Genomic DNA, 72,089 nt, shown 5'->3' with positions numbered 1-72,089 from the left:
CATTGCAGCAGAGCAAATGAGCAAGGTAAGGGAGTCACTGGTCAAGGTCTTGTGGAACACACACACACACACACACACACACACACACACACACACACACACACACACACACACACACATACACACACACACACACACACACTTTAACAGTTCCTCAAAGCAATCCTTTTAACTTTCACAAAGACAGTTTCTGTCATGGCAGTAAGGGCCAACTGCATTTCTCACATAGTAAACTTAAGGTCACTTATACTATGATCTACATGCTGCAGTCCACATTTCCCAAACAATTGTCATTATACAAAAAGCACGTACCTATGTCCACAAATCTGGTGATGTATTTCACCTAAATAAGCAATCCAACTGACCTGGAATTTGCTTGTGTATTTAGACATCTCAGGAATACATTATGCTCATTGCACTCCATCTTTATATTTATGATTGAACTTTATCTATATTGGAAAATATATAATCAACACCACAAATGTAGCTCTACTAACTTTAGACAATGTCACACAACACATAAACACTTCCTTGTGCTCCTATTGCAATAAGTCATATGGTCAGCAGATGGCACTCTAATTAAACAGACCCCTCTCAATAGTTATAAATTATATACCGTTTCAAACCATCCCTGTGCTCACATCATAATGACAAAGAAAATATCTGATTTATTAAAATAATTGTTTGTCTAAATTACCGCACATGGGAAATAACAAACCTAATGTATTTATATTAAAAGTTTACTTGCAATCAACAATTAGGGCCCAAATAACAAACCTAACATATTTAAAATGCAAATATGCTTGGAGTCAATAAATGGGACACAAATGACAGGTCACATCATGTCACTGAACACATCAAAATATGCTTTAATTGTCTATTTTTGAAATTTAGTATGACCTGTGAGTCCCACCTGTTAACTATAAGTATATTTGCAGTATATTAGGTTTATTATGTCAATTTGTGGAAGCTGGAAGTTAGCAAGGCAATGATTTCAATAAATTATACATATTTTTGGAGTATTGAGATTTTAATTATATTTTAATATGATAAGATGGCTAAAAGTGGTTTTAGTTGATGTATTCAATGACATGATGTGACCTATCATTTATGTCCCATTAGCTGACTCCAAGCATATTCACACTTTAAATACCTTAGGTTTGTTATTTTGGCCCTAATCATGGATTGTAAATATATTTGTAATATAAATACATTCAATTTATTTCTCATGTGCAGTAATTTAGACAAACAATAATTTTAATAAATCTGATATTTTCTTTGTTATTATGATGCAAGCACAAGGATGGTTTGAAAGGGTATATAATTTATAACTATTGAGAGCAGTCCTTTTAATTAGTGTGCCATCTGCTGACCATATGACTTATTGCAATAGGAACACGTGGGTGTTTACATGTTGAGTGACATAGTCTAAAGTTAGTAGAGCTATGTCTGTGCACACACACATACACACACACACACATATACATATATATATATATATATATATATATATATATATATATATTTTTTTTTTTTTTTTTTTGGAAAGCACCTTTGACAAGTGTTCTTAAGTAATTATAGGGAGCTTGAGATCCTTTAAAATGTATGGGTTTGTATAGATATGTCAGGGATGGAATTTGCACTGAATTTGTTAGATAATATATTTATGATATATCTACTGGATCCAAGCAAGTGGTCCAATTTTAAATATTTTCCGAACAATGTTGGATGTTATTTCTTAATTTCCTGACATAAGTAAAGAAGGACTTGTCATTAGCTTTTCATGGTAGTCTAAGTTAATTTATTTATTTTACTGTTTGATAACCAGGTAGGTGGACTGGCCAGAGACCCTTTTTCAGCCGTAACCTGGGTACCGAGGTAATGATAAGCAGCTCAAATAAAATTAGGTTATATACTTCAAATATTATAGAGTATTACATTTACATAGTAACACTCTATAATATTTGAAAGTCCATATACAGTTATATATACACTATTTTGAAAGGGGAATGGTATACAGATCTGTCACATGTCTAATAAAGTTGAAAGTTTACATTAGGTTTTATCAGTTTGCATGGGTCGCAGTGCACTTTGGCTACACACAAATGTTTCTTAAGGTTTAAAATTTAATTTGCTTGGGAAAGAAACTCATATAGAAGAGAGTGGAAAAACAGAGATATGCCTAGAGACTAAGAAAAGAACCCAGGAGTAAGAAGATTTAAAGGGAAAAGCAAAATAGTTGAGATACTGTAAGTATTCTTAGAATTGTAAGCCTTTTAAGAGTCTGTCTATTATCTGTAAAGCATTTAAAAGTATCCTTCTTGAAGAGGTGCTCAGAAAGGGACATCTTGCACTTGATAATAGTATCTTGATGCCTTGTTTCAGCTGGTAGGTTGTTCCAGTGAGCTAGGCCTGTTCGTGCAAAGGTTCTTTCACCAATGCCTATTTTGAATGGGGACAGTTGAATTTCTTAGGGAGTAGGACTGTTCTGTGATTTAGATTTTTTTTTCAGAGGGAAGCAGCAACTATTCAGAGAGTATAGCAGTGGTTGGGTTAAACCATTTTTGAAGCCATGCTGTCTATTAGGTAGAAGTTCATAGTTATTAAAGTGTTTAAGCAGCTGTTTATAAAGAACTTTTTCAAACATACTGTTAATGGGAGGCCTTTGTTCTTCTGACGGTATTTTCGGTATCTTCAATAATTTTTCTGATGTTGACCTTGATCTGTGGTATTTAGTTTTGCTATATATTCTAAGAAGGTATTTTCCCTTTTATTGTATTGTTACTAGCAGTGTCAAGATTTTGGAGGTTACAGTTATACTTGACTTTTGAGATTTCATGATAGACTTGCAGGATTTCAGTACATTTGAATTCTTTGAATACTGTGATATTTACAGCTGATGGTCTTGGATTGGATTCTGAAGAAGAAGGTACCTGTTCATTGTTAGACTTAACTTTGGAGGAGTATACCAGTCAGATAGTTGCTTTATCAGTAAAGAACATGTCAAGTATAATTTTTATCTATTTGGAACAGGGTGTTCTTGTTTATTAAACCAAGGAAATTTTGAGCATAACCTGTTTTTGACATATAGATATATCCAATGTATTGAAGAGTAGTTAAAATCTTCCTGGACGATGGAGTTCCTGTGTATTTAAAGTTAATTCAATATGAATTAAAAAATCAAACATAGTTCTCTCAAGGCATTGAGGAGGTTCTGTAACATGCTACAATCTAATAATTAATTTTATTTAGTAAAATTTGTATCTCGGTATGTTTGGTTTGTGGGTCTCTAGTTATCTATCTAATGATAATATGACTTTTAACAAATATGCATACTCCATCTCGGTTCCCATCAGGTCTAAAGGTGTGGTATGTGCAAACTCTAGTATAGAGGGAGAACCTTCTACATGTTTAAACAAAGTTCATTAATAATACACACGCGGCAGAATGGAAGTTCATTAATAATACACACGCGGCAGAATGGAAGTTCATTAATAATACACACGCGGCAGAATGGAAGTTCATTAATAATACACACGCGGCAGAATGGAAGTTCATTAATAATACACGCTGCAGAATGGAAGTTCATTAATAATACACACGCGGCAGAATGGAAGTTCATTAATAATACACACGCGGCAGAATGGAAGTTCATTAATAATACACACGCGGCAGAATGGAAGTTCATTAATAATACACACGTGGCAGAATGGATAAGGTGTTTACCTCACAGACACAAAGTACAAGGTTTGATTCTCATCTTTGAAAGGGAAATTAGCTAGGCTTAACATGGCCCACTAGAGCAGCTAGCCTAATATTTGCCTCTGAATCCACGAATGTGCTCCAAATGCAGGAGAGCCTCAAGGTCAGACAATTTGTTATATAGACTCCTGGGATTGAGAGTCATTGTTTTCATATTGTCTGATTCTAGATTTGTTTTGTTTTTTTAAGTTGGAGGATCCATTAACTGGACGCAGCCTACAAATGTCACTATGGGGGCAGCAAGGACTTCAGCCATTAAGCAGAAGTCTTGTAATGAGAGATGCAAGCCTTCCTTTGCAGCAACTTATCCCAAGATGACACAACACAGATCCCCCTTGAATGACAACATTTAGTCAGCCATCTTTTCTTTGTGCCTTGGCATAATTTTTGGATAAAGAAGGGTTCTGCTCACTACAAGGTTCAATCCTGCTTTTGTAATATGCATGGAGAGCTCAGACATGTCTTCCTGCATATCCCTGAGGATTTTGTGTGCCAGGTAATTCACAACTGCATGGGCCAGCATTGAGTCATAATCATTCCTATTTCATTTGAGGGTCCTTGCAACATCAGAGATCTTGGCATTTACAAGACATCTCATGTCACTCTACTTTTGTCTATGGGGCCATTTTATTTGGTTGGTTGGTTGTTTAGTCATCCTTTCACAATATCATTTATTTACTGGTCAAAAGTTTACATTTTCAATCAAAGTTCAGGGATGAAATCTCCAGCATTAGCATTAGCATTAGAACAAGCAGAAGCAGATTTGTTACATAGCTAATAAATAGCTATGCAGATTGTAAAATACACCATAAGCACAGGCAGCTGTTTCTACATAAGAAAACACAGTTATATACTTGAACAGTATGCAGTTTTAATGATTACTGGTTATAGTTATAAGCTGCAGCAAAGACAGTATAAAATATTTGCATAAGTAGAAACATCGTTTTACAACTTTAACACGTAGCTCTGGATCCTATAAAGTTTGGAAAATCTGGTGTATTTTGTCAAGTTCCATGCAAAACTTGTGGATAAACATGCAATATGCTAATATGCCTTGATGTACATAGAATAACTCAGCATGAAACAAATATATACAGCAAGGTCATTGCACTCACAAGCAAGCATGCACATTTAATCTGTATATGTCAAAACAAGTACTTCACAAACTGAGCCGTACATTATCAATGTCCATCAATTTAAATAGTACGTCAGTGCAAATAACACACAATCAATAAAGGATGACAAATCTTCAGGCATTCATGCACCAGCTGAAAAATATTTACAAATATCTATGGATGTCATGCCACAACAGTCAAGTGAATAATAATGCAAACAACTGCGGATTTCAACGTATTACATATATGGATATATATATATATATATATATATATATATATATATATATATATATATATATATACAGAATATGATGGAATCTGCAAATTTCACATAAAAAGTATGAAGGCAAAGAGCAATCATGTCACCATGGTCATGTTGCCATGGCTAACAGTCGCTAACATGAATGTGGAATCTGGAACCTGTATGGGGAACACAAGTAACAGATACACACCCAGGCATACAGAAAAGCAGATGTGAGGTAAGGGTGCAAAAGGACATCCAAGATGTTTGCCAAAATAGGAACATCTGAGGGATAGTCAGACAGGCATGGGTATTATTTTTCTGTTTTTTTTTTTTTTTTTTTTTAGAGGGAATACGTTCCCCTCTTTTATGTCGAAAGGAAGGAATAGAAAAGGTAAAGAAAGAGGAGGGGGGACTGGTGAACAGCAGGGATAAACATTTAACAAATATCACAAGACATGACAGACAAAGCCTAGAAAAAAACATTATTCTTCTTCTTTCGGCTGCTCTCGTTAGGGGTCTCCACAGCAGATTGACTGTTTCCATTTCCTCCTGTCCTCTGCATCTTGCTCTGTCAGACCAACCACCTGCATGTCCTATCTCACCACATCCATAAACCTTATCTTAGGCCTTCCTCTTTTCCTGTTACCTGGCAGCTTCATTCTTAGCAACTTTTTCCCAATATACTCTGCATCCCTCCTCAGCACGTCCAAACCAACGTAATCTTGCCTCTCTGGCTTTGTCTCCAAACCTTCCAGCCTGGGCTGACCCTCTAATATACTTATTCCTAATCCTGTCCATCCTCATCACACCCTGTGCAAATCTTAACATCTTCAACTCTTGCCATGTCAAGCTCTGACTCCTGCCTTTTTGTCAATGCCACTGTCTCCAACCCATATAACATAGCTGGTCTCACTACCCTCTTGTAGACCTTCCCTTTCACTCTTATTGGTACTCATCTGTCACAAATCACTCCTGACACTCTTCTCCTCCCACTCCATCCTGCTTGTACTTTCTTCTTCACCTCTCTTCCACACTCACCATTACTATGAACTGTTGATCCCAAGTACATAAACTCATTCACCTTCGCCACCTCTACTCCCTGCATCCTCACCATTCCTCTATCCTCCCTCTCATTCACACACATATATTCTGTCTTAGTCCTGCTGACCTTCATTCCTCTTCTCTCTAGAGCATATCTCCACCTCTCCAGGGTCTCCTCCACCTGTTCCCTACTCTCACTACAGATCACAATGTCATCTGCAAACATCATAGTCCACAGGGACTCCTGTCTGATCTCGTCTGTCAACCTGTCCATCACCATTGCAAATAAGAAATGGCTCAGAGCTGATTCTTGATGTAATCCCACCTCCACCTTAAACACATCTGTCACTCCCACCGCAGACCTCATCGCTGTCACACTACCCTTGTACATATCCTGTACCACTCTTGCATACTTCTCTGACACTCCCGACTTCCTCATACAATACCACAACTCCTCTCTAGGCACCCTGTCATATGCTTTCTCTAAATCCACAAAGACACAATGCAACTCCTTCTGACCTTCTCTGTACTTCTCCATCAACACTCTCAGAGCAAACATCGTATCTGTAGTGCTCTTTCCTGGCATGAAACCATACTGCTGATCACTAATCATCACCTCCCTTCTTAACCTGGCTTCCACTGCTCTTTCCCATAACTTCATGCTGTGACTGATCAGTTTAATCCCTCTGTAGTTAGTACAGCTCTGCACAAAACATTAAGGGAGGGTAAATTACACAGACAGTACACTGTGTAAGATGGGTGAAAGTAAATTGGCAAACAGGGCAGGGATGCCTACCATGTATGGTACAATGCAGGAATACAGATGTACCTATGCATTATGAGGTGCTGAGATGTTGCGAACTATGTGACAGTCACACCTGAAGCAACATGACTGCCAATAGTTGTGGGTTGTAATGAAATAATTGGTGATTGCAGTACATAGTGGCTATACAATCCAATAAATTCTGTCAATAGTACAAGTGTAAGCCAAGCTAGAGAATGGATGAGTAAATCCGGCAAGGGAAATTCAGGAATGACTGGAGGAATGACTAGAATCTCCAGCCATGCATGTGATAGGCAAACAAAGAAGCAGAATGCCAAAAAGAATTACTGAAGCAAAACAATTATGTGACTGTGTACACAACCTTAATAAATGGGAAATTGACTAAAGATGTGAAACACATGCAAAGACATATGCCTTGTCAGAGGCAACATAGATGTGTTTCCATATATGTTTGACCTGCAATGGATGAATAGAATCTAATCGGAAAGCAAAGTCACTACGTGTATACACAGCAATGATATGGAATACTAATCCATACATAATGCTAGATAAGGAATGCAAGCTTGTGTCTAAGAATGAATTAAAAAAGTCCTGCTCAGCACTCAAAATGCAAGTACAACAGGAAAAACAACCTCATCTGCATAGGCCTTGCAAGTGTACAATGGCAACATTGTTGCACAATGTGTTATTTTTAACAGTGAAACTATATGACAGCTATGTTAGTGTAGACACCACTTATTTGACAAAGGTAAAATGGTAAAAGGAGGTGGACATCAGAGGTCCACATCAATATGGAAATGCAAGTAAATTAAATAGGTACAAAATAGAGCTGGACAATTGTATATTAAGAGACAAATTGCACATGCATACGTTCACCAAACAAAGTGGTGTGGAAGTCCACCCAAGCTATATTGAAGCAAATAGCTAATGTACACAACATGCATAGACAGCAAAGCTGATGGTTGTAAATATGTCAGTGTACATATTACACAAACGCAGTAATGTGCAACAAGTAAACAGCAAGATGAATAAGTACACAACATATCCCTCATCCCATGAACACATATACTGTCATGACAATGCAATGGAACAGGCTCAGCAAACATCCTTACTGATATAATATATATATATATATATATATATATATATATATATATATATATATATATATATATATATATCAATGTCCATGTGTATGACTGAGCAAAAGTCAGTCATGCACATGATAATGGAAGAGCTGAATATTAATAATTACAATGTACGAAGGCATTTGTATGTCAATTATACTATATGTATAGACATACGCTTGCATTTAAATCATTGTATATATACATTAAATGTGTAAATATGACCATCTATGCTGATATAATCTCGCATGCCCTAATATAACTTAGAATGAGAATCAATGCATGCAGGAATTATGCTAAATATGTCAACTGTATATAAAGCAACAGAAAAATGACTGTCTGTGCATTATGTGGAGGATAAATGCCCATGAAGACCATTCATACGAATGTGATACAACGTCACAATATAATGCCATGGTGGTACGGCGGTAGCATTGTTACCTCACAGCAAGAGGTTCTCCCATTCGATTCTTGGCGTGGCTTGGGAGTGCCTTCTGTGTGGAGTCTGCATGTCTTCCCCGTGGTTGGGTAGCATTCGAAAGACATGCGTGCATAAATGGGTGTGCCTTTGTTGAAGGTTGGGTGTCAAGCTGGCACCTTGGCGTTTCGTAAAAATCTACTGCCAATCATTAGTGGACCGGAATTCCGCTGTGGCGACCCCTTACCGGGAAAAATCCGAAAGACAAACAACAACAACAGCATGTCACAATATGTGCCAGTCCGTGCAACACATAATGCTAATATGCCAGTAAGGCACATGACAACACAATGTTACATAACTGTTATAATGCTGTTTGTCAGTTGTTTTATATATAAGTTATAGTATTACCTAATTTTAAGAATCAGTTGATGTCAAACTTGTTTTTCCAGTAGTAGTGCTCACTGACATTTATGTACTGCATTGAGTGCCTATTCTAATACTGAGTAGGTGTCTGCTGTTGCAGTATTTGTTAGGAGGTGATTACAGGCATGTAGTTCATTTCAAAATGTCATGCACATCTGTGGTAAACAATTGTTAATGATAGTTAACACAACATTGGCTGCCTTTTTCTACAATTGTGCCCCAAACTGCTCCTAGTTTTATTCCCAATCTCCTTGTTAAGCATCTAGTGATCAGTGTCATAGTGTTTCAGTTGATCAGGTACATAGATATGACATAGATACTGCAGGTAGTGACAGGCAAACATTTCTTGATGGACACTGTGTGGAATAAACTACACTGGTAGAAATCATATGCTGTTACTGTGTTCATGATTGTCATATTTTTCTGAGGTGTTGTACTCCATTATAATTCCATGATATTGTTAGATTATTTTCTCAAATGTATACTGCTTATAAATCATAAGTGAAATTTTGCAGTACGTCTATAATATTGTTCACATTAAATCAGTGATTAATGCAGTTACTTGGATGCATTATGGGTAGTCTTCTATTAATACTAGTATGTTTGATTCTGCAAGCAAAAGTGGAGTTTTAAAAAATGTTATGATTGCTTTTAGGGAAATAAAATAATGTATGACTATGCAGGAAAGACTAACAGATGGGCATCAGTAATGTTGAAGTAAAAGGCCAACTATAAATATGCTGTGCATTTGAATCTGAACACCATGCAAGCCTGCTGAATGTTATGGTCACAGCACTAAACAAAACCTGTAATATTGCAGAGTTCACATTCTCAGGCAGTGCAACAGAACCTGTGTATATATTTGACACACACACGCACGCACGCAAACACACACTACATAACTATTTCACTTATGTAGGTGATCAAGCAATGTTAAAATACAATTGCATATATTGTGCCAATACAGATGTACACGTAAGATACTGTATATAGGCATTGGCAACGAAATATAGACATAATCTCAATGATTCAAATCTACATTTCTCCCTCAGACGTTCAAATTTGAACATTGCATAATAGGTTATGCTAGGTGACAGATAAATCACCCCATCATTCAGGATTACTGAGGAATATTTGGAGGATGTAGCTCATAGGGAAATACAAAATCTGTGAAGGCATAAGAGCTATAGCTGTCAATGCCCCATGTAATTACTAGGCATGTAAAAAGCATTACTTCATATCTGAACAAACAATTACCTCACATTTCTGCTCCAATAAGCAGGTATCAAAATGAAATATAAATACTCCATAACAGGAATCAAACCCAGATGTATCCCTAAAGCATTCATATTGACTTGGAGCTCAACAGTCTGAACTAACAGACAGCACAATATTTTATAATATACAGCATTATTTCTATGACATTAAGATGTAAACAATCATATTGAAATACTATGTCTCAGTGCAGTGTTTTAACTATTTTATAATGTAGAGACTAATAATATATGTCTGTATTACTCAGCATTTATGTATACAGACATATGTGTGATGCTTGTCGAAGCATTGTGGGTAATAGAGAACTGCTTAGTTATCCGAGGCCTTCGCTCTATAGGCATCAGTGAAACACAGATGTTCTATATATTTTGAAAAGATGTACTCTATACTTGCCAAGAACACAGAGTTTAAATTGGTTGGGTTTAATAACAACTACATAAACAGCAATATTTACAAAATGACCTACAATCATATAGGAGATCATCAATCACTGTGATGCAGTGCTTATCCAGTTTAGCTAATTTATGCAACTGCTTATAATAATAATATTTATGGCATATCACTCAAAGCTTTATGTGTATAATGTTAAGTACTTTAGTTCTAGTCTTATCATTGCAGGCGGCCATGAAATTAAATTAAAACATACCCATACACACATACATCTAGGAAATAGTGTTATTATAAAGTAGGTATTAAGGTGTGATTGATGAAGCTTACTGGAGGCATCCACAGACTAGTATCAGAGCTCTGCAACCCTCTAGGAAAAATCCTCAGCATCCCTCTGATGCAAGTCATTGTAGCAGTGATGGACTTGCATGCCAGTCCAGAAAATCCCACCTGTCAGCAGTACTCCTTCACAATCTGGCTCCATATCTTGATCATGGCGAAGTTCCTTGGGTGTGCTTGCATCATCTGCTGGTGTTCAGCATAGACTATGAGCAATGCAATTGACATCTTCACATTTGATGCAAGAACTTTCTTCAAAAACGCTTTCTGGAAATTGTTAAATAATGTCTCACTTAGTTCGCAGGTAGCAATAGTATGACCAGTAAATGCATCAAAATCACATTTTAAGACTGGTACAGCTAAGACAGTATCAGACTACTGGAGGGCATTGGACACATTTCACAGATAGCCCCATTTACATATACCTATTGGCAGCTGCATGGAGTACCTTCCCGTTACGCCAAGCTATTGGTTAGTGCACCAAATTTCTAGAAGTTAGGTGGTTTTGCGCAAAAAGGATTCCGAAACCTTACATGTTAATGAAGCTCATTAATAATTTATGAAGCAAATGGTACTTAAAAGTGCACTTAGGTGCACTTGCTGTCAAGTATAGTTGACTTCCAGTTAGGTTCAAAGGTAAGCTGTCACCTGATAGCATTGCTGTGGGGGAATACAATACTGTCATTAGATATCTATATTATATTTAATGTTTATAATGTAAATTGTACATGTTGACAGTCCATTTTTGTTCAAACAAGTCTGACATACAAAGTGGCTGTGAAATAATCAGTGTTTGTTGGGTTGAACAATAAGCTTGCATATGGATATTTGGCTAAAAGCAAACAGAACCTGTGAAAAACGCATAAAAATGACAAACAGTTGTATCCGCTGTAAGGTCTGGCTCACCTTGACAGTTTCTCATATGCTTAAGGAGAACCACAACTTCTGAGAGTTTCTTTGATTGTATGTTTACTGAATAGCTTACAGATGCTCTCTGATCATTAGTAATGCATGTATGGAGATATATTTGGAAAGAACAGTATCCATCGTTTACTGTGATTACCCTGTAATGTCTATCTAATGCTTATGGAGAATGATAATTTCTGAGGTTTTCCATAATTTGCAAGTTTAATGCATGGTTTATGAGTTCTCTCTGACCCTTAGTGCAATAGAGATAATGCATTCAATCTGAGACAGATAGCGTAAGCATGACTTTGACAGTTCACCATGTACTCTGATGATATGTATAGTAATGACTGTGTGATAAAAGGGTTGTGTGGTTGGCCTTTAATTGTTGCGATGTTTTCTGCAATGGGTTTAGATTCCACATATGGCCTTTATAGATAATGGAGGGGACTGTTACATGTAATGATGTTGTGACATGTTGTACATATTTAGCTGTTGTTTTATATCCATTATGTCATTAAACACATAACAGTCATATACATGATAAAGAATTTTTTTGTATAACTCAAATCAGTAAAGGGAACAAAACAAGTAACTTGACAAATGCATATAATATCATCACGTCAATTGGCAGCCTCTGTAAAACGTGTAACATGTGCATATAACATTACCTTCCAGATGTAAAATTGGACTAGATGTGACAACTTTATATCATGTAAGAATAACATTATCATCAAGGCTCTGGGACAGCATTGCCAAAGCCTCCTTGGACAGATGAGGTGTCAAGTAGGAATAGAAATCAAACTAGAAGTAGATAAAAGCCAGGCAGCAACTGAATGAGCCAAAAGCAAAAGAAAGAGTATAAGGTGAAGGACCAGATGAGAAGGCAAAAAATGTGGAAAATACATAAATATAGTTGCAAGTATAGTAAACTTCTGGAAGAACCTTATATTGATCAGATCGAATGCAGGAATGGTTAAGGAGAGGTGAATTCAAGGTTAATATTGACGGCCCTAGATAGTGGGCTACGTACACGCTGGTATACAAAGTCCATTGAACATGTGGGAGAAACAGACAAATATAGTTTTTGTAAAATCGAATTGGAAACAGTTGCATACCTTGTTGCTGGTTGTGATATACTAATGGCAGAAGGGCTGTATACTGAAAGGCATAATAATGTGACAAGACTGTTGCACTGGGGATTGTGCAAACATTATGGTATTGAAGTGGCTGAAAAACACTGCAAACATGAGCCACAAAGCATCATAGAAAATGATGAAGTTTATATCACATGGGATCACCCAATACCATCAGTTCAAAAGATAGATGCTAAAAATCCAGATATAGTGGTCCATGAAAAAGAAGACAAAAGTAGCATTGATCATTGAAATTGCCACACCCAGTGACTACAGTGTATTGTGTACAGAGAGACACAAAGTCATAAAATAACAGGATCTGCAGGCAGAAATGAGAGCAATGTGGAAGAAAGATACCCAGACAGTTCCAATAGTAGTAGAAGCAACGGGTCATAGGAGAAAGATACTACAATCACATTTAGATATGTTACCAATACATTTAACCCAGTACAAATTGCAGAAGGTGTCATTATTGGGCACATTGCAGGTGCTGCAAAGAGCACCATTGACTGACATCAAAGATTGAAACAATACTAATTTCATGAATTTTAATCGTACTTTGACTTAGGAATGGAGTCCATTCCTTTCATGGTATTAAAAACCAAAAAGATTTAGAGAAATTAAAAAAAGACAGATGGAGAATACTGTGTGGAGGGATGAAGTTTAGACTAAACTAACATGTTCAATGTTGTCAGTGGTCACAATCTATCCTATGAGGCTTGTCGGTGATGTTGCTCAGACATGATTATCTGTGCTGCTAATGGAGTACACTGATGTGAGAGGTCCACCATTAACACCCCCAGACAATACCCTGATTTTCCTAGCATCACTCCATACCACCAGTCATGATCAACATGTACCTGGTGGAGGTATTGAAGATGGTGTTCCAGGATGGACATGTAAGTCACATACTTATAACCATTACTGCATATATGCTACCTCAGACTGTAAATGAATGTGTAAAATATGTATGTATTGCCATATTAATTTGTTCATTTGATACATTTTTAACATAAGCACCTGTAGAAGTGAGTGTGACAGTCAAATGACACAAAATGATTTACAAAACTCCAGCTAACTATGCTGGCATATGTCAGAAATGCACTGCCCTATTCTCCCTGGCACAGATGGCAACACCCCACATCATCACACAATAGACAACCTGATGACTCAACGCACCAGATTTACTTTTTTTTTTCTGGAAGGGTTTCTATCTCCATTTTTAATTAAATAAATCCATTTTAAGATGTGCCATCAGACCTGTGAGATTTGACCCAGGATTTAAATATTCATGTTTCATCTCTGGGGCAAGAGTCAGAAAGATAAATCAACTCAGTGATATGTCTTGGTATTACTTATTTCCCGTGTTTTGCTTTCTGGACTAGTTCACTAACAGTGTGATCAGATTAAATGATAATGGTCTTGGATTCAAGTCGCAATCTCCTACTGTGACATTATGATAAAGTGAAACCATTGTACTTAAATATTTCTACCATCTTTCCATATTAATTATGGCAATAGAATCTTACATCATGGAAGTTATTAACTGGGTCTTGCAGGTGACAACACTGTAAAATTAACATATGTGATGCTGCAGTTCTGAAAGTACAGTGTTGGTAGCTAACAGCTCTTTTAAAGAATTAACTTGGCTTGAATACCCAAAGTGCTTTTCTGCTGTAAGAAAATAATTTAATGAAGCCTTTCATCCATTATTTTATAGATGAGGCCAAAAGAAAAAAATGAACAGGAGGGAGAAGTAAACCATTGAAAAGAAATTATGCTACTCCATTTTTCAAAATAAATTGAACATTATCAGTAAAACATACCAGGGAATGAAATTCAATGTAAAATAAAGATATATGTGAAGATGACTAATGCATTTTAAGGAAGGCAAAAATGTCACTCCTCTCTGGAGATGATGATGGCTTTCATTTCTCTGAGCGTACAAAGAAATGATGTTTCCTTAAATCAAAGACGGGCATATGACCTTTCAATGATGCTGCCTATGCTTTTATAATACCCTTGATAATAAAAAATAGGCAACCAACAAATACTTCAGCTCTCGTTTTCAGGACTTTAATGATTACATATGAGCAACATGCCACTATACTGTACATGAAACAGAAATGCTAATTTGTTTTAACTTACAGAAAGTTCAGTGGCATTAGCTTTTTCTTGGTGTGTGTGTGTGTGTGTGTGTGTGTGTGTGTGTGTGTGTGTGTGTGTGTGTGTGCACGTGTGCGCGTGTGCGTGTGTGTGTGATGTATGTGAGTGTGTGTGTGTGTGTGTGTGTGTGTGTGTGTGTGTGTGTGTGTGTGTCCATGTGTGTATGTGTGTGTGTTCATATGCATGTGCACACATGAATTAAATGACTGTTTTGAGGCACAAATACATATGTATGAACATATGTCAACATATGTGCTGGTTGCATGGAGTAAACTGTCATACATTAAAGCCCAGGGATTCATGGGCACAGTCCACCATTGTACACGGTGACAATTTCATATGCTCATTTGTACATTTGCTATAATATGCCATTCTAAATGTCACTTTGATGTACAATGATGCATAAAGCAACATTTCTGAATTGCATACAGAACAAACTTGATGATAAAACTTACATGAGATGTATGGTGTACCACTGCATTCAGCAGTGATATGTGATAGCAAACAGGCATGCTGTATGTGTCATAGCAGAAATATGCAAGCAAAGCTTTGAAAAAATGGGACTGCATCATGTACAGGTGTGTGTTGCATCCACTAGCTGTGTAACCCAGCCAACAGTATCATCCCTGCCGCAGGTTGCTGTCCCTTTGCAACATATATGTACCCACCTAGTATATGCTAAACATAAAATACCAATGCACTATATTACCTTATATAGACAACCAGACACCACATGCCAAAAAATAAATGAATTTAATGCAAATTTAGAAAAATGTCACATTATGTCTATACATCAAGCAAACAAAAGTGTGCAGGCAATGATTTACAATAAATATGATAAAAGATATCTGGCCTACTCAGTGTCCTTCGGGTGATAGCTCCTCTTATGTCCATTGATGCCACAATGTAGGTTCAGCACAAGGCTCTGTGGCCTGGAAAGCATCTGCCAAGCCTATTCTCTGGTGCTACTAGAGGTGCTCTTTTTAGCCATATGTCTGTAGACATGCAATTATATATGGGCATCGTATGATCTGGAAAAGTAATGGGTGCTATCATGTTAGCACCCCAGCTTGCAACAGCACCCATGGTATGATGATGATGTCATTCACTGACACCTGAGAGGGCTATGGTGATGTTAGCTAGGATATAGTGCTGCTACCTCAGTGTGTGGATCCCCTACCACTTTCTTATGACTTTATACCCACAGGGAATTAGGGCAATGCAGAATACCCCAATGCATCACCACCCTTTACCTGCTTAATGGCAACCTACATGTGTGCCCTAAAGTAGGTCCTCTAAATGACTTACTAACTACTGAACAGGCCTGACAGTCTGGCACACTTGCTCATTAAAAGCCTGCTGCAGGTTCACCATCTGATTCTGTGCTGGGGTCAGTGTAATGGGCTGGAAAACATAACACAGGTGGACATAATGTACAATGGCAATCTATCCCAGGCAGCATCCCAATTATCAGTATACCAGTACCTCTCCTACAGTATAGATATGCTGCCACACTGTTGTCTACCAGTTCCACTAACTGTATAGTAAGTATTATAATTAATGGCAGTAGATGTCCTTTCTCAGGTTTGAATTGTTAGATGGTGCAGGTTACTTGGAGGATTGCAAAACACTACTACATATGAACACAAGGGGCAGTCATGAGTGGAGTAAAATAAAAGGACATTCAAGCAACACTAATGTGTTAAACAGTTGTGCAACTGACATTACCATGATTCTTACTCCTGTTCATTCATGTTACTACAAGCTTGCAAAGTCAACAGTAGCTATGATGCAATAGATGGTTAACACATACATGCATTTGCTAAGACAGCTCAGTTACCCTCTTGCTACCATTGTCATGGCCTGCCCCATTTGGGCAACTTGTAATAGCAGATGGTCATACACACATAGCCTTTCTATATCAGTTATCTATACTGTAGCGTGAAAATACATCTTTTTCGTTAGGCTTATTAACACTTGTCACATACAGAAAGTTCAAGCACACAGGACAGCGTGCACGACCCCCAAAAAATGTATTGAAACACAAAATGGGCCAGCACATGAAGGATTTTGCAATAATGTATTAGATAATCAAATTATAATGGTTGTAAGCCATTATAAAAACCAAGGCAAACCGGTTTCGGCTACAAAAAGCCTTTCTCAATGCTGCAATAATTAATTAATGGAAGTTTCCACCATATCCACTTGGGTGTTTATATACTAGAGTCCTTAAAGGGACATACACATCTGTAACAAACAAATAGATAATTCTGTAGTATTCATGTTTTTCTATCACATCAACACTTGTGACATACCTTATCAATAATATTGCTATCCAACAATAATAGGCAAGGTGCATCTGCCTTTCCCAGTAGGGATCTGGCACCATGTCAGACAACTTAGCAACACAAAAGGATAGTGGTCAGTATGCTTCTACAAGCCTGCTGCATACATATGACCCTATGTATACAAACAGTGACCTGATGGGAGCATGGGATGAATGCTTTCCTCCCAGATTAGGCCTTTAGATTTTTGGGCTCCTATTTGCTCAGGTCAGACCATTTTTGGTGGCATTGTATCTCAGGCTGAGGGTTGTCTATGTTGCTGGTAAGTTTGTGGCCAATAGTTGCCCATTTCTCCACATTAAATAAATTAAATAAAACAACATGAGAAACACCTAAAGCCCTTCCGTAGAAAATGCTATCCAAATAGTAAAAAGCAATGGCAATATGGCAACCACTTCAGAAAGCATAGACTTTATTACTAAATACAGAATTGGTGCTTTCAGAAATAATCCTTCATCAGATCCATTCAGAATGCCAGTAGCTAAAGCTTAAATATACTCAACAACCAATCCAAAAATTACAAGCATGGTAATGAGCCAATTAATAATCAGAAAAGCAAGAGCAGTAACTGGTCAAGTAAAAAGCAGCAAATAGCCAATTAAAAATAAAAGCCATTCATTAAAAACACACCATACGATCAATCAAAAATATTAAAACATATCTAGTTGTAACATAAAACATAACAATACATATACTTAAAATCACAGTCTGCGATCTCATGAAACAGATATTTTTCTAGGTTTGAATGGCTTTATTCCACTAAAACCTGCTTTTAAGAGCAACATACTGGATAGCGGACCTGCAAGCAAATATGTTTCCATGTTTGAACTGCTTTATTCCACTGAAACCTGTTTTAAGAGCTCACAGACTGTCATTTAAATGTTTTATGTTACAACTAGACATGTTTTAATATTTATTTTTTGATTGATCGTATGGTGTGTTTTTAATGAATGGCTATTATTTTTGATTGGCTATTTGCTACTTTTTGCTTGACCAGTTACTGCTCTTGCTTTTCACATTATTTATTGGCTCATTACCATGCTTCTAATTTTTGAATTGGTTGCTGAGTATTTTTAAGCCTTAGCTACTGGCATTCTGAATGAATCTGATGAAAGATTATTTCTGAAAGTACTAATCCTGTATTTAGTAATAATGTTTATGCTTTCTGCCATGGTTGCCCTATTGCCGTTATTTTTTACCATTTCTCCACATTAGACTATCCTTCTGAATGGGGACAGGGTAGAACAATATATGATAAAAAGGGACAGCAAGCTCTACAAGACACTGACCTCCATCTCACATCATAGTGGTGACCAACCTCTGCCATCGACTATGTTGTCCTGAATTTGATACAGAAGGGTTCTGTGTGCATACGTATGGAACATATACCTGAATCTGTTCATACTTCCTGTCAATCAAGTCAGTTATCCACATGCTAGGTACTGATCTCATGCCCCTATCATATAATGGCTTGGTCAGGGTAACTATAAAAGTACAGTGTAGTGTTAAACATGCCAAGCGAAGTGTAATTGGGCATACCATTATAAGAAAGCATATGTGCTATTTCACAGTTTGCTGTTACTGCGGTTAGTTACTATTATGACTTATAGTGCAAGGATAGTTTAGCAGTCATGTGCTGGCATATCTTATGTGTGCTTACCTGGTCAGGATATCTTAAGATTCATATTTGCGAGCACAGTCGCAAACTGCGCATGCACATTTGCCATAATGTTTATAAATCCCTTTATCATGAGTGTATATGCATCTGTGTTAAATTAGGTATTATTAAAGATAAAACTATGGACTTTGAAGACTGCACTGCTTTGATGAGTTTAGTCCTTATTAATAGTAGGTACCAATGTACATTATTGTACATCTGTTTGTTTATACACAGCTGTTGTATTACATGTATAGTATTTTGCAGCAATATGCACCTTCAGTGAATTGTATTTATATGTTGCTTATCTTTGTGTTATGGCAGTGGCTGCAAAAAAACAGTAAACTCAATTTCAACAGCCAACAGTCAATTCTACTACTGCATGCCATCCAAATGTATGGGTCATTCCTGATTGGTCAGGGTGGAAACCCTGTGTAAAGGCAGAGTTGATATGATGATTAGCAACTGATGTAAGGGCCTTTGATGGGAATGGCCACCATTTCTGAATGCCTCAGAAAGATCACAGACAAACAGAACACAGCAGAGAAGAAAGCATGTGTATGCCAATCTACACCAGACTGAGGTGCAACTCCTAGACATGATATGTTGCTTACTGCAGATGGAAAAACAATTTTTCCTTCAGGGCCAGAGATGTAACTGTGAGGAATCATACCTAGAAGTCAAGTAGAAACCCCTGGGGGTTAGAGGTGAGTGCCATTAACATCTGCAAGTGGCACTGAAAATTACCATTATCTGATTCATGTCCTTTGGTATTCCTTCTGCATAACAACTGCTATGTGTTTCCTTTGAAGAGGAAAATGACATAGGAATTTGCTCTGTTTTTCATAGGTTAATTGTCATTGTGGACCATCTTAAGACTAGCTAGTTACCCCATGTGAGAATCAAATCCTGCATTTTGTGTCTGTAAGGTAAACACCTTAAACACTATGCCAATCTCCCACCCATTATGCAGACCTCTTAATTTGGCTGACTAGTTTCTTAGGAGCTTCATACATCTGCACAGCTGGATATGTATATTTATGTGGGTTAATAATGGTTTGGGGTGGGACTCAATGCATACTAAAACATATTCGATTTTATAGGGTTTGGCTCACCTCCCCTGTGTTTCCTCACTGCTCACAGAATGTAGTTTGGGATGTCACCAGAAGGCATACAGGGAGGTCCATTTTATCCACGCTTGCTGCTGAAGCTACACTTGTGGCTGGAGAAAGGAGGCCAACAATTGGTCATGATAATACCACCAATGGTGGGCATATAGACTTGATAATGGAACTGGCTATAGAGGACTCTTCGGCCATGTTCCCTTTACTTACTCCACAGTATGAAAATGAAACATACCTCTCAACCTCTTAGCAAAAGAAATCTAGACAAGGGCTACAATAATGGGGGGAACAAAAGCCCACAAATAAGGATATATTTTAAATATTGCTCTTATAAACTTTGAAAGTTGATGGAATAACAGGAGTTGTGTTAGCATACATTTTCTGAAGTATATGAAGTCTGAAACTGAAATGTATGACACTCCTCAGTGATTTGCCAGAATACCACAAATTTTATGAAGAAGTGACCAAAAATATGAGGCAAAAATCTAAACATTCTGTGAAAATCTGGACAGTTGAGATGTATGGAATGGAACCCAATGGGGAATCTCTCACATTTAGAACAGAGTAGGTGGACCTTGTAAGAAATGGCTCCCATGCAGAATAGTAGTGTGTGTGTGTGTGTGTGTGTGTGTGTGTGTGTGTGTGTGTGTGTGTGTGTGTGTGTGTGTGTGTGTGTGTGTGTGTGCGTGTGTGTGCGTGTGTGTGTGTGTGTGTGTGTGTGTGTGTGTGTGTGTGTGTGTGTGCATGTGTCAAATTAATATGGTGGACAGATGAGGGATGTGATTGCAGTTCAGACCTTTAGGGGAAGGCCTTACATGGCTGGTTGAATGTCAGGACAGAGCTCTTAGATGTTGCAGCCACAACATTGAGGACCAGCATTTACATTTTTTTTTGCACTTTAAGTCCTCCGATCACAGCCAATCAGCAGCTCCTTCATGGCCAAAGATCATTTCATGCCTTCATTACTGAAAGTGAGTGTTGGACAAGAAGGGCCATAATTGAGCAGTCATACTAGGTAGTTTGAGAGTTTTCCCTTCTATTCCATCCAATAACATGAAAATACCTGAAAAAAGGTGGGGTATTCAAAGGGCATCAGCGCTATGCCATGTTTCACTTCTACAAGGGACTGATATCAACAGGATTGCAATGCCTATTCATGGGAATATCTTTGCAGTTGTTTCCATGGTGTGCAGTAGGGAAATCAACCTGTGTGAATGTGAATGTGACATGAGGCATGCATTACCACCCTACAAGAATGGGCGTGTCAATCCTACCTGCCTGCACTTTCAAGCACCCAAGGCATTGACCTCATTCATCTTGGCAGCAGTAAGGGCTGTATCCCACTACACGACATGTGAAGGCTAGACCAAAATTCAGCTACACACCTCAGTGGTCTCCAAGACTACTTGCTTAGTAAACACATATAAACCTGTGAACAATATCTTGCATTACTTCTGTGTTGCTCACTGTTCCATTGCATACTTAACTATTAGTGTTAAGATATTATTTACTTTTTGATGTTTCCACTTACTGTCATCTAAAAGCTTGTGTGTTAATGGCATCTCAAATATGGCATGCATGGCATTTGTTACCTTGCAGTGCACTCTCTTGCAGAGGTGATGTCTTGTTTCAACTCTCATACTTGGGATATGTCTCCAGGTTTCCAGCATTTGTTACTTAGTATACAACAGAATTTAATCATGCTTCAGGCTTTTCAGGTGTACATTAGAGAGTGTCCTACAGTTGTCCAGACAAAGAAACTGCATCTTGAGTTATTCAAATATATATTCATTCATGCCCTATCCATGGAAGTGGAAATGACTGTAGGCAGCTTTTTCAGGTGCCTGCATGGACCATATGGGTATCAGCAGTTATGGTTCTAATGGCTATCTGGCATTACCCAACAATTGTCCATGGGGTTTGAATTTTGCCTCATTTATTCACTGTAAAGCACAGGCATGCCAGACACTGGTGTTATGAATGCCCTTGAGTCATGATTTGATGCATCTATGATGTAACATCTGTGGTCAGATAATACCAGGCAAGAAATAGTAAAAATGTCTATCTGTGTATGCATGCGCATTACTTGTATGCAGTTTCTGCTTGTCTACATGTGCCATTCATAGCACCAGAAATGATTGGTAGGTGCAAACTAAATGGAAGCCTTGAATTATGATGGTCATATTCTCCAGCACTGTAGATTCTCTTATATACTCGCCTGTATCAGTAGGCTGCATTTATCAAATGCCTGGAATAAGCCGGTTGTGTTCTCTCTATCCCCTTGGAAGGTGCCTTTTACCGGTGTAGTAACAGCAGCTATAACCCTAGTTTGTAAAGGAAATATCTTACCTCTTCTGCTTGCAACTTACATAGACTGGCGCAAATGGTATAACTCATCCAATATCCTGGCATCCGTTCAAAACCTTTCTAAACATTTCTATCCTCTCAGGCAAAATGCAGAATCTATGGCCTAAAGTGCCATTGAACATCAAGACACCATGCAGTTGGATAAAGGAGTGTTTCTGCTGTAGTGTCAGCATCTATGTCCTTCAGATGAACAGTGATAAATGTTAAATTAGTCATTTTTCATATGCCATTTCTGTTAATATTTACAAAGCATTTATTAAGACAGTTGACCATCGAACTGTAACATTACAGTGCACTCTTCCTACACTTCATGAATCATACCATTTTGATATGCCATGGTGATAACCTCATTTACATACTTCTTTGGCATTATTTCTGAGCATTGTATATCTGTGGTACATATACCTCTTCATGAGGTCTAGGAATTGCAATATTCATTTATACACACTATGAAGTACAGTTGTCATCCTATAGTACGCTTATGAATACCACTCATAGATTTTGTTCATAGATTACAATTATGTGTCCACTATGTCATCTCATTTTTCTTATGAGGTAAAGAAGGACAGCATACTTAGCAAATGGTTATTTCCATATTTTACATGACCTACTGAAATCTTTACTTAACTCATTACATCCAAGTGATGCCTCCAGGTGCATCTGCAGTTAACTCCTACTGATGCATTTAGGTGTCAAATATTGCTTGTTCATATTTGCATCTATAATTATAAAACTATGCTATGTACAAGGTTTTAAAATATTTCATCTTAAAGTTTACACTATGGCAAACTCAACTGCATTAATATTTGACCTTTGTCTAGTGCAAGTAAATAGATATTAAGTATTGTTTTTATGATATTAATTTATATAGATATATATTTTCATATTTTTCTAAATATCTCAACAACCAAATAGCACAGAAAAAATGTCTTAGCCTCATATGAAAGCTCTCAGCTATATGAATAAAATGCTGCTGACAGTATGTGTGTAACGTGAGTGGTTGCTAAGATATTGTACGTTGTTGACAAAATATGATAACAGTTATTATGTTTACTGTGATTTATAAAATTCACTTTAAGACTTAGAACTTAAAGAATACTACCACTATAAAAATAGTTTGTGCTGAAGGGTTTGCCATTCATACTTCTTTCATAACTGCTAAGATTCCAGAGATGTGAACATTTGTTTGAAATGTGAGGACATAATTTGACTCTATCAAAAGGCATAAGCTCCGCCCATTGGAAGTTACAGTGCAAACATCCTGAGCTCCATTGGAGTTAAAAGTTATGCTTGTCACATGATTTTTTTCCTTCGGTTTCAAATTGCACTGCTTCATGATATAGATTATGCTTTACCATATTTTGAAGTAATACTTTCTCTTGCCTTCCTGGAGTCATTCTCCTGGTGGCTCCTTGTTGTTCTTATGCATGTCTAAAAATGATAGCCATTTGGATGATGTTGAAATCAGTGAAATTCTTAAGAGCTACAATTGTGGACCTACCTCCTTTTGTCCTTTAAGAAAATACATAGTTTGCTCTTTTTTTAAGGATCTTTTCTTTAGCCCCATTAGCTATGGTACGGCTGGGCTGATGTGAAGCTTAAGGCGTACTTGGGGATTCATCCATTTATAACCACGGGGTGGGGTCTTATTTTATGCCCTACCCTGTTACTTCTCACCTCCCTTGGTTCTATATAGTACAACTAAGGAGTGGGCTTGCAATGGGGATATGTGGCAATTTGCTCACACTCTATGGCAGCTCAGCTTTGACACCCCCACTCTGTTTCCACCTTTATCCTACACCTCATGGTGAGAAATCTCCAGCCATCACCACAGATCATCGCAGACAATGACCATAGAACCATGCACTCAACAGGGATGGTAACACTCATCCCTCCCTGCTGCTCCATCAGAGAAGTGAGACACTTATCATACCTGGGTTGCCTGGGCCATAGTCATGGTTTTATCTGTCTATGGCCCCCAAACTCACCACGTGTTTGGCTCTTTCAGCTTCTTTCTTTCCTTATATTCTTCTTCTTTTCTACAGTATGAATCAACTTTATTTCACACCTTTCAACTACCTCAGCCTGCTTTTGCCCCCATATTTTTAAATATAGTGTTTAGTCATATTCAGAGTAATCCAGAACCACCAGATGACAGAGAGTTGAATGGGTTCTGTGGCAAAAATGCAGTGGACAAGGTCTGCACATGAATGCACTCTGCTTAGCGGTTAATGCCAGACAGCAAAATAATTTCTCAGTATACTCACTGATATAATCTTATATTACAATGTGCACGCAAATGCATAAACAAATTGAAACATTAAACATCTGACTGGGGAGGAGTGTCTGAAGACTGTAGATATATTAAGGTTTGAGAAGGGTTATGATTGCACTGTTTCAATTTATTAGGAATGGATGAGTGAATGAAGGCATTGTTTGGTGGGCTTACAATGTGCAAATAGTTTCAGCTGGCCATACATGGAAATGATGTGGATAATAATGATGATTGAACTTATTTATTTTTTTTAGGAAGAAGAAAAAATATGTCTGTGATGAAATTACTGTTTAATGTGTGCTTCGGACATTCCTTAACTATAAGACTACAGCTATGATTGGATGGGATTTTTATTGTGCGTCTCTATATCATAGCCAAAGGTTGTGAAAATGAATATGTTTGCTGTTAAGAGGACAGCTAAAATAAATGCAATGTAACATATCCATTCCAGGATTTAAACAATGATTGTAGCATTCATATGAAACTGACAACAGTAATATGCGTGAAACAATCATAGTCTATAGTGTATTATACTGCACGATTATCTGACATATGGCTCTTCTATTATTTAATATTTTCCTTTTTCATCTTACAGTTCTCTTTCTATTTAACTTCAAAACAACCTAATCATCCCCTGTAACTATGCAAACCATTTCTGTTAAACACAGTCTTCTAGAGTCTACCACAAAAGCCTAAGTCTCAGGTATGCAAGGATCATTGTCTCAAATCCAGAGACTTTGCTATTCTTGTAGCTTACATGAGCTATAGTTCATTCCTGAGCTTGACTACATTAATGGGTAATGTGCAGTAGCCATGCAGAGAGAGTTGTGTTGCTACACCTCACCAGAACACTTGAGTTCAGGTAAGCAACAAGCAGCAATCAGGAGAGAGAGATTTACATATACAAAAGAGGCTTTAGGGTTAAAGTGCAGGAGGGGAGATTAGGACTAGGGAGCAATCAAGGGCCGAAGATCAGTGGGCGAGTTTTGGGGTTACAGAGGAGAATTTAGGTTGAGAGCTTTAGAGTGGAGTTTTGGGTATAGAAATTATTACAGACTATAGGACTGGGGGATGTGGAATTTTAAATTTAGGCAGTGATCAGCAACTTTAGGCTCAGGGTGTAGGAGGGGACTGCTACAGTTTAGGGTTAGGACTGGTGGGAATTTCAGGGGTACAGTTAGGGGCTCTGGAAGATCTATGCAGTTCAGTAAAGTCAGATCGTGACAGGACTAGATGATTAGTACTGGGCTAGTGAGAGTTAGGGCAACGGTCATTTAGAGCAAGTGGCAATGAAGAACTGCGTCACTAGCATGTCAGCACTTGTAGTTGATCTCCCTCTTACAGTATCTTAACTCCCTTTCTCTAACTGGGAATTACAGCCACACAAAGATGACAATATTCTACGCTTTACCCTCACATACTTTAAGGGTATTGGCTGGATTAGGGATGGACTACATGAGGTCTGGAAAATTTTTTCCAGAATGAATGATAGATCATACATATTCAACCAACCCTTAAAATTTTGTTATAGGAAGAACACCAACCTCAAACAGATGTTTGAAAGGAAAAGGAAAACATATGAAAAAGGTGGAACACAGGTAAAATTAGGAACACACAAATGTGGTAGATGTGGTAGATGTGGCCAATGTTCTTTTATTACAGGAGAAAAAGAACTATTTCTCAAAGGTATAGGTACCAGGTTAAAAAGTTCTGGATACCACACGTGTTATACCAAGGGGGTAGTATACCTGGCATATTGTCTGGCATGTGGGAAACACTATGTGGGTAAAACGGAAAGGCAACTTAAACAACGGATTTACGAACATATAAGAGACATCAACAAAAAGAATGAAAATAACGCCTTATACAGACATACCCAGACATGTGAAAGAGCAAATATAAAGTTCTGGATATTAGAACAAGTGAAGAAAAATGACAAGGGGGGTGACTGGGAAGCCCTACTAGAGTATAGGGAACTCATATGGCAACTCAGGTTAGATGCCTGCGGCCATATGGGATTAAATGACCATCTTTCCATCAAACCTGCATTAAAACTTCTTGCGAACAACCCTAAATCTTAAACGAAATATTAATTGGATGGGTAGAAGACACATCTTCTTATGTCTGGGCCTTCTATGTTTTTATGTTTTCATGTATTTACCATTTTTTAAGTATTGACCATTATTTATGTATTGATCATTTATTATGCTTGGACGGAAATATTTTAAATATAACATATATTTTAAATATAATACATATATATACATAAAGAATTCCTTACAATAAATTCTATATAAATTTGGAAATTTATGTATTTATATATTCATAATATTCCCAATATTTATGAATTTTGTTAGTTATATGCATTGGTAAGGGACATATATTTTAAGTATATCACTATATACGATTTGTAAACAAATGTACGTATATGTGTAAATATTTTAGCAAAGGGAGCTGATGTAAATTCGGTTTTGGGTTCCTTATACAGTTTTTTAAAAATGTTTTTTAAAAAATGTTTTTTATGAATTGGTTTATATACTGAAAAGGTTTATGTTTTAAAATGTGAACAATTATGGAAAGTTATTTAAAGGGATTTGTCATGGTGTAGTTAATTAACTAATAAGTTAACACTAATTAAATGTGACGTGATACTATATAACAGCAAGGTATTCTGGCAATCATGTGATTCTGATGAAGTCTAACTGACGAAAGCGCGCTCAATCCTGTTTGTTTGCTGTGTAGTTTTTTATTAAATTTCTTTATTGTGGACTCGTGGTCTGACCATTTATTTCAGGCATTCCATACAATTGAGAAGTGGAGAAGTGGAGTTGTTGTGGTGTACCAACGGAGGATACCCTTTATTGTGTGTAGCTAGCGGGCTTGTTACACTTTTACTTGAGTGGTTTTGTGGAGGTGAGGTGATTCTGTGGTCAACAATTTCACTTTCCCAGATAACAGTGACCACCCAAATATACAAATCATCTGATTACAATACTGTGTTAGCATTTCATCAATAGAAATGTAGTGCACATTGTAATCATCAATATAGCTTATGCAATGCAGACCTCCAGACCGGTGGCTGCAATGGCCTGCTGTCATGTGTAAGTACTGTACATGTAGTCCAAATAATAAAGGGATTTCTTAGCTGTTGCTATTGTTTGAAGTACACTGTAACAGAAGACAATAACGTTATTTTTGACACTTAGTTGTATAACGTGTGACATTGCTAATCTTCTCTTTTTTTCGCTCACCCACCCTGCATGTTCTTTATGTTATTTCTGGATTACTTATTTATATTATGATTTTCATTCTTTTTATTATATTATTTCTTTAATCATATTTCACTTTAGGATATCCTTTTTTATTATTTCTTATGTTCTGTTTATGTTTAAGTATTATGTATCAACCTGTTTGTATAATTATAAATGATCCTTTTTTATGTTTATTTTTTTCTTTTTGTAAATTCTATGATCACTTTTGTTTCATGTTTTATCTCATTTTTGTTTTTTCTTTATGTTATTACTGCAGCACAACAGGATAGGCTGGTTCCTGGTGATCCACCGAGGCCCAGCACTTTTGGGCTGCCATCTGGTGGCATGCCCCCCTGCTGACTCTGCCATACCTGGAACATCAGATAGATCTGCCCTAGGGGCCAGGCGTGTAGTTCCTATCTGGAAGCAAAGCCAGAGGGAGTGCATACATCACCCATGCAGAGTTGCCAGATGTGGTACATAGGATCATGCACCAGACGATGGGCACATGCCTACTCTAGATAGAGAACATGTTATCCATCCTTGTACAGAAGACTGGCCGTAGGCCAGGATGTCAGCCACTGTAGCCAGTGGTGCAGTGATAGAACAGTGCTGATCATCCAATGGATGAGAACTGGAGTCTCAGTGCTACAGTGCTGACATCCATGGGATCTTGATCCCCTACCCCCACCCTAATCAAGGTGTCACCAACTCTTGTGTCCTTCACTGACCCTGTCCTTGTCCTGTATGTCTTGTCTGTCTGCAGATGCTTCCTCAGCCTCCCAGCTTGCTTGCCCCAGACTTGCCTATGTTCCTCCCTAACATTCCATTCTCTCTTTTAAAAAATAAATAGAAAGGGCACTTGTCCCAAAAAAAAAAAAAGTCTTCCATACATAGCTCGCCATTTCGCAGATGTGTCTAGTTACATACCTAATTTAATCCAATTACCTTCACAACGCAATTATGTTGTTGTCTCTCTAGAGGTGATGGTCAAAATACAGCTACAGTTGTTACTGTTGAAGAAATAGGTAGCCATGGTTCTTCCCTACAGCCTTCCTGCACCTTCCTACCATTTTTTTCACTTTGTTTTCTCCCCGTCTGCTCACCATTTCATAACTGTCCTACCATCCCCTTTTGTTTCTTTAAAGAGTCAATGTGCGATGCAGCTAAGCAATGTTAAGTGGCAGTAGTATAAGTGAATATATATAACCCTATAGTACAAACTTATAAAAGTTTCGTCAGCACCCTATTTTGAACTGGTACCATCAGACCTCCACAACAATGCATTAACCCATCAAGCCACAGAGTCGGTTAATGAGAAGCTGTATTCTAAACAATGAATACAAATTGTCATATATTCCCAATTAAGAGTGTTTGTGCCATGCTACACATTGTGCAGCATCACTCAGAAACTCTGAGTTCATATAAATTCAATATTATGTGGTTTCCTTACTTAGCAGCTGTAAAACACATGTGGAGACATGCATAGAGTATTAAACTGGAGTGCGGTTGGCCTGAGGTTATTTCTACTATTGTGAGATTGTAGCTGACACAAAAAGAGGGACTGCCCTTTTTCAAACTTACTTTTGTATAGACTTGCAAAAGGTATACATCAATTAGCATCCCACAAACTGATTTAGTTGTTTTTAACATCTATGTGTGCTGCTAAGTGGCACACACCATTCCAAATGAATTTCAATATTTACAGTGTTCACTCTTGGTAAGCATTACTGGTGCAAACGCATACTTTTTTACATTAAAAGGGCTTATGGCCAGTCACAAAGTAACACTTAGATCCTTCACCCTGCTCTCTCTGTCAAATCTTCCCCATTTATTTTGACTTATGCATTGTTTGCAGGCTGGTGTGCACCATGCAGAAATGTGCAGAACTGATTACACAAAATGGTAGCCAGTATCATAGATTTCAACACAAAGTAAAATATCACTGTTTTAACACACATAGCCACATAGTAAGTTGAGTATTAACTATATTCTACTATATTCTACACAAACTGTTATTTGGTATCTACCCATACCTATATATACATCCGTTGCATCATTAACACTAATGTGGGGTGTGGTCATGGTTTATCTCATTAAAGCATGGTCATGCTTCACATTTTTGGTCTAGATGGTACCAGGTCCGAAAACAGCATCATATAATTCCTGCATTTGTTTCTTTGCATATGTGTTGGCATTTTTACAGCAACATATTTTTTAACTTTTACATGTGAATGTGCAATGCATATCATTGAGTGGAAAATTACAAAATAAGTAAATCAGCTACTATATACCATTGTGATGTGATGCTGAGCATCGTGTACTATCGCACAATAATTCTTTAAAGAAAAAAAGTGGGGAAGATAGGAAAGTGGCGAAATGGGGTGCAAACACGGGTAAAATAGTGAAAGGAAGGTAGGAATGTGTAGGAAGGCTGTAGGGAAGAACCATAGCTATCTATTTCTTCAGTAGTAACAACTGAGCACATGTACACATTTTTAGCTGTATTTGGACATTCACCTTCAGATAGAGGGGTGACAACAACATAATTGCGTTGTGAAGCCAATTGGACCAAATTAGGTGTGTCAAGTAGACACATCTGTGAAATGGAGAACTATGTATGGGATAATTTTTTATTTTTAAGGGACATGTGCCTTTTTATTTTTTTAAAGGGTAAAGTGGAATGTTGAGGAAGGGACATAGGCAAGTCTGGGGCAGGTAAGTGGAAAGGTGAGGAAGCATTTGCAGACAAACAAGACATAAAAGACAAGGACAGGGTCAGTGAAGAACATAAGAGGGGGTGAACACCTTGGTTGGGGTGGGGGTTTGGGAATCGTGAGCCTATGGATATCATGTTTGGTGACAATGAGAATCAAGTCACCATCCAATGGACTGTCATCACTGTCACCTCACTGTACCATTGGCTTCTGTGTCTGACATCTGCATCTCCTTGTGTTATTAAGTACGATGATCGAGAGCTGTGTCTTCACTCAGCATAGCTGTGCACTATTTGTGTGGCACACAATTGTATGCACCAAACCTGGCAGTTCAGCTTGGGTGACAAGATCACCCCCCCCCCCATCTTTGCTCACAGTGAGAACCACATGCCTATTGTCTGGGGCAGAGCTACCTGAAGGTGCAGGTAGGGCAGGGGCTGCAGAGGAGGGTGACGCCAGGCTGCCGCACAGAAGTGCTGGGCCTTGGTGTTGTAGCCAGTGGAGGGAGTGTAGTCCTACCCTACTATGCTGCAGTAATAAATAAAATCAAAATCCAAAAATGAAATAAACATAACATAAAATAATGTACAAAATAACATTAATATAAAAAAGCATAATTAATACAAAATAATTATAATGAAAATTATGATTAGATACATAATGTATAACAATATAAAACAAGAAAATTATTAAAATAAAAAAGAAGATAAGTGGTAGGAATGTATAGGAAGGCTGTAGGGATGAACCATAGCTATCTATTTCTTCAGTAGTAACAACTGAGCACATGTACACATTTTCAGCTGTATTTGGACGTTCACCGCCAGATAGAGAGGAGAAAAAAATAAGAGAACATTGGTAAGTGGACAAATAATATACAAAGCTTTCTACAAGCAATTGACTATATTCTGTTACATTTTACCTATGTCAATAACAAATGCTAATAAATACTTTTATTACGTTGAATACTACCCAGTTGCTAACAGAGACACACTATACTACAGATCAGATTGCATCCAGAAATCATTCATGTTTGCATATATTGAACATATGCATGTTGCATGTACAATATTTACATTTGATAGAGGGCTATCTGAGGCACAGGTATAGGGTCTGCACTTCCACTGTTATCATTATGAATACCTAATAGCACTGAATTTTATCGATGATAACCTAAAACAGTATTGTGAAGAGCTGCCCTTAAATTTGGGGAATGTGTTATTGCAACCCACAAGCAGTGACTAATGTAATACCGTACTTTCCATTTGAAATGCAGCATAATGCCATCACTCTTACCTTTGACAGATTTATAGATATAGGTTCACTGATATAAAGATAATAATCTGCAGCATGCTCTTTGTGGCCCTTGTGTATAGGTCATAATTTACATTACAATATTTATGTTAACTTAAATGTGTACTGTATAGTTTGGACGTATGGTTTTCTAAATGACAACCCCTGTTTAATCATTAATATTGGACTGTTGTTTTACTTAACATACTAATGCATGTACAATATTGTGCTAAAACAGACAAATGCATACTTAAAGTGATACAAGTGTTTAGCACAATAAGCTGTATTTACTCCTAATGCTAAAATAACAGTACTGTTTTGAAGCATACATACCACTTGCATCTCTCATCCTTCTCAACCTTCCCTCATAGGCTCACACATTTAATATTCTGTCTGCAATAGTTGTTGGAAAAAATGAAACAGAGTAAGATCAGCAATTATAAGCAGATACAGCTGCTTCATCATTCAAGCAGTGCCTGTAAGTGATACTCACACATCTGTGGAGTGCCATCAGTCCTACAGTCATCCATCCAACATTTGAGGACATCCCTCTTCCTCATCCTGAGGTCTCATTAGTGATTTCTACACTGTTTGCCAGTGCAGGGCATATCAGGAGCAGTGGATAAATCCCAGGCCAACCTATTCCATACATCAAATTTGTAATCTGATCCATGCTAGTGCTCCTGCAACAGACGGAGACCATAATCATTCACTAGAAATCCAACAAACACTTTGGACTCCTGCACACCCCACCTTTGAGAAAGAAATCTCAAAACTTCACCCTGAATGCCAGCCATGTGTAATGCAGATGAACACCAGTGTATAATGTGGTTCCAGACAGTTGTAGCTATAACAGTTAATTCTGCAACATTTGAAAATGATGTATGCTGCTTACCATCGTGCAAACACAGGCAACATGTGAAGGTAAATATGTACAATATGTGAAATAATACAGATATTATTACAAAAGCTGCACAACCAACACAATAGGACTGTCTCATCCATCAAGACAATAATTATTTATAAGAAATATAAGGTTGACTACTAAAAGTTATCATGTGAAGTGGGGCATCATTAAAAAGGACAGGATTTTGTGGTATTAGAACCCTGGACCTTAGCTATGACAGTCTTACAGACACAGTTGTTCTCACAGCAAGTATGAAGGAGTCTATATTAAATGCTCGAAGAGGCGTTCCATCGAATGCCTCTTCATTGACATGCAATCAGGGACCTCATTAAACCCTGGGAAAGAAATTGCTTGCACTAAAAACACATGCACACAATTTCAAACATAACCAAGTGAGGGGCTTCACCCTCACACCCCCAAATCTGGGGGGCTGTGCCCCCCACACACCCCTAACTAAATATAACAACTCCAAGATAGCACTACAGTGGGGTAAAGGAAAATGTCACAGCTCAGCCCAAGCGATTTTTTTCCCTTGGAAAAAATCGCTGACATGAGCCTTCGCTATTTTCAGATTTCGGTCTATATGTGTTGACAAAATGGCATTCGCTGTAATGCGGTTTCGCTGATCTAATATAGACCGGAATTAAGATGTAAATGGTTAGAATTCATTGCACTGCTAGCTATTACAGGGACACATTAAAAAAAAAAAAAAAAAAAAAAAAAAACAAGGCTACAATGCTTGTAGTCGAACCCAGGACCATCTGAACATAAAAGTGACAATGTCACATGAGAAGCTACACAGCCTGTGGCTGCATTTGCATTCATTGCAGGGGTCATACAGACTAAATATAAGAAAATAAACTGATAACATGTAGAGAAAGACATATACAGTCCAATTTGTTAGTACACAAGAAATATGCCTACATAGGTGTGCAATCCAGACCAACATTAAATGCAGATTCAGAGGAATGCATGGGTGCCTTAAAGGTGTTGTTCTCACATACACCATTGTAGAAAGCAGTAACAGTCATTCAGCACACAAGCAACTTCAACAGGGAATGCACATTTATTTTGACATTGTACATATTAGATGTACACATAGTTAACATTTTCAACTTGGAAAATACTTCACTTACACCTTAGACAGGCTGTTATTATTCTTGTTTTCAAATATACAACACTGTCCTATCATGCTGTGCTTCTTGGTCAGTCAGCAATCATCTAACCAGTACTGTGGTACTGAGCATGTGTTAACACATTTCTATGTTATTGTCTTTACAATGTTTAAGGATATTAAGTGGGAATATTTTATGCAGTCTGCAAATAAGTAAAGCCATGTTGCCTAGTATGAACAAGCATTGACTATTATTTTGTGGGTGGGGAGCAAAGGCATGCACCCCCTATGTGAGCCTGTGAGATATCCCACAGAGCACACATCTGGAGCATTTGGGAGATGGGCCACATAGGGGATTCATGTTAACTGGCAGGTTTGCCAGCACACATGTGGCAGATGATACACATGCTGTTCAACATGCCTTGGCAGTTTGAGTTGTACACCTCATGATTAATGTAGACCCTATCCTGTTCCCCATTTTTTGTTGTCATGTGTGCATGACTCCAATGTAAGACACGCATTAATTTAGGATAATGCAACATATGATACAATTGTAGCATTCTACTGAATATATACTAATGGTTAACTTTGCCATGTTGCAGCATACCATGCAGTGATGTTTTGATGATTGTGGATGGTGATGCCTGTAAAACACTAAGCATGCCATCTGCTACTCTGTGAAATGTCCCATTAACTAGGAATAGCATTTAACCACATACCTTACTTTCCACTGAGATGGTTTCCTGCACTTGTCTCTGTCTCTCAGTCAATGTTGAGACACGTTGCTCAGTTCCTCCAGTGTCTACATGCCCTGGAAACTTTTCATCTTCTCTCTGTATGGCTATTGTCAGCAGCAACAGTGTCTTCAGCCTGTATTACAAACAGATGTATTCAAAAAGCAGAAGCTAATAACAATCTATTTGTTCCTACTTTGTATCTGTACTCCAGTATTTTCTCAATAAACAAACAAAAAAAAAAAATAGGAAGTGAAGACAACATGAATGCTTTTATATCTTGTGGACTAGCTCCACAGGATTGTCTCCAATTCAGCTGTGAATGCTGTAATTAATATCTCTGAAGCACAGAGCAGGACACATGCAATCACTTATTGATGCACTCCATTATAAAAAGGCAAATGAGTAGCTGGATAAACTGATGTGGATGAGAGTTAGTACATGATTGTAACTCGTATACACATTTCTTCGGGTTCACTTTATTTCGATGAGTATTGCAGTCCATGAAGTATGTATTCATCTTGTATCCTAAATAATGCATATGCTGGAATGCAGATAACAATAAATGTGAAGTAAATATGTATGCATTTGTTAGAAACATACTCATTACATGGCCTTCTTTACCAGCTATGTGAGAGGTACAGAGGATGTGGGGGAGGCATAAAGTATAATGCTGTGTGCTGTGTACACATGTTCCACGGAAAGATCCTTTGATAGCACTTTTAACATTTCCCCATTGTATGCTTAACAGCATTGTTACTGACTCTCATGTTTATTTTGTTTGAGGGTGGGGGAAGTGATGGATTCCTGCTATGAAACAAACTAGAGTGGACTGCTATGTTGGGTAGGGGACATAGTTCAGTACCAATTAGGGCACAATAAATAATATTTTGCTCTTGTAACTCTCTTAGTTTTGTAACCACCCTTGTTATTTACTGCACAATGTTGGATCTTTACAGTTTAATCCACTTTTTAAGTATTGGGAGCCTTCCTTTATTGCATTATCTATACAACAATTTGTACTTATGTGATCATTATATGTGTTGTCATTATTTTGTTTTTCAGTAAACAATATTCCCCAGATACTTAGACCACATTTCTCTGACGCCAAAAATGAGCTGATTATAGATACACTCAGACAAAACCATGAGGTCCTGCTGTCAAGAGGACAGACAAGAATTGTTGAATGTGCGGAATTCTGGGATGACGTTATCTGAAATATCAACAGGGTGGGCCGACAGAGTAGCATGTATGAGCAGATGCATTACAGAGTTACTGACATGACACATGCAGCCAGGAGGCATGCAGCTGAAGTGGCACACAATTATGAGGACACCGTTGGTGGGCCTGCATCAGAGGAACCCCTCAGTGCCACCAAAGAATTCCTGGCAAATAATGCCACTCAGGAAAGCTCCCAGGAGTCCAACAACCACTATATTCTTGATGTGGGTGCCACTCCTGCTATTCAAGAGGAACATCTAGGCAGACTGTGATAGATCATCAGTAGAATATGGTTGCAGACATTCTGTACTACTGTATATAATTTTAATGTGTGTCAGGTTGCTTTTTTGGTGGGGTGTAATTAAGATAGCTGCAGTTTTCAGGTCCTTTAACTGCCACAGAGGGATTCCTGGCACACATCTCCACCCAGGACAGCTCCCAGTAATCCTTGAGCCAATATATTATGGATGTGGGTGCCACTCCCACATCACACGTGGGGCTGCCAGGCATGCTTTATTACATCATTATTAAAATAGTTCTGCTTTCTGCTTTCTGTCATAGGTGTATATAGTTGTGTCAAGCTGCTGTGTGTTGGTTTGGGGTTTTTCAGATAGCTGCAGTTTTATGCTTGTTTAACTCATTCACTCCAATGGAGCTCATGAAGTTTGCACTGTAGCTGCCAATGGGAAAAGCCTAAGCCTTTTGACAGAATCAAATTATGTCCTCATGTTTCAAACAAATGTTTATATCTCTGGAACCATAGAAGTTATGAAAAAAGTATAAATGGCAAACTCTTCAGCTTAAGCTATATTTATAGTGGTATTATTCCTTAAGTTCTAGGTCTCAAACTGAATTTTATAAGTCACATTAAACACAGTGGGGGAATTTAATAAAGCCTACACATTTTTTTTTTCCATTTAGGCATTTCACCGGACTGCTAACATGACCGCGAACATTTGTAGATTCAGTAAGCGCTGCTGAGTGACGCACACGTATGCACCAACATGGAAACTTCTGTGGCATGCAAACCTCATAAGCAGGTGAATCTCATGCAAATGAGGCAGGTAGCGTGACCAGCAAGCAGATAGGCAGCCCTGCAGACCCCGTATCAGTGTCTGTAGTGTACATGGAAAAATTCCATGTACAGGACTGTAGACAGACAAAATGGGCTGTAGAAATGTAGGTAGATAGACAGAAATGGCATAGCAGACAAAGATATGAGAAGAGCTATCTTCTGTGCGTCCCAAACATTACAGTAAATATGTTAAAATATTTTTTTTAATAATCTTGGCATATTTGCGTGGTGCACCCCAGTTTGCAAACATGCCTTATTAAAAAAAAATGTGAAAAAATCAAATATTAATATCATGAGAGAGAAGTGTTTTACAGGACCCTGCATGCAGTATCTGCAATGGTGCATTTGTGCTGCTGCTAAAGTGGCAGGGCTTGGAAGCATCTAGTATCCAAGTTCTGACCATGGATCCCTATGCAAATGAGGTTGAGTTACTTAATAAAATAATGGGGTAATTGTGTACACAGATCCCCTCCATGTAGGCAGAGAGCCATGTTGGTGTCCTCAGAGAAGGTAGCTGACATTAGTAGAGGGTGTGTCTACTAACTTCTGTGCTGATTGGAGCATAACTGCTCCTGTTTGCATGGCGCACTGCTATGCTGAGTGTGCAAGTCTGAGAGGGGTCTTTACTGACGTCTAAGCTTTGTTTACTAACGGGGCATGTGTTTCTGCATGTTTGCATGGCACACCACTGTGCTTTCGTGAAAGTATGGGGAGTGTGCACTGAATGATAACCAGTGTTTACCTATGAGACGCGCATTTGCACTATCCGCAGCAGTGCTCAGAGTATCTAAAATGCGAATGATGTATTAATTAGTGTTGATCCTTGCTTAACTTCAACTAGGGCCATTAAATGATGTTAATGATATACTAGGAAGATGGAATGCATCATAGGTAGCCAATCACACAGTCAGCACCTACAGCAGAGCACTATAAAGTATGCATACATCCTGCAATCTAATTTCCCCCATACTCTGCACCAGTGGAGTACAGACTTGGCAGTTTTAACTAAAGGAATGCTAGGGCCTGCTGCAGGTCTGCTACATTTGAATGTGTTAGATGCTGAGGTCAATGCTGCTGCTGCTGCTGACAATAGTCCTAGGCTGAAAAGGAGAAGAGTGTTCAGGCCCAAGATAACCTTCCAGGAGCTACATGGAGATTGTAGAGTGCTACAGCATGGATAAGGACATACTACAAGAACTCACTGAGCTCTTGCCGCCCTCAACTCAGGCCCTGAGCCAACAGAGGGGAATCTATCCCAATGGAAAAAAAGATATGTGTAGCCCTTAAGATAATAGTCACGGGTACCTTCCAAAACCAACTGGAGACATGATGGTTGTCTCAGAGGCATCAGCATCCAGGGTACTCCACCGGTTCCTGGATGCTATGCTACCTTATGCCAGTGAGCACATATATTTTTCTGTCATCCCTGAGGTGAGGGCCAGCAATAGCCAACACTTCTATCATATAGCACACTACCTTGAGGTACTGGGTGCCATAGATTGCACTCATGTACACATCAAGGCACCATCCGGTAAGGAGGGTAGAATCTATGTCAACAGCAAGGGGTACCACTTCATCAACTGCCAAGTACTCTCCAGCTACATGTGCACATATGTTGAAAGTATGTGCCATGCTACACAATATAATCCCAGAAAAGCAGGTGCAGCAGCATCAGCAATGGGAAGGGATACACAGCTCCCCACCAGTACCTAGGTCACCACAGCCACAGTCACAGGGGACTCGGAGGAGGAGCCCCCTGATGATGTCCCTGTAGGCAGATGTAGCTGTGTCCAGTAGGCCTTGGCATTGGATAAGAGACAATGCATAGCACATTCATTGACAACCTAGGGCCCTAGGGACTGACACCTTACCCCTATACACATGCATATAGTAAAGTAGCTGATGCCAGGCAACCCACACAACCTGTACCTATCCATCTATTGGCTGTGTACCACTTGTATCACATGAAGTCAGTCCTGAACTACAGTTCTCTCAACTGCTGCATTCTCAAGATAAGTCTCTAACATGCAGAGTAATTATAAGGATTACGATAAGGTATCATACGCAATTGGGTAGCGTTTGAAAGACATGCGTGCGTAAATGGGCATGCCTTCATTGAAGGTTGGGTGTTGAGCTGTCACCTTGGCGTTTCGTAAAAATCTACTGCCAATCCAACCCCTTACCAGGAGAAGCCGAAAGACAAACAACAACAGCTATAGGGTATCATATGCATGGATCTGCTGCTATTACGCAAGGAAATATAGTGGGCTATTTGGTCAGAGTTAACATCCACATGGGAAAACTGATACCCAGACCAATATTATGTGTTTCATAATTTTCACTAGGCCTCATGGTTGAAATATTCACAACATCAGGCAAGGGAGATGTTAAACAATGGGCGCACATGATATTTGAAGTACTGTCTACCAAACCTGATCATGTGCTGTTGTTCCCCCACCCCCAACACAGCAGTGTGCCCATATAACCACTTTAACAGAAAATCAGCTATGGTATATCAGTGGTACAGGCAATCTCAGGAACAGAGATAGCACTCACACTTTGTATGTCACTTTTCCTGCAGGATAACAATGTACGTATGTATGCTGTAATTGTGTGATGAATGACCCCTTTCTATCTAGCGACCTGTGTGGTTCAGTGGACTGGGAAAACTAGCATGGGTGATGGTGTTGATAGTTCTAATCTGGAATTACTCACATCTTTTGCATGTGAGTTAGTAGTATGTTGGTGTTTTCACAGAATGTCATACCTCCCAACCTCTTAGTGCAAGAAATCTGGACTAAGCCAGAAAGACTGGGGGGACAAAGGCCCAAACACTCAAACAGAGTTTAAATATTGGTCACATAATCCTAGACAGTTGCTGGAATTAAAGGTGTTGCAGTAGTACATATTTTCTGATGGCTATAATGTCTGACACACATTTGTCTGTCTGTAGTTAGTAGAATGTACTTATGTCAACATTCAATAAAGCACCAGAAGACCACAAATGGGTGAGGAATAGACCAAGCATATGAGGCAAAACTCTGAACATTCTGTGAAAATCAGGACAGTTGAGAGGTATGCAGACTGTCAGTCTGTTAGTTGTGTAACATTACCAATCTCAGTAACCTATTTAGTACAGCAGACAGCTGGGGAATGCTGTGGACATTTTGAGTGAAGTGCAGTACTGCAGAGATAGGGGAGGATGTTAATGTCTGTAACATACAAAATCCCGGACTGTAATACAGGTAGGTGTGGCCTGGAGTCACATTATAAATACTGACAGTTCCACTGGGCATGCCTATAATGAACACAATTCTGTTAGCCCTTCATTGAAATGACCTATGTATAAAAGTAAAAATGAACACAATTCTGTTGGCCCTTCATTGAAATTACCTGTTATGTATAAATGTCTATACATACAGACATATACGTATACATATCCATCTGTCAGTATCTCTCTCTCACATCCATAGTATATCTATCGCTATGTAGTGTAAAATAGATATATACTGATATATATAGCTATATGTATTAAAATGATACATAGACATCTCCCATATATCTACATAACACATATACATATCGTACACATGCACAGCTACATTTACTATATATACATTCCTGTTATATAGAGAAATATGTGTGCAGATATCTGCATTGTCTGACATACCCTAATAATGGTGAGAAAACTGCACTATCACACAGCCATAATGTTGCTCAAAGGATCCAAACTAAGGGCACAACAGTACATAATCCACTTACATACAGACCCTTATGCCTGCTGGATGTCACCACATAGACAGACACAGGTGAGCAGACGGTGTAATGTATAATGGTGTCAATACACGTATGGACAGGGCACATTGTCCATGCCCAGAGTGTCCCCTATCTAACTGCAAGCCGCCACATATGGCCATACTGGTAATTGTGCACACATAGCTAGGATAACAATAGTTATCTCACTGCTAGGATACTATATGCATTTAACAGTATGAATCAATGTCACTCTGCAGGCCACAGATGCTGTTCAACACAAGCCTAGTTTGTGAAATGCACAAGTACTGTGCCTGCAATCACATATACAACAAACTTAACCTGTGGAGCATGCGATAAGTACTGTGATCTATAGTGTATAAGCCTAGGTAGGTAGGGATCTAATATCACTGTGGCCCACTTGGGGTGTGTGTGTGTGTGTGTGTGTGTGTGTGTGTGTGTGTGTGTGTGTGTGTGCCTGTGTGTGTCTGTGTGTGCGTGTGTATATATATATATATATATATATATATATATATATATATATATATATATATATATATATATATTGCTGCTGGCTTCCAAACTGCCCTCTTCTACATGGCCTGCTGTGTTCAGCCACCTTAAGACTACCAACTGACAATATAGTATTAGATGTAAGACATGGCACATGCAATAAGTGCTGTGATCTATAGTGTGTAAGTTTAGATAGGTAGGGATTCTAATCTCACTCCACCCACCATGGTGCATGTGTATATCCATATAGCATACATATGATAACCTTTTTAACTTAGACATTACTGTTTTGCATTATTTTATTTGTACCGGGGGAAGGGACCCCCCCCCCCCAAATGACAGACCACAATGAGGCTTGCTGATATCAACTAGCATTATATGTTGCAAACAGAAAGTACTAGTAGACATGAGTTGTGTTGTGTGCATTGGGTACTGTGATCTGTAGTGTGTACCAGTACATAGGTAAGTGTTCTAATCTACATACAGCCAACTTGCAGTATGTGTGTGCCTTGGCATGTTCTGTATGGAGTGAGTGGAAGTGGTGCCAGCCTGAATGTAGCCCTATTTGTGTGTGAGGCTATGGAGCCATACTGCATGTGAAAGTAACTAGCATAATGGCCACACAGCCCTCACAGTCAGAGAGATCTGTATACTCCTCAGTACAGGACCAGCACATATTGCCCCTTTCTAAGAGGGACTCAGACAGATGATATGTGTTGAGATGATGGCCCACCCAGCCAATCAAACAGATGGCTTATGCTGAGGTGCACTGAGGTGCTCTGTGTACCATTAGGCAGGGTCTGTTTCAAGGGTGTGCTTATGTCTGCTAGACAAATGTCTCCCATAAGCATGTAGTACTAATGTCACATAGTAGGTTAATATCCTTGCAGTGAGTCATCCATCTACCATGTTCCTTACAGATAGGCAACATATGCATTCCAGCAAGGTCACACCTTGCCCTGTAGCAGAACTTATTACAATTTATGAATGCATGAAAATGCTGACCACCACCATTGTCCTTGGTAGACTGTCATACAGATGTGGACCTATGCAGCCATGCACATATAGTGCTGTACCTTGCTGAAATCATATTTCTGCTGTGCTGCCATGCCATGCTGTGAGGCTTCATTGCTGCCATGTACCCATAGGTTATTCCCTAAGGCTCCTGGAACAGAAACATCCACAAGTCTGTGACATATCTGTCATTGTGTAACAATATCGACAGTACAACATCATACAACATAAGGTCCACAAAAGTATGTTGTGTACTCATGGCACATACCAGCATACAGTGTATGTTGGTGACCACTACAAATGGTATGGTAAAACAAAACTGCATTGCACAAGTACATGCCAATTAACATAGTCACCCTGTGCATCAGACACATAGCTTTATTCCACTGCATCGATGAGAAGGATGACACGGATGTGGCAGAGGTATCAACACTTGCACAGGGTGATGTGTGGGGGTGCTGGAGGCCTAGGCTGGCCTGCATGGTTGACAACATGTGTGTGAGTCAGGAAGTGGAGTGGGTTAGATAGACCATGGAGATGTGCCATGTGTGTCTTCAGGTAAACTGCATGTGACAGTGGTGTGTGAGTGTGTGTATGTACACAGTCAAGCTCAGTGCTAGCCCTACACATGTGCATGTTGGACAGCTGTGGACCGTACATGGTAGAGTTGACAGTTCACCGTCTCTGGACCTGAACATGGGAAATAGCACTGCCAGGTGTTGCAGTGGTGCCACCATGTCCAGGTCAGACATGGTGCTAGTACCTGACGATGACTGCTGTATTCTGGGACTATGTGCTCTAAGGGACCACCCAAGGCCATGTGCCCATGGCCTGCCACATTGTGGTGTGGACAGCACACTCCCCTGTGTAGCACTTGATGTACTGCCACTACAGGAGCATAACTGTGCATGGCTGTGCGGACTATCAGCAGATGGTATTGCTGACCGATTTCCATGGTTTGCTGCCCAACTTCAACCACATATTTCAGCACAGACAATGTGCGGTCCAAGACACACACTATCTCAGCCCACCATCCCCAATGCAGTGAAGGCAGTCATAGATGTCAGACTGTGCTGCATCCATAACCCTAAGCATATGTCTGGTGTTCCATTCAGAATGTGCCTCCATGATGACCAAAAACATGCGCCGAGTGATCTGTGATGTGACAACAAGTGGTGGACAGACAGCAGTCCTCCTATGAGCACCCCTGTCAATCAGCATGTGTCTGACCTCACCAGTTCTCTGGCTATGGCAAGTGTCTACACTCACTGAAGCCATAGTTGCCACACTAGCCTGTTCAATGTCTCCACCTTCTGAATGTCCCATATTTGAGGCCTGTGGGGACTGGATATGTATGCATACTGACTGTGTGCACTGACAATGGGGGCAGAAGAGAGATGTCAACCTCTGGGACAAATTCAGCCCCCAGCAACCCCATCTGTGCATCACTGCGGCCACCATCATCATCAGAGTCCAAAGAGACACTGACATCAGGTTGTGTGGGGGAGAGACCCCAACCCATCTGTGGAAACCAAGACAAAAGCAGTACATTACTACCTGCACTACTATGTATGGAAAATCCACAAAGAGCCATAATAATGAGGATCCACAACTGCATTACCACTGTCACATCTTCAAATCTCTGCTTTTATGCCCAACAAACTTCCTCACAACAAAACACACATTTGATTCAAGGCCTTTATAACAAGCATGTCAGGTAAACCATGTGACACATGGCCAGTACAATGTACCTTTTAGGTATGCAGTATGACACTATACCGAATAAAACAACACATAAAACCCAGTACATCTATCTTAACAAATATATACAAAAACAAGTTTCAATGCCTACGGTATGTACAATCGACTTTTCAGTATGTACAAGGCATGTCATATTAATTGCCTCATGTACACCAGGAGGCTTAAACACTCTGAACTATAACTGCAAAAGTGTCTCTGCTCATTCAACTACACTTCTGTGATTACCCACTCTTGTAAACTTAGGTAACTGTTCCAGACTGGAACATGCTTACATTCTACTCTGATTACACACAACATCACCTGTACATAGGGAATTGTCCTGGCCCTTACCCTTAATGGTATACATATATAAATATATATATATATATATATATATATATATATATATATATATATATATATATATATATATATATATATATATATATCCCATAACAAAACAGTATCAAGCTTACCAGAAGCAGGACCATGGCCTTGGACAACTCCTGATGGACCTGAAAAAGGTGAGGGTGAGCTAATTTTAGTACCACTGCATGTTGGGGTCTATATTAGAACATCAAAGTTTCAGAACTTCGAATGTTCTAATATCGAACCCTATTCAGCAAACGCTGAAAATAGCGAAGCTGCAGAAAACCAAATATTTTCCCAGGGAAAGAATTCAGTTGTCCGTTTCTGTCACTTCGCTTTTTTCAGTGCTGTGGTGGAACGTTACAGGTCGGGTAAGTGTGCAATTGTGTGATCGTGAGGGTTAGGGTGGGTTAGGTAAATTAGGGTTAGGCCACGGGTCAGGTAAGTGTGCGATTGTGTAGACGTGAGGGTTAGGGTGGGGTAGGTGAGTTAGGGTTAGGGCGCAGGTGAGGTGAATGTGCGATAGTGACAGACCTTAGGGTTAGGGTTTGGGTTAAGGTAAGTGGATAGTTAGTGGTGCATGTACAGTTTAGTGTAGGGTTAGATGTAAGATTTTAGGTGTATGTGTGTGGATTGCTGTTTGTTTGGTGTGCTTGTGTTGTGTGTATGTAAAATTCACTGTACTGAATGTTCGATGTTGTCAGCGTTCACTGAATTGGGTTCGATATTAGTACATTTGAAGTTCTGAAACTTCGATGTTCTAATATAGACCCACATGTTGCAGCACAGCAAGATAATACCTGCATATATCTCACATGTACAGTAGCTACTGTGTTACTTGATGTATTGCTGACATTCTGAGTATGAGTATACAAATGAGCTAAACCACCCACAGCACATAGACTTGACACACACATTAAGGTATGTACAGCCTGACAGAATGACTGCTACAGTATTACAATAGTGATCACAGTAAGCTTACCTGCATGGTCCTCTGCTGTAGACACTGTGGCTCCCACCTCCATGATGTATGGTGTGATGGATGCCTGGGAGCTGTTGTGTGTCCCTAGGTTCACCTGGAATTCCTCAGTGGCCATGAGTGGCTGTTCTGTTGCAGGCCCTCCATTAGTGATGGCATGATCCCTGGCTACATCAGCTGGCCTTCATCGTATAGCATTCACCATGTCTGTATCATGGTGTCAAACCTGCTTGTATGTCCTGTCCTGGTGGCGAGTCTCATTCAAATCCCAGACAAGGTCTGCCCACAATGCAGCCTGCAGTTCCCTGTTATATCTCCCCCTCGAAGAAGGATGTGATGATGCTGCTGTAGTCCTTGAAGTATTAGTTCATTCACCACATCTGAGAAGGGGGCATCCCATCTGCAATGCATTAGTCCTGAAACACACCAAAAGGGAAACACATTGCAGGATCAAATACACGGATGTCTACTTTGTCAGATACAGCAAGAACAAAATAGCCGGCACTATCCACTGTTTGCTCACACATGTCATACCCCACAGTGTGACAACATACTACATGTGTGGCTACAGCCAAGATTGCATTATTACTGAGGTAGTTCCTGCATGCCATGAGAAAGTTTGCTGTATGATCATACACACAACACTCTGGTCCACTGTGGTGTGTCTCCTAAGGCCAGCCACCCAATAATATGTCATAAGACCAGTGCCAGATAAATAGCAGAGTGCTATTATGACCACAATATTAGGACAGTCCAACAACATCAGTGTGCCACAATGAAAAAAGACAATGCAACCCTGATATAGTGTACAACCCCTGTATGTGTAAGACAGCGGGGTATCAATGACATATCATTACCACAGGTCTAAGACAGGCATACTGGTGTACTCCCTATTCCCCAAACCTCTATCCTCCCATTTGCATCATGTTATACACAAAAAAACTTACATACCCGGTGGAGTGAAGTACTCCTTTGTTGAAATGTGCACCTAGTAGTGTTTTGCAAATGTATGCCCTGTGTGAGGAAAGTATCATGCAGAATGTTTGCCCATAGCTAGCTGCTTGCATTTTAACATGCTTATCATTAGCTGTTGATTGCCTCTAAACCAATCTGTGATTTTGATATGCTAATTACAGCCAAGACAGCTGAGTTGCACTATCATTAGCCAATGACATGAAGAAAATACTGCCAGGAACCACCACGATAAAAAAGAGATTTGATTTTATTTTAAAATAAACGAGCGCTTTCACGCATTAATATGCGCTTCATCAGGTTACAACTTGTACAAAAAATAAATCCCTTTATATAGTAAAGCCATCATCAATTAAGAAAACAATTGTCAATTACTCAATTAATTAAAACATAATTGCTAAAGTGGAAACACCCATTTTCTATATCATCTCAGTGAGCAAGTTAAGCACTAGGTTACAAGTATAAAAAGCATTTTTCACATTTTTAATCATGACATGTAACCAGTGTGCAATATATAAGGCCTTCATGTAGAACAGGGTCCCTTTCTTAGCTGTTGAGATGGACATCACTGGGGTGAGGAGACTACATCATTGCAGAGGGTAAGTCGGTAACAGAAACCTTTACATAGAGCTGTGTATACCACAGGCTGCAGCTGCTACTGCAGATAATAGACATAGGCAGTGAGTGTGAACACTTTGATGACAACATACTGTAGGTGTATCTGTGTCAGCCTTGTTGTAGAGGCAGAACCAGGGTGAGATTACCCTTTACAATCCAATTATGGTATGTGTCTAAGGTACATATGTTAGGCAACTGTGTCAATAACAGAGTACTAGGTGACATATAGTAATGCTATACAGATATGTGATGTATGTCCATACCTGCAGGACTGTGACTTGAAGCAGTGAAAAGCAGTTATTTAATTTGCCATGCTTTGAGTGGATAAAGGGTGCATGAGTCATTCAGTAATTGCTGTCTTCACAATAATGTAATTGAAATACAAAACAACACTGGATTTGAACCCAGGACTATGTGTGGCAAAATATACTATATGCAAGGCATTTAGCAGTCTGAGCTACTAAGTCACCACTATCGGGAGTGTATTTGCAAGATATATGAGCATACATACAGTCTGTAACATACATTTTTTTACATCCATCAGTATGTGAATGGCTTTATATGGATGTGAACAAACCAAACAGAAACCTGGAAAAACTGCAACACTTTATTCCGGTACCTCGGCTGAATGCCTTCAAAGGAATAAATACAATGCTACTTGTTGACCTTATATAATGCTGTGTAACACCAATTAATGTAATTAAATAATCACAAGAGTTAATAGACCCATAGAATTAAAGAGACACAGTGTAAAAACATGTATCAAAAACATGAAACACAATAAATGTATACAAAAAATACCTCAAAAAGACATACATGCTACTAACTATAGAAAATATTAATCATATAGTAAGATTGACTTCTAAATTCATACCCCTTGGTTTTAAAGTACTAAATTTTAGAATAAACCTGCTTTCCAAATTCAACAGATTTTGTAAGTAATTCCCAGTATTGTAAAATTCAGGCTTAGCAAGGGCACAAAAAAATAAAGAATCCAAACTTCCATTATGAAATGAATTAAAGTGTTCAGAGATCGGGCTATCAGTTCTCACATTTCGAATATCACCTAAGTGTTCTAAAACATGTGTTTTTAGTTGCCGTTTAGTCTGACCAATGTAAAATTTAGGTGGAACACAGTCACAACCAATTATGTACACTACCCCACATGATTCACAGTTAAAGTAATTATGAGCAGTGTATTTGACCCCATTAATCAAACTACCTGATAGATTTTTTACTTTTGAACAGATCTTACATTTTCCACATCTAAACATACCATGTGGCAGATTATTATTAATGATGCCAGACAAAGCACGATTTTTCAATTTTGATTTCAAAATTTCCTTTAAGTTGGCATACCTGCCATAAGAAAATGATACATGATTTGGAAACAAGTGACCAATCTCCTCATTATTACAGACAATTGGCCACAGAAAATCTACAATGTCTTTCAGCATCACAGAAAAAGGGGAAAATTTTGTGACAAAAAATAAATTGTCAATATTCACACAACTAGCCTCACCATCCCTAGATCTTTTCAAAGAAACTTTCTTTAAAATATTACCTCTTTTGTTAGGATTTAACAGTCTATCTAGACTTTTAGTAATTAAGCTTTCAGAATAGCCTCTCATAGACAGTCTCTGTCTAACATTTTCAAATTCCAAATTCCAACAACTACTCTCAGAAGTATGTTCCTTAGTGCGTTTAAACTCCCCAAATGGGAGTGCCTCAATTAAATGGGCCGGATGAGCACTACTCGCATGTAGAAAATTATTGGAAGCTGTGTGTTTCTTAAATGGTCTAAACTGGACTAATCCTTCTACATCTACATACAATAAAATATCCAAAAATTGGATTTCAAAATTGTTCACACTGTATGTAAATTCCAAACCAAATTTATTTTGATGTAAACTAAAAATAAATTCGTCAAACTCCAATTTACTACCTTTGCAAATGAAAATCAAGTCATCAATGTATCTATGATACGAGACAACTTTCTTCTGAAAGAAGTCTAGAGTATATAAGAAACTGATTTCAAAATAAGACATAAAAAGGATTGCATAAGTGGGGGCGAAATTAGCCCCCATAGCAGTCCCTTCCTTTTGAAGAAAGAATCTTTGTTCAAAAGTAAAGTAGTTGTGGGTTAGAGCAAACTCTAAAAGTAAAATGACAAAAGAAGTCCGGGGTCCTTCTCCCAAGATTTTACCAATAGCTTCCAAACCAAAATTTGTCTTAATACTGGTATAAAGGGCCTTTACATCCACCGTAGCCCAGTAAAAGTTGTCTTCCCATTTAAAGTTTTGCATTAGGTCACAATATTGGTTAGTATTACTAATATGGGAACTTACATTTTTTAGTTCTTTTTTCAGAATACTATCTAAAAATATCCCCACATGTTCCAAAAAGCCCCCACAACAAGATACAATTGGACGACCAGGAGGGTCTTGTAGATTTTTGTGTATTTTGGGAAGTGCATAGAATGTAGGGTCCCTAGGATTAATAATGAACAATCCTGTCACATCCTTATTATTAAGGAAACCTAGTCTTTCACCCCTTTCTAAAAGGTCAAACAATTCAGAATTAAATTGAGCAATTGGGTTATGTGGTAACTCTATATAAACACCGTCATCACACAAAAGATCATAGTTCATTTTTAAGTAATGACATTTATCCATTATAACCCAATTACCTCCCTTATCTGCTGTACAAAAAATATATTCATTGGAAATTTCTTTCATTTGCTTCAATGCCAACCATTCTTGCTTTGTAAGATTAAATCCAATAAACTGTTTCAAAAACAGCAGATACTCAATCTCAACCTTTTTACACAAAACATTTTCAAAGACCCTTAAAACAGCTGAATTTTTAGGAGGACAAAAAGAACTGTGCACAGGCAAACGAGGCACAATTAATTTTCCATAACCAGTAAAAAAACGTTCAGTGCTCTCAGAAGTATCAACAGAATCAGAAATGGCCTCCATAATAATCTCTGACTCAAAATAACCACTACTCTCAGCATTAAACTCATATATAGAAAGATCCATTAAAGGATCATCCATCATGGATAGATCTTCAGTACTGATGGAAACATCAGCATCAACATAACTATCATTGGCATTAGATACAAGATTTGGGTCCTGCATACTGTTAAAAGTGTTTTTGAATTCAAAAAACACTTTTAAATAAAGTTTACGACAGAAACGTTTGACGTCTAATAGTAAATCCGAAAGCGCTGGTACTTTTGTTGGTACAAACTTACTGCCCTTATTAAGTACCTGCCGCATATCGGAAGTAACAGTAAAATCACTCAAATTTACAATATGCATATGATTACCAGAAACATAAGTCCCAAAATCAACATTGTACCTCCGAGGGGTAAGCACAGAAGTAGAATTCAAGTCCAACACAGTAACATTACTGGTATCTTCGGTTACGACCCTTCTGTCGCGACTTTCGTTTGGGACCCCGTCGAAAGTTCCATCTGCCTTGATCTTCCATGTCCGACGCTGCACCTGTGCCCTCAGTACTGTCTATACTCTCAAAAGAAATGCTTTTCTTACTTGTAGCCGTGTCAGAAGATGAGACTGACGAGTCTCGGCCACTACGTGAACCACGTGAACTCCCTTCACCGCCCTTCACCTGGAATGAACCATTCTTCACTTTACGCTGCCAGGAATAAACTAAATTTTTACTAAAGTCACTTACATCTCTGTTCAACTTTTTCTTCTTTCTTGCGATGACATCGCGTTCAATCTTTGAAACCTCCTCATTAATGCCTTTCATAGCTGAAAAAAACGCTGTATCAGGATACTCAACAGCTAATGCAGCCTCACCTTCAGCAATTTGGGTTTGGATTAAACCCAAAGTTCTCCGGTTACGGTTGATCAAAATCTTTAACCAACTAAGAGAACATTGCAGTGAAGCCGCCTTCCACTCCTCTAAAAAAGCATTCTCATCTTCCGCAAATTTGTAAGCAGGCAATTTATCAATTCTTAAACCTCTAGGTGTGATGGAAAGTTCAACATACTTCTCCAAAAGGCGTATGTCATAAAATAAAGAAGTCTCTTTAATTCTCAATTTCTTTAGGTCATCAAACTTCTTGTCAAAAGAACTGTTACCAGACACAGTCCACGGATCAAATTGAGCTAACTTACTGTCCCTCTCTTTAGCTAAGTTAGCAAACAAAAATCCACTTCCATTCAAGTTGGACATAATGAAATCTTCCAGTCTCTGAATATACGAAACAAAGCCAACCAAACTGCAAACGAATGTGAACAAACCAAACAGAAACCTGGAAAAACTGCAACACTTTATTATATATTATATAATGCTGTGTAACACCAATTAATTGGTTGTGACTGTGTTCCACCTAAATTTTACATTGGTCAGACTAAACGGCAACTAAAAACACGTGTTTTAGAACACTTAGGTGATATTCGAAATGTGAGAACTGATAGCCCGATCTCTGAACACTTTAATTCATTTCATAATGGAAGTTTGGATTCTTTATTTTTTTGTGCCCTTGCTAAGCCTGAATTTTACAATACTGGGAATTACTTACAAAATCTGTTGAATTTGGAAAGCAGGTTTATTCTAAAATTTAGTACTTTAAAACCAAGGGGTATGAATTTAGAAGTCAATCTTACTATATGATTAATATTTTCTATAGTTAGTAGCATGTATGTCTTTTTGAGGTATTTTTTGTATACATTTATTGTGTTTCATGTTTTTGATACATGTTTTTACACTGTGTCTCTTTAATTCTATGGGTCTATTAACTCTTGTGATTATTTAATTACATTAATTGGTGTTACACAGCATTATATAAGGTGCAACAAGTAGCATTGTATTTATTCCTTTGAAGGCATTCAGCCGAGGTACCGGAATAAAGTGTTGCAGTTTTTCCAGGTTTCTGTTTGGTTTGTTCACATTCGTTTGCAGTTTGGTTGGCTTTGCTTTATATGGATGTATTTCTGCACCAGAGTCCCTGTTGGATATGTATTTTGTTGCAAATGCCTTAGCAGGTGACTTTCTACATGTTGCTGATAAAAGGGCATTTTTACCTGCTATCATAGGCCTCAGCTACATCCATCATCATGTATTTGGCTGTCTAGTGGTGTACTGTTCCACCAGAGTTCAAGGTAAACTCCTATTTTTCCATTACCTTTTATTCCAGTTTGCACAGTGCTGAACGACATGCAGCTCACCTGAACCATGCCTAATCAATGTATTTGGCAATTACTATATTTTGTTCAAACCTCCTATTTAAATTAAGAGTTGTGTGGTGTGGAAAGTTAATCCAGTATGCTGCAGGTGTTATGGGCTCAGGTTTGAAACATGGCAAAGGTGTTTATTTTGCACATGTGTCTTACAATGCTAGAAACACATATAGTTGTTATAGCTCTATTTACCTGAGCTTAGTGAAGCTGTGCAATGCAGAGTGTCACTCAACATCATGCTAAGAAACATTTAAGAAAAGAAAAAAGGGGAGATAGAAAAGTGGTGAAATGAGAGCAAGCAGGGGGAAACAGAGTGAAAGGTTGGAGAGATGTGCAGGAAGGATGTAGGAAAGAATCATAGCTATCCATTTCTTGTACAGCTACAACTGTGCACTTTGAAAGATTTGTAGAATAATTTGAATTCTCAAACCCCAGAGACAGGGGTGAGGACAATATAACAGCATTGTCAAGCCAATAGGACCAAACTATGTGTATCCAGTGGACACATGTGTGAAATGGAGAGCTATGTATGGGAAAACTTTTTGGGGGGACAGGTGTCAATGTTTTTTTTTTTTTAAGGTGAGAGTAAAATGTTAGGGACAAGATATAGGTACATGTGGTAGAAGTAAGTTGGGTAGGTGAGCATGCATTTCCAAACAAACAAGACAGACAAGACAGCAGACAGGAGTGGTGTGTGACACATGAGGGGGCGAACACCTCGGATAGGGAGATTGTTGTGAAATACGAGTCCCATGTGCCTCAAGACGGTACCAGCATGACTCATGCCCCCACCCATGGGACTGTCAACACTGCTCCATCACTGCCCTGAGGGTGGATGTGCTGGAGACTGAGTACCAGGGCGAGACTGCCCCACCAGGGTGCCAGCATGTTCTCAGTCTGTTGCAGGTGACGGTCATAGCCACTGTGGTCTGTCCTGCACACCAAGACCAGCAGCTCCACATGGGTGACAGCACCCCCTCCACCACTACTCCCAGGGGGGCAGGCCCCATTACCTGGGGTGGTACTACCTGATGCCGCAGGTAGCACAGGAACAGCAGAGGGGATACCACCTGTCTGGGTCCTAGACCTGCTAGGACCCAGTGCCACACTCGGTTGAGACAAGTTAGGTAGATCAGCTGGAACCAACCTACCTTGATATGCTGTGGTAAATGAGGTGCAGCAATAAGTTACAGTTAGTAATAACCAAACCAATGTTAGTATTAACAGAAATGAACATCATATTCATTCATCCAGATACATATTAATGTATATTATGTGCAACACTACATTAAGTAACATAAAACTCAGTATGGTAACAGCATACCAGTGCAAAATAAACCATAGAGCCAACAAAACAGTTAAAATAATATGTTAATATTGCATCATAATAAAACATAACAATAATCAACCACATTTTCCAAAATATAGCTAGTTTAACAAAATATATTATTATTAAAACATTATAAAACATAACAATAATCAACCACATTTTCCAAAATATAGTTAAACAAAATATGCTAATATTAAGTCATAATAATAAATAACAGTAAGAAATAAGGGAAGATGTGGAGTGGGAGAGAGACATAAACATTTTATTATTGACATTGCAGATTATATCCATGGAAATGCTGAATCATATACTCTACAGGTGTGTAGTGTCAGGTTTGAGTACACTGACTACAATTATCCTATAATTGATGTAGCACATATATACCTCTCAAGGTGTTAGCATGGGTCAGTATGGGCCAAGAAGTAAGAAATGCAGGTACACCACTACACAGAACAGTTTCACATAATGTGGACTTACATAACTACCCATGTGTTCTGTAAATGGATTTGGTAATATATTGCATTCCAGGTAATAATTTATATGCTAATCATGTGACAGCCAGATTAGGCAGTTTTAATTACATTATGAGAAATCATGATACTCGAGAGGCATGTTTGTGTGCAGTAAGTAAACTAGACAGTCATCTAGCTGTGACTGCAGGGGACATCTGCAAATAATGTAATGATTGACTGCAGCAACTTAGTACAGACATGCAAGGGATGCAGCCATGCTGGGATTACACAGCTTTATTTATGAATCAGCAATGCTGTTGAACACATGCTTGGTATTGATATTAACATTCTGTGAAATCTAAACAGAATATCTGCTCATAATATGGGCTACATCACCCATATATTTGTTGCATTCCTGGTGAGAGAGGAAATGTCAGCATTATGTGACTGATATTGAAAATTTCGTGCAACATACCAATGTATTCGAGCCCAGGACTGTGTGTGGCAAAATGTACTGCATACAAAGAATTTAACAGATTGAGCTACTGACTCACTGCTGATTATTGAGTGACTGATACTTGCCTGGAGATCACCTGGAACTATACTATGAATTGAGCAATACAAGTTACAGGACATTCCTCTGGCATTCTAGTACTATTACAGTGTTATACTAGACTGCAGTGACAGTAGAACATACACATGCATAGAATGCAACCATACCACATATATGAAAAAAGCTGTAGTTTAGAATCAACAATGCTAGTGAACACATTTCATTGTTATTGGTTTGAAATATCTGTGGAGTCCACACACAATATCTGCCCATGGATGGGCTACTTCACCCATATGCCTTTATTACATGATGTCTGCGGACGAGAGAGCATTATGTGACCGATATTAGCCTGGAGACAGCCTTGGACATTACTATGAGTTACCCAATACAGTTTGCAGGCCATTAGAGTTGCAGGCTACAGCTATTACAGTGTTATACTTGACTGCAGCAATCTTACTATAGACAATCAATGCATACAGCTCTACTGCAATGTTTTAACAACACAATCCTGATGAACAACATTTTGCTTACTGTTATTGGTATTATTATGATTTATTGAAATACAGTTCTTATTGTTCACGTATTCCACTACAGCTCTAGAGATCTAATTGCCCATTTAGTGCACTACACTTCTACATGCCTATTTATTGCACTACAGTTTTTCTTGTATATATTTTATTGCAGTAAATGCTTTATTCTTTCTTTCTTGCTTATTGCACTACAGTTGGAATTCTAAATCCGTACTTACCATGCTCACAGTGCAACCTGGCCAGGTGCCCGACATGGGACTCGACATTGTGAGCCCTCTCAGCTGCAGCTGTTGGGAGAGAAGCACACTATTATGCATAACAGTTTTGCAGACATTTACCTTGTCTTTTGGTTAGGCAGAGGAAGACATACTTACATACTTGTGGGCCATTCCCATCTCAAGCTTCCTGGACCCAGGTGTCCAGGGTTCCCCTCATTCTCTTTTTCAGGTCATCAAAATGGTGATGATGCTAGTCACCTTTGTGGGGGATATCAGTAATGCTGGTGAGTTCCCTGGTGAAATGGAGTCCTAGCATCTGCATAGCAACAGCCAGGGTTCATGGTTTTTAAAAAGCAGTCCAACCATGACCCTGGACTCCTGAATGCCCGCCTCTGCACCCAAAAGCACACACCTTCACCAACACCATCAGCCATATCAACAGTTGATTGAACTTCAATGACTGTTGCAGAATTCCTGCCTATTGGGCTTAATATAGGCTGTTTTCCCACCCTTACACATCATTGAGCAACATTCAATAAAGTGCCATGTATCTTAGCAGTGAGTAAACCAGCTAAGCAAAGTCAAGCAGTGTGAAAACTCACAGAACCATGGTTGTAGCAAGGCTTAGCACCGCGCAGACATTGGTAGTCATTAGCATGTTTATGCACTGCTTAGCATGAATGAGCAATGCTTAGCAAAGCACAGCAGTGCCAACATTCACAATAGTTTAATGAAATTAAAAAAAAAATAGTACATTCATTTACAGACATATTCTGCCTGTTATGCACTTGAACCCAAGACCTATTACACATAAGACCATAACTCTACTCATGTAGATAGTTAAATATTATGAAAACTAGTATACCTTCACATATACTACTAGGCTACCTGTTAACATTTCTGAGCACTGCTCCACACTGTGCAAACATGCTTAAACACAACTATAATTAAATAATTAACTACATCCGGTTTCTATTTTTAGATGTCTGGCAGGTGTCGGCCATGTATGTATGAGCTCTGCTTGGCTCTGCTGTACTCCACGCCATGCAAATGAAAATTAAAAAAAAATAATTATGATAATAAATTACATCCAGTTTCTATTTTTAAATGTCTGCCAGGTGTCAGGTGTCTATATGTTAGCCTAGCTTGGCATTGCTGCACTCCGCGCTGCACCATACAAACATGAAGTAAAAACTACATAAATATTTACAAAAATCATAACATCATAAAATTACATATTATACAGTTGACACACTTCACAACATTACAAAAGTGGCAGAGAGCATTACATGGAGCCTCACACTCATCTGCAGCCACTGGTAGCTGCTACATCTCTACCTAAATTGATTCAATATCCATGCTCCTCATCTCTCCTTAAGCAGCATGCCATCATTAATATGCATGCCATGCTGCCGAGGGGGAACTGTGGCTGTGTTCATGGATGCATTCTATGTAAACTCTACACTGTGCCTACACAAACTTTATTACATCCTGGGGAGTAACTATTATATTTGTAATATTTTTTTAAAAAAATGCAATATCTCACAAGCCACTCAAGTTACACACATACTGTCAGCAGCATTTTATTCATCTACCTAAAAGCTTTTGTATGAGTGTGTCATATGGCTGTTAAGATATTTAGAAAAATGTGAAACGTATATCTATATAAATTAATATCATGAAAACAGCACTCAATATCTCCTTAACTGCACTAGGCGAAGGTTGAATATTAATGCAGTTGAGTTTACCATTGTGTAAGATTTAAGATGAAGGGGGGAATTCAGTAAACCCTATATGATTTTAGATTCAGTAAGCATCTCTTAATGGTGCACAAGCATGCACAAACAGGAAAAGTTCTTTGGAATGCGAAATACATCATAAGCAGTTGAATCTTATGCAAATAACCCAGGTGGAGAGATCTAACAAGCAGAAAGGCACCAGTGTAGACTCCGTGTCAGTGTCTGTAGTGTATGCGGAATTCTTCTGAGTACAGAAGTCTACATGGACAGAACGGGATGTAAAAGTCCACCAATATGGGCATAACTCCCCTGAAAATATTAGATCACATACATATATGTGCAAGAGGTACATTGTGGATGTCTGAAAAAGGAAGGGAATATGTCAAATTAGTAACAACTTTTTAAAATAATTTTGGCATGTTTGTGCTATGAAAATAAAATAAATGTAGTCCAAGTAATCACCACGCAGCTGCTATAAATCTACAAAAGTCTTTTATTAACACAGTTATTGAATGCTTTTATCTCAATAAAGAGAGAATTCATCAGAATAACAAAGAAGGCATAAAAAATGCAGTTTAAATACTAACAGCAATTGAAATTCCACCAATGAAATTTTAAATGTAATTCAAAACCTAATTCCACCAATGAAATTTTAAATGTAATTCAAAACCTTCACACATCAATTAATTATTTAAAAAAGCCTGGATAGGATCAGCACAAAGCAGCTATTTGTAGCATATATTAAGCAATGTAATGGTTCAATATACTTAACAAAAATTAAAAAAAAAAAAACATATACCTTATAGTTTGCTATATTTTATCTGCTTTTGCATGTAACATAGGAACAATAGAAATTGCATCATTCAAGCCTGGGGGAACATTGCAGCTAACTTAGCTGCCATTCTGTTTCTTTTTTCTTTAAAATATTTTTCGAGTCCCCCCCCCCCACCATCCAATTTAATGATTTCCACTATCCCAAATAAAAACTTATCAAAGTTAGAACAAGTCTGAGAATGTTTATTCAATGCACTATTCTGCTTCCCTTTTTTTATATCATTTACATGTTCATATATTCTACATCTTAAGGAACGTTCAGTCTTGCCTACATAAAAGTGAAAACGTGGCACAAACACTTAAATAGACTACTTTGATAGTCTTACAATTACCCTTTTTAAAGTAAACTCTGCTGTGCATTCTGTTGTTTAGGGTAACACATTTTCCTTAAAAATAAAGAGGCACTGACTGCAAGATCCACAAGGCCTGGTACTGGCATCTATTGTACTAGAGCTGTCTATCCTATGTTCCAAGAGCTTCTTGAAGTTTGCTCCTGTGCTATATACAAATTTTGGTTATTTACCCACCTTATCATAGACATCCTTATTTACCCAAAAATGTTCCAGATGGAACTCAGGGCATTCTTAATCTTTTTTGTAAGATGGTTATATTGTAACACACATGCTTTCTCATATAAGACCTTGTTGGTATCAATCTTATGTTCAGTATTAGATGGGGCCAAACCCACTCTCAACAGTGGTTTGTAAACAGTACCCCATTTTTTATATATTTCATCTATTATTTCCATAACAAATTCTTTGGGGTATCCCCTCTCCTGGATCATAATACAAATTTTATCTAATTCACTTTTTACATCATCATGATGTGATGTCATGCATGCTATCCTGATAGCTTGTCCCTTCACAATACTTCTTTTTTAAGTTATAGGGTGATTGCTTTGAAAATGGAAATATGAATTGCAGAACATTTCCTTTCAAAAAATCCTTTATCTAAAACCAATATTGTCATGGAAGATATATGTATCTAGAAAACTGATACCTGAACCATCAAACCTATATGTGAATTTTTAAAAATTCTGTTGTATTATTGAGATATTGTAAAAATTGTTCAACCTCAGTACTAGGTCCATCCCACAAAATAAAAATATCATCCAGAAATCTAGCGTACATTCTGATTCTATGCCAAAAGGGGCATTGGAATACATGGTTAGTCTCCCCCCATCACTACCCCCTTAATTTGCTGATAAAACATGCCCTCAAAATAAATATAATTATTTTCTAGGACTAGACTCATAATTTCACATATAAGTGTGATTTGGTCATCTGCAAAATCAGAAAAATGGAACAAGGTCTCTTTAAATAAAGCCATCCCATCTACTCTAGGAATAACACTAAATAAATCATTCACATCTACTGTTAAGTAAATCAAATCTTTCTTCCATAATTCATTCTTTAAATGACCCAAAAAGTCCCATGAGTCTTTCATTAGATGTTCAGGTTTCTCCACCACATGTTGTACCCAGAAATCCACATATACTGCTAGTGGATGTGTCTTAGACCCACTTGCTGCAACTATGGCCCTAAAAGGGGGGTTCAATATTTTTATGGACCTTGGGTATGCCAAAGAATACAGAAATAATATTTTTTTTATTGTACAAACAATTATGGTCCTCCACATCTGTTCTCTGATTTATAAGATATTCTTCTAAAAATGAATCAATACGTGAATAGTCAATGTTTATCTGATTTTTTGAGACCCCTACATATGTTGTACCATCAAATACATTTTTTGCATCACATTAGAATAATCCATTGCCCTGTTCTGTACAATACCCCCCACCTTTATCTGGGGTCATGATGTGAATTGAGTCTTCTGTCTGTAACTGTTCTTTCTCCCCATCTTGGGGTAATAACTCCTGCCATATTCCCCACTTTCCATGTACCTTTGAGCTAGTCTCTCTGAGCGCCTAACCCCTGGAAAATCCTGCTGTTCATTACCACCACCCTCATTGTCCACACTAGCATTCGTAACCACTTCACTGTAACTTAAGTTCTGATTCTCACTACCTCTATGTGTATCATGTATTCTCCCAACAGGATATACGTGTTTGTTGTTATATTGTTTAATGTCCCTCTCTAATTTGTGTTTCTTTTTATGATATATATTCTTACATCTCCTTTCCACCTGATCAAGAATTTTAAAATACAAACTGTTATATTGGTGAAGCATTAAATCCTGTCTTATTTTGCCATCCAGAGATTCAACTTCCTGGACTAACATAGTTTTTTTTTTCTGCTTTTCATAAAAACACAGTCTTTTTGACAAGATTCACACCAACATCATCAAAAAATGCAACAAACTCTTCAATACTTTCTGAATCGTAATTAATACCAAAAGGAAATTTAAACATTCTTAAACCTTGTGGAACAATTTTAAGTTGCAAACATTCATTAAAATATGCTATATCCATATCCAGTGTCTTTAGTTTAAAAAGTCTCTTCTCAAAGAAGTATATCATGTACTTTAAAGAACTAAAATTGTAATTTTTACTGTGTATTGAACCCGAAGCAGAGTTATAGGGAGCATTAACATTATTTCATCTAAAATTAAACTGTTTGGCTACCAAATTCGTATAATGGCTATTAACATTGTCCAACTCCCTCAAGGTATGTCTATTTACATCAGTTTGTCCATTAAACCAATTAGAAACACTTTGTTCTTGTTGTATACAAGAACCAGCATTATTGCAACTATTAAAGCCATTACGCTCACTTTATGAGCAAAAACCCCAGGAAAATTGAGTACAGTACCTTCTTTGGATGCATGACCAGCCTGTATGTTCCTAGAACACATCGGCTGTACATTTTCCATATTAAACTTTTTAGAATGTGTACCAAACTGTTCCTATGTATTTCTCTGTGGTTTGGACGCCATGGCATTCTCCTGGTGTTCACCATGCTCTCTGATCACGTGATTCTGTGAGCCAATAGGACAGTCGTTGCCTTGACAACCCACTGAAGCTCCATCATTGTCACCGAGATGAAAAACAGGCCCTTTAGTGCCACTAGTGGTCAAATAATAAGAGCCATTAACACTTTCTTTCTGAGAAAAGAGCTCAATGAGCTTGGTGAGTTCTCCTCTTAGCTGCGATTTCTCCTCCTTCAAAAGTGTGAACTCCAAATTCATGCCCTCCCCCTCAGGGGTATGAATAGAATCCAAAGAGTCCATGATGGAACTTGGACTGGAAAACCAAAACCAAAAATAGCAATAAAGTCAAAGATCAGCAAAAACTGCACATAAAAGAAATGTAGTCCAAGTAATCACCACCACAGCTGCTATAAATCCACAAAAGTCTTTTATTAACACAAAATTGCAATCTGCAAACATGTTTAACAGAAATAAAAAAACAATATAAAATAACATTTCTAATATGGTATTCAAAATTGTACTGTAGGACCTTGTGCTGGGTTCATACAATGATGCATATGTGCTGTTACCCCACTCACATGGCTATGAACTATATAGTTTCTAGGCTGTCAGCATGGATATATATGCAAATGACGTGGATATCCTGAATTGCTAAAAGGAACAAATGTGCCCGCATATCCACTTCATGTAGGCTCCTACATGATGTGATATTCCCAGAGTATGTGGATCTGAGAAAACTTCACAGCTCTGTCCCCCCATCAGTAAATCAGGACATCACTAATACCCTCCCTTTATCTCTAGGGAACAGTTCATCACTGCCCTCTCAAAGGCAAAATATACAGCATCCATAGGACCCAATAACATCCCAGGCTGCATCCTACATGAACTCAGGCATGAACATACAGCACCATTAGGCACCCTATTCAACCAAAGCCTGAGTACTGGCTTTGTCCCAGCCGAGTGGACGACATCCACTGTCATCCCATTACACAAAGGTGGAGCATCCACTGATCCAGGAAATTATAGGCCCATCAGCCTAACTAGCCTGATCTGCAAGGCTATGGAATGGATTATCATGGACCTCATTAACAGGGACATTGACAACTTCCAAACACTCGACCCCTCACAGTTTGGCATTGTCAAGTGGAGGTCATATCTGTTAAATCTGGTCGACTTCTTTGAGACAGTCACCAAACCCATGGATGAGGGGAAGACCATGGACACTGCCTACCTTGACCTAGCCAAAGACTTCAACACTATTCCCCACCTGGGCATAATAGATGGGTAGCAAACTGGCTCATTGATAGAACCCACTTAATCAAAATAGGGGAAGCCACCTCAAGCAGTAGACCAGTAATGAGTGGCATACCCCAGGGATTGTTCTTGGGGCCTCTGTTATTTGGGATATACTTCTCTGAGGTGCAGACCATGGGCTATGGCTGACCAAGTTTGCAAGCTGGGTGTGGTCAGCAATTCCCCAAGTGATGTGGGTATCCTCTTAGAGGGTCTCACCCAAACAAATGACAGGTGCCAGAAACATGGTCTCAAGCTGAATGCCAAAAAAAATGAAAAAACATCCCCGTTAGGGAGAGTGACATCCCCACATATTATCATATTAATAACAATGTCCTAAGCACGCAATCAGTTGTGTTGGATTTGGGCACCCAGGTTGATAGCAACCTGACTTTTGACCACCATGTTGCTTCCAATGAATGGAAAGCTTTCTACATGGCCCACCTCATAAGTAATGGTATTTCAGATAGGGACAGGGAGGTCATAACATCCCTGTATTCTTCCCTTATAAGGACAATTATTGAGTACAATGCCCCCATTGGCATGTACCTCGCAAAGCAAATGCAGCAGTTGGAGACAGCACAGAGGTTCCTCACCAGAAGAATCCAGGGCTCAAACATCTACCCTACACAGATAGAGTAAAAGCCCTGTCCCTCTACTTACTTTCATACCGACTCCTCAGAGGTGACCTCTGAATGGCATACAAAACAATCTCAGACCCCGTCTTGGTGGGAATTCTGCATATCCGCAAGTCAAGCTCCACTCGAATAACCTGCACGTGCAACCTGAACCTGGTCTGTGACATCAATAGGACTTGTTGGCGGGACAGATTTGTGTCCCAGAGACTCTCCCCATCTGTAGAATGGACTCCGTCTCCATGTCAAGCAGAGTACCTCATTATCCCTTTTCAAGCACAACCTGGATAACTGGATGGGAAACAGAAAATACACCCGTGGGATTACACCTGTGTCCCTGCTGAACAGGGACTTTGGATGCTGACTTGTCTAAACATGGGCTAAATTTCTGGCTAGGCTTATGAGGGCCTCAGGGCCAATAGCCTAGTAACTTCCTCTGATCTATGATCCTATGATCCTATGATGACATCAGGGAGTGTGTGTATTATTATTTTTAGGATTTTTTGTTTCCAGCACACTTGTTTGTGTGGTGCGCTGCATAGCTTAGCATGTCTGCATAAGAGGACTACCCATGTGACAGTGATGACATAGGCAACAATCAATTAAAAAAAACATATATCTTATATAAATATTTTAAGACTTTTGTATAAGCTATGCTGGGAGCGGCAGAGTATAGCGCCACACCACGCACTAAAGTAGGGCCTTTAAATTATATCAGTTATATCCTGGCAGGTGAACTGCATCATAATTAGCCAATCTCACATGGTGGACCTAAAGCAGAACTGTATAAAGTGTGTATACACCCTACATTCTTATTTTATCTCAATACTCTGGACCATTGAAGCAGAGACTTGGGACTTTTAACTGGGATAATGCTAGGGACTGCTGCAGCTCTGTTACATCTGTATGTGCTAGATACTGACATCAATGCTGTTTGTGTTCCTGAAAATAGGCCTAGGCTGAGAAGAAGAAGAGTGTTCAGGCCCAGGGTAACCTTCCAGGAGGTACATGAGCTGGAGACTGTAGAGCACTACAGGATGGACAGGGACATATTAAAATAACTTACTGAACTCTGCTGCCCTCCACTCAGAGCCAGAGCTAACAGAGGGAACCCATCCTATTGGAAACAATGGTATATATAACCCTTAGGATACTAGCTACAGGTACTTTTCAAAGACCAACTGGGGACATGATGGGGGTCTCACAGGGATCTGCATCAAGGATACTCCACAATTCCTGGATGCTATGTTTCCACGTGCCAGTGAGCACATAACTTTCCCCTTACCCTTGAGGCACCCTGAGGCAAGGGCCAGCAATATACAACACTTCTACCATGTAGCACACTACTCTAAAGTACTGGGTGCCATAGATTGCACACATGTACACATTAAGGTACCACTGGTGAGCAGGGTACAATCTACATTAACCACAAGGCGTACCACTCCATCAACTGCTAGGTTGTATGCAATGCCCAGGGGATTATCTTGAATGTATGTGCTGGCAACCCTGGCAGTTATCACGAATCCCATATCTAGCACACATCACAGTGGTACCAGATGTTTGCTAGGGGGGACATCCCACAAGGCCATTTATTGGAGGATGCTGACTACGTCATGGAACCATGGATGATGACACCCATCAGAAATGCATGCACACCCATAGAAGAACACGATAATGAGGTACATGCACAAACTAGAAACATCATAGAGCATGTGTTTGAGTTTCTGAAGTCATGGTTTTGGTGTCTCAATACATCTGGTGGAGCCCTGCAGTATACTGCAGCCACATGTGCACAGATATTCACAGTATGTGCCATGCAGCATAATCTGATCCTGCGGAAACAGCTGCAGCAGGATCAGCAAAGGGAAGGGATACACAGCCCCCCCACCCACCAGTGCCTAGGTCACTACAGCCACTGTCACAGGAGGACTTGGAGTAGGACCCCCTGCTGATGTCCCTGTAGGCAGAAGTAGGCCTGCTCAGTATGCCCTGGCTTTGGCTAAGAAACAATGCATAACACATTCATTGACAACCTAGGGACTTAGAGGCTGACACCTTACTCCTACTCACATACATAAATTAAAATTAATGCCAGGCAATGCACACATCCTTTACCTATCTATGTATTGACTGTGTACTGCTTGCATCAGACAGAGTCAGCCCTGAACTACAGTTGTGCCAACTGCTGCATTTGCAGAGAAGTCTGTAACTTATGCAGTAGTCTAGAAGACTATTATGATATGTCATTGTATGTATGGACAGGGTACATTATGTAAGCAACTATAGTGGACTAGTTGGACAGAAATGACATCTACATGGGACTACAGATACCCATTCCATTAACATGTTTCAATTTATATTCAATAGGCCTCATGCATGGAATATTCAGGCAGTTCTACTGTAACAGGTTACTTGTACATCACTGAAGGGAGATATTAGACAGTGGGGTTAAATGACAGTCAGACTATCATCTATCCCAGCAGAACATGTGATGTTGTTCTCCCACTCCCAGCACAACAGTGTTCCCTTGTAACTGCTGTTACAGTAAATCATCAGTGGTATATGAGCATTTCACTCAGTCTCAGGACAATAAAATAGAAGTTGATCTTACACTGTATGTCTTAGGTAATGGATGAATAGCCAATCTACATAGTTATGGAGATGATTGTGTGATGAATAACCCCCCTGTCTGTCAAGCAGTTTCTGTAGCTCAAATAACTAAGACAATCACCTTGTGTGATGGCACTCATGGTTCTAATCTAGAAGTATCCATTTTTTTGGGATGTGAGGTATTAACAACTCACTTTGTACAGACTGTCAGTCTGTGTGTGCTGTACTGTTTTAACCTCTTTCACATATTAATTACATAAGACAACTTTAGAAAACCATAGCCAATGTGAATGAAGTGCAGCAGTGCAGAAACAGGGACAGATCTCATATTGTGTAACACACAAAATTCCAGACTGGAATACAGCTAAGTGTGAGCTGGAGTCAGTTTGTAACTAGTCAAAGCTCCATCTGGCCATGCAAATACACTTAGTTAAGCAGAGCGTAATTCCATTGCTCCTTGCACAAAGACTTTTAAAATGTATATGTCTATAGATACATAATGTATATATATATATATATATATATATATATATATATATATATATATATACATATATCTATATATATATATATATATATATATATATATATATATATATACTAATAAATGAACTTCGTGACAACAGCATTCAAAGAATAGTAAATCACACCATCACACCAACAACTCTTGTAGTACTTTAGCGCTTTCAGCTTATTTATTATCAAGACTTCTTCAGAAAGACATGTTTCATAACTGTGAGCAACCATTTTCACTTTGTTTAAATGCATTAGTTCTAGCAGTCCATTTAAATTAACAGCAGTTCCTTTCCAATAGTAAAGTGTGAACAGGCGAGGTGCTGTGTGCATTTTCATTAACATTACAATTGCAGTTGCATAAGGTAAATTGGTCAGACAGTAATAGCTTTGTGGTGCCGTGTGCATACTAATGGGGATCGTGTGCAAAAGCAAAAAAAAAAAAAATGTTTTTTTTTTTTTTGCGGGAAGAATGAGAGTCATGCTGTAATAATTCTAATATTAACAACCACATTGGCTCTCCCCTCATGTGGGTGACCCAGAAATTAGGCATAGTTTCTTTGCATAACTTATGAGTCCATGCCTCCAAAGGTAAGTAAAGAAGGGCACAGACAAAGGTGGAGGAGTCAGGTGCAGAGTCCTATTATGCTTGGGTATCATTGTGTGTGTGTAGAGAAATGTGTGGGTATGCCATCTGAGGCGGGAGTGGGAGGAATGTGGTGTGGACTTGAGGGGGGCTGATTGGGGGCTGCCCAGGGCACGGAATGTGGAGCCGGGGTTTGATGGGTAGGAGATTATGGGTCAGTGCGGATAGTACCGCCCGTGGGCTGGTTCGGATGGCACCACCCCTTGAATGGCTGTGTGACAAGTGAGACCGAGGGGGGGGGGTTTGATGGGATCAGTGGGGGCAAGCCTGTTGACTGGGAGTATGCGTGTAGAGGGGGAGGCAAAAGTCAGAGAGAGAGGAAACACATTATATTCACTTGCACAGTGTCCTGGGTGGCCCCCAATCAGCCCCATCAATCAAGTCTACACCACATTCCTCCCACTCCCCCCCTGGATGGCATACCCACACATTTCTCTACACACACACACACACACACACACACACAATGATACCCAAGCATAATAGGACTCTCCACCTGACTCCTCCACCTTCGTCCGTGCCCTTCTTTACTTACCTTTGGAGGCATGGACTCATACGTTACACAAAGAAACTATACCTAATTTCTGGGTCATCCCATTAGGGATGAACCAATCTGGGTCTTAATATTCAAATTATTACAGCATGACTCTCATCCCCCCCCCAAAAAAATGTGTTTTTTTTATTTTGCTTTTGCACACGATCCCTTTTTGCACATGATCCCTATTAGTATGCACACTGCACCACAAAGCTATTACTGTCTGACCAATTTACCTTATGTAACTGCAATTGTAATGTTAATGAAAATGCACACAGCACCTTGCCTGTTCACACTTTACTATTGGAAAGAAACTGTTGTTAATTTAAATGCACTGCTAAAACTAATGTATTTAAACAAATTGAAAATGGTTGCTCACAGTTATTATATATATATATATATATATATATATATATATATATATATATATATATATATATATATATATATATATATATATATATATATATACAAAGAGAGGAGAGAGATATATACACACACACATATGTCTCACACCCCATATATTTAGAACACACACACACACACACATACACACACAACACATGTGTGTGTGTGTGTGGGTGTGTGTGTGTGTGTGGTGTGTGTGTGTGTGTGTGTGTGTGTGTGTGTGCATATGACATATTGACACACATATCATATGTATAGCAAGTATAAAAAAAGTAATGGTATTCATAAAAAAAAGGCAAAAGTAGGGAAAAAACAGCATCTACAGCTTTGATACAGCCACTTTACCACAACCCCACATGCAGTGTGAACAAGCACATACATCAAGTGTGTGTGTGTTGCTTTTGCCAAATTAGCACTATGTACAGCAAAATGCACTTGCCATAGACTTGCTCATCTTTGCCCATGGCATGCAAACAAAAACATATGGTATATGAAAAAAAATGTCAGTCAGTGAGCTAGTAGTAGCATACAATCTATAGAATACAGCAATCTACAAGTACTCAGGCTACATTCTGTTCAACCTCTACAAGTAGTTTGTGTGCAGTTATTTTATTTTGCCTGCAGTTATTTTGTAATGCTGTAGCTGTGGGTGGTGTTGTAAGTAGTACTGTGTGTAGTACAAGTGTGAATCCCTCACTGTCTTCCAAACTGCAATGGATGTGCACTTTTTGACCCTAGCAGTTGATGCAGGCCTCCAAACTCTTGTCTTCCACAAGGCCTGCTTATGTCATCTACCATAAAACTACCAACAGCCATTTTAACCTCAGACTTAAGCCATGGCATTTGTATTAAGTACTGTGATCTCTACTGTGTAAGAGTAAGTAGGACCTCTAATCTCACTCAAGCCCACTTGGTGTGTTTGTGTGTCTATCTTCCGACAAAACAAGTGTGAATCCCCCACTGACTTCCAAACTGCAATGGATCTGCACTTGTTGGCCCTTGTAGTTGATGCAGGCCTCCAAACTCTTCTCTTCCACATGGCCTGCTGATGTCATCTACCATAAGACTGCCAACAGCCATTTTAATGCCAGACTTAAGCCGTTGCATGTGTGTTAAGTGCTATGATCTGTAGTGTGTAAGACTGGATAGGTAGGGATTCTACTCACTCTCCAGCCAACTTGATATGTCTATGTGTGTATTTTTCCCTCCAATCCAAGACAAATATGATTACGACACTAACTTAGAAAGAGACAGGGTTTTGCACTATTTTGGATGTGGTACATGATGCAGGCCTCCAAATTCCTGTCCTGCACAAGGCCTGCTGATGTCGTCTAACATAAGACTACCTCTAGACATACTAATTTCCAACTTGAGCTGTGGTGCGTGCATTAAATACTGTGCTCTGTATTGTGTAAAACTAGATAGGTTGAGATTCTAATCTCATTGCAGCCATCTTTGTGTGTGTGTGTGTGTGTGTGTGTGTATGTGTGTGTGTGTGTGTGTGTGTGTGTGTGTGTGTGTGTGTGTGTGTGTGTGCTTTGCATTGTTCTGTAAACATTAACAGGTAGTGGCAGTATTCTCACAGTAGCCATGTTGGTGTGTGTGGATGTTTGACAGAGTGTTTTATATCAGCTTATGGAATCATTGGATCACTGGAATTTACTAGGCTAATGGCCATAGGGCCCTTATAATCCTAGCTGAATTCTTGTCCTTATTTACATGATCAGCACTCATGAGGGACACAGGCAAAACCCCTGTGGTGAAATTATGATCAACCATCCAATTGCACAGACTGACATTAAATGAGATCCTGTTCCAAAGGTTTGTTAAACTCAGGTAGAAATATCCCTCCCTCCAGCATATTTTATTGATGTCATATACCAGGTTAAGGTCCTTACAGTGAGTAATCCGTGTATTATTTGACTTATCAATTTGCAGCATTTCCAGTAAAGCAGGGTCACAGATTGCTTGTATGCAGGCAGAGATCACCTCTGAGTACCTTGTATGAGACAGACTAAGATGACAGTGATTTCAGAAAATTGCCATAGGACAGATGCTGAAGACTTGAATTTCCTTTGTGAGGAATCTTTGTGGTCTTTGCAATCGCCACTGGTGCTTGGAAAAGTACATAACAAAATGGCCATTGCACTCAAATATTATCCTGATGAGGGAAGAGTACATGGAAGTTATAACTACTTCATATTTGGGTGACAGTGTCCTCGGTTATGACATGAGCAAGATATAATACCTTTCTTACTACTGTGGAGAGATGTTAATCTAAGGCAAGGTAGGTGTAAACCTGTGTGTCCAAGTCTCCCACCCCTGAGTATGTATGTAAGGTGTTGCTATTGATGTGCTACTTAGTAGGGACATTGCTGGTACCAAAAGGAATGATGCTACATATATGTGCATGGAGTTTTAGGCCATGATTGTGGCAACAATCATCTGGTTAGGTATGACCCTCTTTTAGGAAGTTGACATAATTTGGAGATTATATGACTGCTCCCAGTTTGCAGGCATCAGCATATCTTGTCAGCCACAGATATTCACTTTGTGTTTGCATGTCGGATAAATGGATTCCTAACTTTAGAAGACCCGGGATTGAACCCTGTGGAGCACCACTTGTCACAGCTCTGCTACTGGAGGTGGATACCCCTATTCTGACTATATGAGTTCTATCAGTGAGCCAGTTAGTGATCCCACTAATGATATTATTGTTGATGGCTAGCTGAGTGGGTCTGTCAATGATAGCTGAGTGGGAGATAGTGTCAAATGGCTTGTCTAAGTCCAGGCAGTTGTATGCACAGATGTCCCCTCATTCAGGCCATTGGTGACTGCCTCATAGATGTCCACTAGGTTTAATAAGCATGATCTTCTTTTCACAGATCCAAACTGTGTAGGGTCAAGTGTTTGTAGATTACCTATATCTTTGTTGATAAGGTCCATGATGATTTGCCCCATGTCCTTGCAGATACGGCTAGTCAGGCTAATAGGTCTATAGTTGCTGTGGTCAGTAGATGCCCCACCTGTGTGCAAGGGGATCACAGTCACCATTTTCCAGTCAGCTGGGATGCAGCTGGTGGTTACACTATGATTGCAAAGAGTCCTCAATGGTGTTAGTAATGCATGCTGGATCCCATGTAGAATGCAGGCTGGGATGTTAGCAGGTGCAATAGATGCTGTTTTTATCACCTTAGAGAGGCCATTTACTACCTGCTCTTTAGGGATACAATGTGTGGGACAGATTATATTGATGTCATGGTGTACGTGTGGTGGGGACAGGGGAGTACAGTTGTCACAGAATCTGTCGGCCAACACATTAGCTATGCCTACAGGCTCATTATATGTGGTATCATTAATTACAAGGTTGGCAACAATGTGGGCCTTTCTTTTTAGGTTCAAATGTCACTAAACAATGCCTTGTGGTTGTTCATTGTGGAGGAGGCTAATTTTGACCCCATACTTTGTTTTGCAGGACTTCACAATGACACTTATTTGCTTGTTTAAGCTGAGGAGGGAGTGTTTCCATTTTAGGATGGCTCCCTCCCTCCTAATGTTAGACACCACTTTGTACCTCTTATTGTAAAGCTTGATAATGGCAGCGGTCCACCAGGCAGGTTTTCTGTGCCATGAGGAGCTTGTTTTGCTCCTGTCAGGCACAGGCAAGTCAATGCAGTAATACAGGTGCTTATATAAAGCATTGGTGTAGAGCACGGCATAATTGTCTGTTTCATCTGATGGGAGCAGTGCAGTCAAGCTATTTATACTATCTCATAGGAAGTTATAATCTTCATGGTTGAACTTTATTATTTTATCTGCTGCAGGGAGGGTGTCATGTGTGATACTCACTTTGAATGAGACCAGGAAGGACCTCACAATAGAGGTTCTACAGTGGTCACCCATATTGGTATGCATCCAATCCAGTATGTTGGCTCTCCTTGTGTGGATGTCAACCCACTGGTCCAGGGCATTGTAGTTAAGGAAGTCGACTAACCTCTGGGCAAGTGTGTTTCAGTATGAGTAATCTACCCAGTTGGTCGGTAATTAAAGTCACCACAAACCATCTTGTTTATCTTGAAAACTCAAGTAGATCCATATAATCACAGTAGGTGTCCTGATTCATGGAGTTGCTCCTGTAGCTGGCAATAGCTTGATTAGGTGCCCTACAAGCAGTCAATAGCACCTTCAGTTTATCCAGGGAATCATACTGTCTAACCAATCGGGATGTGTATCTATCCTTAATGAATATGTATACACTACCTCCATTACTTTGCACACTTTACGTTTAAGGTCTGAACATGTGGAAGGATGTGTAGCCTGGTATGGCTGTGGTGCTGTCTACAGCTTTGACCCAGGTGTCTGTGACTGTACAAATGTCTGCATGTTTCCAGGTGGGGGTAGCTTCCAGTGAGTGGAGTTTTGTGGTGACATTCCTAATGTTTAGCAGCATGACCATGATGTTGTTTGTAGATGGCATTTTCTTACTGGAAAATTTTCTTTTGAGACATTGTCTAACAGGAG

Source organism: Protopterus annectens, chromosome 1.part0, assembly GCF_019279795.1.
Source record: "Protopterus annectens isolate FY-2018-M chromosome 1.part0, PAN1.0, whole genome shotgun sequence".
Classification (NCBI taxonomy): domain Eukaryota; kingdom Metazoa; phylum Chordata; order Ceratodontiformes; family Protopteridae; genus Protopterus; species Protopterus annectens.
The sequence above is the reverse complement of the archived record's forward strand: the minus strand, read 5'-3'. Positions refer to the sequence as shown.